Source organism: Galeopterus variegatus, unplaced genomic scaffold (genome assembly GCF_000696425.1).
Source record: "Galeopterus variegatus unplaced genomic scaffold, G_variegatus-3.0.2 Scaffold3, whole genome shotgun sequence".
Taxonomy (NCBI): domain Eukaryota; kingdom Metazoa; phylum Chordata; class Mammalia; order Dermoptera; family Cynocephalidae; genus Galeopterus; species Galeopterus variegatus.
The window spans coordinates 1,464,175-1,535,712 of NW_007726114.1; the positions used below are offsets into that span (position 1 = coordinate 1,464,175).

At 45.2% G+C, this 71,538-nt stretch overlaps 1 protein-coding gene and 1 pseudogene across 3 annotated transcripts; one reads left to right on the forward strand and one right to left on the reverse strand.

Moving 5' to 3' along the window:
* Positions 1-9,311: 9,311 nt before the first annotated feature.
* CEP250 (centrosomal protein 250kDa) lies at positions 9,312-50,465 on the reverse strand. Of its 3 annotated transcripts, none has more exons than XM_008570910.1 (32): positions 50,280-50,465; positions 49,353-49,409; positions 48,136-48,218; positions 47,740-47,905; positions 46,869-46,975; positions 46,372-46,623; positions 44,646-44,742; positions 42,540-42,641; positions 41,858-42,019; positions 41,131-41,309; positions 40,648-40,830; positions 39,087-39,231; positions 38,112-38,258; positions 36,938-37,099; positions 35,717-35,910; positions 35,367-35,494; positions 34,985-35,154; positions 28,691-28,858; positions 28,146-28,280; positions 25,321-25,464; positions 24,540-24,673; positions 23,831-23,969; positions 22,513-22,855; positions 21,839-21,960; positions 20,780-20,900; positions 19,601-19,722; positions 16,569-19,181; positions 13,890-14,003; positions 13,552-13,707; positions 12,948-13,049; positions 11,897-11,959; positions 9,312-9,997 (listed from the first exon to the last, which is right to left on the reverse strand). In XM_008570910.1, exons 1-32 carry the CDS (start codon positions 50,463-50,465, stop codon positions 9,722-9,724), a joined length of 7,272 nt encoding a protein of 2,423 aa, XP_008569132.1. In that variant the 3' UTR covers positions 9,312-9,721. The 3 variants fall into 3 exon arrangements, with proteins under 3 accessions (XP_008569132.1, XP_008569060.1, XP_008569195.1); XM_008570838.1 differs by having other exon boundaries at positions 36,938-37,168; XM_008570973.1 differs by lacking the exons at positions 46,372-46,623; positions 46,869-46,975; positions 48,136-48,218; positions 49,353-49,409; positions 50,280-50,465 and having other exon boundaries at positions 36,938-37,168; positions 47,740-47,799.
* A 10,041-nt stretch (positions 50,466-60,506) lies between these two features.
* On the forward strand, positions 60,507-67,247 carry LOC103590683 (annotated as a pseudogene).
* Positions 67,248-71,538: the final 4,291 nt, after the last annotated feature.

Consider the following 71,538-nt stretch of genomic DNA (forward strand, 5'->3'; position numbering starts at 1 on the left):
AAGTTAACAATGGGCCAGGGATTAACCATCATGGCCCCTCATGCAGTCCCAGCTCTATTGAACAGTTCCACTGAAAGATGGCTCAGCAATTCTAGGATTGTTCATTACCAAACTATGTTGCTAGACCAATCTCCTATAGACTTTTCCAGCATCACAGCTCTAAATCCAGCTACACTCCTGCCTGATGCCGATGAAAACCAGATCATCCACAAATGTGTTGAGACTCTGGAGGCACTCCAAGGACTCAGGCCAGACCTAACAGATGTTCCCTTTCCTAACCCGGACGACACCTTTTACACGGATGGAAGTAGTTTCATCAAGGATGGTATCAGGTATGCCGGGGCAGCAGTGGTCACACTCCCACAAACTATTTGGTCTAAAGCCTTACCTCCAGGGACTTCTGCTCAAAAAGCTGAACTAATTGCCCTCACCGAGGCTCTAAAGATGGGAAAAGACAAAACTGTCAATATCTACACTGACAGCCGATATGCCTTTGCCACAGCCCACGTACATGGTGCACTTTATCAGCATCGGGGCCTCATAACCGCAGGAGGTAAAGAAATAAAAAATAAACAACAAATCCTAGACTTACTAGAGGCTATCTGGGTGCCTAAACAAGTGGCCATTATCCACTGTCGAGGTCACCAAAAAGACAATTCCACTGAAGCCCAGGGAAATCAAAAAGCAGACCAAGAGGCTAAACAAGTAGTTGTCACTGGGGTGCCAATTTCACTTATAACTATGTCGCCCCCGTTCTACCATCTCAGCCTCACTATACAGATGAAGAAAAATCACATGCAGAGGCTCTCGAAACAATTACAGACAAAAGGGATGGAAATGTCTCCCTGACAGAAGAATCTATCTTCCCCAGGCATTAGGAAAAACTCTCATTTTCCAGCTGCATCAAGCCACCCAACTGGGAGCTATCAAGCTTGCTGAACTATTACGCCATTCTTATTATATTTACAATCTTGATAAATTAACCAAAAGCATAACCTATAAATGTGAAGTCTGCCCCTAAAATCTCCAGAGCCAGGAGTCGCGGATCACTGCCAGGTGAACAATGGGAAATAGACTACACACAGGTAACACCTGGCCAATATGGGTATAAATATCTCTTAGTCTTTGTGGACACCTTCTCTGGGTGGGTTGAAGCTTTCCCTACCAAGAATGAAACTGCTCAAACAGTAACTAAAAGGCTCTTAACTGAAATTATTCTGCAATTCAGCTTGCCCATTGCCCTGGGGTCTGACAATGAACCTGCCTTCACAGCACAAGTATCTCAATTACTAGCAAGTAGGCTAAACATAAATTGGAAATTACATTGTGTCTACAGGCCATAGAGTTCAGGTCAAGTAGAACGTATAAATAGGACATTAAAGGAAACTCTAACCAAACTTACTCTAGAGACTGGCGAAAATTGGGTGAGTCTCCTTCCTTTCGCTCTCCTCCGAGCCCGCTGCACTCTGTATGTCTCCGGTCTCACTCCTTTCAAAATTATGTTCAGGCGGCCACCGCACTTTTACCCAAATTAAACGATGAAATAATCCAGGAAATAACTAACCAAAATTTGCTTCAGTCCCTCCAGGCCCTTCAACAAATCTTCTCCAAAGTTCACCCATACATCCGAGAGGTATTTCAACCCAGGGACTTCCCTGAACCCCCACCCATATCAGACTGGTGACTACGTTGTGGGTAAAAAGACACCAGCCTGACAATCTACAAGCTCGCTGGATTGGCCCATTGCAGGTCATTCTGACCACTCCTACTGCTGTCAAAGTCGCTGGGAAAAGTCACTGGATTCATCATGCACAACTCAAACCAGCAACCACTGCTGACCTGCCCAAACAACGGGCCATCTCACGGGACCCAACCAATCCACTAAAGATAAGGCTATCATGCGCTTAGTTTCATTTTCTTTGCGGGCCATGTTAATTGTTACTTCTGTGGGAACTCCCCACCAACCCAGAAATTACACTTGGGAATTGAGGGATGCCGTCACTGGGGAAGTTACACAATCTATCCACACCCCTGGCGCCCCCGTTTTCCTAGTAGACCTTTGTGAACTTATGAACCCGGGTTCTAAGCCCCACACTTATACTCTGGATGGATATTTTGGAGGAGGACCCATGATAATCTCCCCACACTCAATGCGGCCAGCTCAGTTATGAACAAGGCCTCCAGCAAACCCAATTTTATGCCTGTCTAGCAGCCTCTAGTCCTACCTGCCATTCCCAAGGGGAGTACTATTGTGCTTCCTGGGGCTGTGAAACTGAAATCATCTCGGTCTCACACAGACCCCTGGATAATTCTTACCTGAAGGAAAAGCCCCTCAGGGCCTTGCCAACTGAACAAATGCAACCCCATGAATACCACGGTTAAACCCTGGAATCCTTATATAGATACATCCTGGAAGGCCGGACATACCTGGGGAATTCGCCTATATGTCCCTAGTAAAGACCCAGGATCTGAGTTTACTATCCAATTAAAATGAGAACATACAACTTATGCTCCCATAGGGCCAAATAAGGACCTACTGCCCCAATCTCCTGTCCTCCCTCTGCCCAATAACAAGCTCCCTCCTCGGCCTTCCTCTAGTCCAGCTAAAATCCCCTATCAACCTACCCCCGGTCCGACCTCCCATTCCAAAACCCTCTTTTAAATACTGTTGATGCATTATTCCACTACTTAAATATGACCGATCCCAATGTTACTCAAAGTTGCTGGCTGTGCTTAAACCCCAAACCCCCTTAGTATGTGGGATTAGCTATAGATAATATTAATATCTCTACCTCTTTAAGTCATAATTCCTCCATTAGGTACTTAAACCTAACCTATATTAACCAACATCAACTTTGTCCCTGGGGTTGAAAACCTAAACTAACACTAGGTGGCATCCAAGGACAAGGACTTTACTTGTATTCCCCAAACTATAACCTGTCTGCCTCTCCTTATGCCAATTGCATCTGATCCCAACTAGTAAATAATACCAATCAACCCACTTACTTAGTTGCCCCAGCTCACACTTGGTTCGCTTGTTTAACGGGATTAACTCCTTGTATTTCTACTCAATATTTCGCCTTTTCTAATGTCTCTGAAATGTGTGTTCTGGTATACATAGTACCCCAAGTATATTATTATGAGGGAGAGGCAGGTTTCCACTATTTTATCCCCCAAACAGCTACACCAATCCTAATCCCCATATTAGTTGGCTTAGGGGTAGCTGGGTCTACCGCTGCAGGGACCACAGCCCTAATTACAGGAAGGCAGAACCTCCAAGAACTCAGTCAACAAATAAATATAGATTTAGGGGAATTAGAAAAATCTGTCAATAGATTAGAAAAATCCTTAGACTCTTTAGCTGAGGTAGTCCTTCAAAGTAGAAGAGGTTCAGATTTACTCTTCCTTAAACAAGGTGGATTATGTGTAGCACTTGGTGAAGCCTGTTGTTTCTATACCAACCATTCAGGTGTTATTAGAGATAGCCGTGCATTAGTCAGAAAACACATTTAAAAAAAAGTCACATAGTAATAATAAAAATTGGTTTGAAAGTCTTTTTTCCTGATCACCTTGGTTAACGACCTTAATAACAGCAATCTCTGGTCCCCTAGTCCTCTGTCTCCTCCTAGTTACTATTGGACCCTGCCTAATTTCCTGCCTCACTAGCTACATTCAAAAATAAGTACAATCAGTCAAACTCCTTGTCTTACATACTAAGTACAACAAATTAAGTACCGATGAATCAATGATTTGATTCCTTCCTAAAGAGTTGGGAATGAAATAGAGCTCCCTACACCCTCATAACATACGCTATCTGCTTCTGTAAAATTGCTTGCTTAACCTAAGTAACTCCATTTTGCCCCGTCTGACCTGCAGACTACCCCCCCTTCTGCATGAGAAACTGTTGACCTTTTCATAGAAACAAAAAACAATTGCATAGAAACAGGAGCCATACTCAGTGAATTATTACATGGGAACAGGAACCATACATAATGAAAGCTTATATGCGTGATTGCTTGAATGGCTCGTTCTTGGCCTCTGTGACCTAGCTCCCTAGCTTGCTTTGTACACCTGGACAAACCTGTGTGCCAACAGGATGTAATTTTTGTCTTTAAAAACCCTACAAGTCCAAAGCCTGAGGCCACTCTTTCTTGGTTGCCTCTTGGGAGACAGTTGCTGGCCAGCTGGAGTAAACAAACTGCCCTTTTCTGCACGAGTGGCATGTAAGTGCATTCATTGTGGGAGGGTGCCTCATAACACTTTTTCATCTCTGTCCCCATTACACTTAACTGCCAAGCCCTCCCTTGTCAGCTGGGCCCTGGGCTGAATGCCAAGGTGAAGGCTGACTACGGCAAAGCCTACATGCAGGAACTCAAAACGTGACTTGTGGGATGAGATTGTTGATATAATTGGGCTGGCACCAACCCCTTCATCAATCCCAGGGAGGCATTAGGACACACTGAATGTCACCTCTCCACTCCCTCCTCTTAGCCTCCAGCCCAGCCTCTGGCAGAGCACTCGTTAGGACTTACTAGGTGGATAGGGAGGCAAGAGGTGAGGGTCGGGAGGAGGTGTGCTGTGGAAGGTTGAGGAAGGGGTGGAGGCCAACGGCAGTGGGATGCTGGTGGAGTCTGTGACCACAGCTTCCCACTTTTCCCAGTGCCTGGTGTCTGAGTCAGCAGGCCACTTGCCATGTGCTCTGTCCCATGGGATAAGAATGTAGCTTTCATGGGAGGTGTGAAGCTTGTGGGCCGCCTTGATGCTCACTTGTAGCTGACATTTCCACTTTCTGGTCAGAAAAGTCTAACTGGAATAGTTAGCTGGTACTCCTCGAGAGCCTACCATTGCTCCCCCTTGACTCCATACATCTGGTGCATCTAATTGGCTTAAAGTAAATGTCAAATTCACTTTGAAAGGGCCCTCAAGCCCTTTCTTCCTCCAAGATGTTCTGTGACACTCTCCCTGGCCTCATCAGGAGCTGACAGTCTCTTCTGGGCATCTGGGTCATTCTGCAAGGGTTTGTGTCCAGGTTGTCTCTTCTGGAGATGAGCCTCCTCCTTTTCAGCACTCAGGGTGGAGCTTTGCGACACAGACATTTAATGAATATTCACCAAATGAATGAAAAGCTTGACTAGGGGCAGGGGCAAGCAACCAGCCCATTTCATCTGCCAGGTGTCTCTGGAGGTGGCTCTTCATACAGGGAAGATTGTTATATCCAAAGGCTCCAGCCTGAATCGTCAAACCATAATGCAACAGCAGAAGCCAAGGTTATCAGTCAGCTGGAATGGGAGACTACTATGGAATTGGATCTGACCCATAGGGCTGGAATAGTCATAGATATAGGAGAGGTTTTGAAAGGAAACCAAGATAGGAGGTACAGGAGCGATGTAAGGGTTATCAGTCTGGCACCGAATAAAAGCCTTCCCTTCCCTCACCTCAACAATTAGTAGTAATTAAGGAAGAACCAAATTTGAACATGATTTCTTGTCCCGCTCCCTGCCTCCAAATAAAAGTCCATTAGCTGGGAAGAGAGAACACCTACTCACTCTCAGATGGACACGTCACATGGCCTAAGCAGAGACATCTCTCCTGTGACTCCTGACCCGTTCAATATTGTACTTCCAAGCCCTCCCACCTGAGCCAAGCTTCAGGCCCTGTGAAGGCATGTAAAGAGCTGGTGGCACTGGCAGCAAAGGGCTAAGAAGAAAAGAGGTCATACTAAGTGGACCAAAAGAGGTCCACTTTGTGACCGGGCTACTGGTGTACATGAATTGGGTGAGACCGGTGGGGCCAGGGGTGCAGTCCAGAGGAGCCTCACCTCTCATCTTCACCTCCATCAGGGTCCAGGCAAAGCTGGTCCTAGCAGGGTAGAGGGCCAGGGCCCCAAGGCCTTGAGACCCCATGTTCTTGTCCTTCCTTCTCCCCTTCCTACTTTATAAGTGGGTGAGCATAGTCGGGCCTGCACCCCTTCTCTACTGTGCCCCAGGATCACATGGAGGGGTGTCATTGCTTGGAGCACACTGGTAGCCCCACTTATTTCTCCTCCCCGCCCCTGCCCACAGCACCATTCCCCCTGTTCTTCAGAGAAGTAGTCAGGAAGCAGGAGGTGAGTCATTGCAGTGGGGACAGCTGAAGGTGTTATCTGATCCAAGGCCAAACTAAGCCAAACAGGGTACCTGTCCCATGGGCTGAGATGAGGTCTGCGTGCAAAGTATTGGGCCTGGGGGTTGCCTTGCTGTTTTTGTGGCTGGGGTATCCCCACCTCCCCAGGTACTTCTGGAAATCCTGCCACTGGTCCAGAGCTGCAAAGGTGCTGTGGCTGCTCAGCAGGGCACCACCTCTGCAAAGCCTGCCTCCACCAGCAGGGTGCATCTGCCTGGTTTGATCCACACTTTAGATGGCCCCTGAAGCCTCTGAAGGAATTAGAGACCACTCTGTCTCCAGAGGCTGGTGGATGGTCAGTCCTGGGCTCTCAGCTGCATCCTCTCCTTGACCCCTTTCTCTGTTGGGCCTCCATCTCCAATGGGTTCCAGCCTCCTCCTGTACCAGAACCTGGGGTGAGTGATCAGTGGTCTGTGCTCTTCTCCATAAGCACCAGTGCCAGGAAACCTAATCCAATTCCAGCTGATCCCCAGGCCACAGCCAGACCCTAAGACCCATCCGTGCCAGTCCTGTGCTATGGGGGTGGGAGACTCGGGGAATCTGAAGTATTTGGAATATAGGATAACTATTTGGAGTATAAGAACACCAGGCTGAGCTCAGGTGGGACATGAGGGTGAAGATGGGGAGCAGTGCCAGGCTGTGAGCTCTAATGCCTGCCTGACCTGCTTTCCTGTCTGCAGAATTAACCAGGCCCCACTTCTGGCCTTTGAGAATGATGTGAGAAATCAAACTTTCCTACACTTAATGCACTAAGAATGCCCACGATCTGGAGAAGCCCACAGGCTGTTGGTGTTGTTGAAGCCTCCAGACCTAGTGTGGACTGCAGTGGTTTCTTCAGACAGTATGACTGGTGGAGACCCCAGGCCTGCAGCAGACAGCCCTTGCCCTCACTACAGTCTGTAACTGTACATTCCCCACCCTCCTCAACCCAACATATACTACCAGCTTCTTCTTCAGTGGGTTCACTGGTGCCAGGCAGCTTTTCTGCCTTCAAAGTGCTGGCAGTCCCATGTGGGGAAGCATACAAGGAGAGGTAATGGGGTCATGATGTGATGACTGTTGCTCTAACACACAAAGCATGTAGGCTTGTTGAGACATCAGGGGACAGTACCCACCAGACTCAGGCACTCCCTGGGAACAAGAACAGTGCCCAGACCCTGACTCCACTCTTGTCCCCTTATACTTTCAGGCATTTTGGGCCTGTACCAGCCTCTACCAAAGCAGACAAGATTAGGGGAAGGAGGAAATTTTGTGAAAGGAGATGACCTCTGTGGCTGAGCTCTGACCTTCTCCCCCACCAGGTTCTGGTGATCAATCGCGCCTCTCTCAAATACATCCACGATAACTGTCTGGTTGGTCAGGGACATTTCCCACCTGCTGGAATCCCTGCTGTGGTTATGCCCTGCCTCACGTGACAAGGTGAAGAAGGAAGCTCTGGCCTCATGCCCTTAGGCAAGGGTGGGTCCTACCTGGATGACCCACACTCCTTCCTTCATGCTTCTCCACTTCAGGTCTCTCTTTGGGTTTGGAGCTGATGAAAAGAGCAAGTGGCACCATTAGTGGTGGGACCTTCCACAGAGATGATCCTACTGTTGGTCAAGGAAAATGTACTTTAGAAAGCTGGAGCAGAAAGTCACTCACAAGCTAGAGTATGAAGGCAAGAGCATGGTCTCCACTTGAACTGAAGGCCAACCGCAACCTGAATATCTGGTGGGGAGGGGAGACACAGAGGGCTGTGGTCTGTAATGAAGGTGGGGGTTTCTTCAGGGTTGGATGGGGAGGAAAGAACAAATAGAGATTAGTATTGAACAAGACCCTGCTTGGCAGCCTCTAAAATGTCTTTCATCCACTGGAAGGTCTCTCCCCAGATCCCACAGTATGAAGGGCTTAAGGCCTTGGCTCATGACCTACAAATAATGGTACTGAGAAGAAACTCCAAGGTAAAAAAAAAACAAAAAAAAAAAAACAGGGGCCCTCTGTCAGCCTCTGAGCCAGAGAACCAAAAAATATGAGGAACCAGAAGTCTTGTTTGTCCTTGAAAACCCATAGCATAGACAAGGCCTAAAGGCCAGGTGAGGATTTTAAGCCACAGGAAATCTGACTAAAGGTAAGAACCAGGCCAGTGGCTCTGTGGTCCCAGATCTAGTTCTGGGAAATGTAAATTTTTACTAGGCATCTGTTGCTGAGTTGCATGCATGTTGCTGAATTTTTTTTTTTTGGGGGGGGGGGAATGTTCTAGCAGTTGTGAACAGCCCCATCTCCACTCTGGTGTGAGGGGGTACAATGAGGCCTGAACTCCAAGTTGGTAGGTCTGGGTGAGTGGGGTGGTGCTCTCAAACCCCCACATTCTTAGGTAGGCCTTATTCCATCCCCAGACTTGTGGGAAGAATTTCAGGTTATGGGTGGAATGCCACAGGAAGGTCATGGCCTGTTTCTTTAGGAAAACCATCCTTAGGCTTTGAGGAAGTTGCCAATAACAGGTCTTAAGCCTGTGTACTGGGTTCAGTCCAGATCAATTCTACAAGGGACTGTCCGTAAGTGACAAGTTCTATCACAGTCCACCCTCCCAACTGGCTGACACATGGTTGGACTACAGGAGACCAGTCAGTTCCAGCTGATATTCTCCCCTCAAGGCCATTCACCCAGAGTAGAAGGGGAAGGGGCCAGACAGAACTTCTGAAGTCCAGGGACTCAGACTTTAGCCAAAGGTCAACTCAGTGTTTTTGAGGCCCCAGAACTTGTGTTAAGTCAAGAACATTTGATGGTTCCTCATTGTCCATGAGTTAGAACTAGAGACTCTTCAAAATCTCCCCCTCCCCCGATCCAACCTCAGCCCTAACACCCTGCCACAGCCAGACCAGTCTTCTCACTGGTATGCTCAGCAGTGCTCCCAACTCCTCTTCATCCTTCAAGGCCACTTCATGCCTACCTTCCTCAGCCCCTGGAATTTCTACAGTACTTCTAGTCACATGCAGAATTGTCTGTGACTCGTTCACACATGTTAGTCTGTCTTCACCAATTGGACTGCAGGCTCTCTGTGGACAGGGGCTTTGCTTTGTCTTGTTTCTTCTGTACTCTTCCCTACCAGAGTGCATGGCGTACAATAAATTTATGCCGCCTGACAGGAATTTTCGTATGACTGCTTTGTGTGAGTTTAGCAAATGCTTCTTTAATAAATTCCCTTGATGTGCTGCTGCTGCTACTGCCCACGTACACAAGTGGAGACAGCAGCACAGAACTAATGCAAAGACCCAGGGTTTATTGTTGAAGGGGAAGGTGAAGTGCTGAGAAAGTAAATTGTGGCCTCGGCCAGGGTGAAGCAATCCTCCGGGTGACTATGTAGGCTCGCAGGCGAATGTAACTTGCCTCATTCTCAAGTCAGTCAGGGCCCTCCCAGCCTTGCAAGTTTCCTTACTCTTCCTGGGGCTCCCAGTTTGGGTAACAGAGCCAGACCCTTCTTTTGGCAAACCTGTGGCTATGTGGAGGGGCCATGACCCACTCCACAGTCATCTGTCTGTGTGCTCCCAGGCTGGCCTGTAACCTGCCCTGGCTGTGGCTGCTACCTGGAGGTGGCTTGGGTAGGGCTGGGGCTGGGGCTGGGGCTGGGGTTCAGCAGGACCGACCCTGGGGATGTAAGACTTTGAGTCAGGGACTCGTCCAGCTTGCGGGTCTCAGCCTCCAGGACAGTGGCCTCGGGGGCCTGGGCCACAGCAAGAAGTGAGTGGGAGAGGCTGTGGTGCAGGCCTGCTAGCTCCCGGCTGGTCTGAACTGAGCGAGCGATGTAGTCCTGCTTCTGCCTTCGCTCCAAGGCCAGCTGGGCTCGCAGCAAGGCCACCTGGTGGGCAGGAAAATCAAGAGGGAGAACAGCTGAGGGCCCTGAAGCTGTCCCAACTCTTCCTGCTCTGTATTCCCGTGACTCTCATTGGCCCAGAATTTGAATCAACTCTACCACATATACAAATCTGCGAATCAGGCTTTAGAGTGTTCAGGGGAAGGGCCCTTTAGGACTCATAGAGAATCCAGTGAATCTCAAACCTGGCTGCACATGTGACTCAGACAGAGGGCTTAAAAACAACTATTTACCGACTTTACTGAAGAATACTTTACATGTAATAAGATGCCCAGATTTTAAGTGTACATTTTGATGAGTTTGATAACGTATATACCCATGTATGACCATTATCCCAACCAAGACACAGAACATTTTGATCACTACAGAAAGTTCCATCATGCTCCTTTTGGAAGGTTTTTTTTTTTTGTCTTTTTCCGTGTCCGGCAACGGATCGCAACCCTCAGTGTCGCCCCCGCACCGGACCAGGACCGGCAACGGAACCGCAACCCTCGGTGTTGCCCCCGCGCCTCGCTCAGCCAGTGAGCGGGAACCGGTCTGTATGTGGGATCCGAACCCTCGGCGGGAGCGCCACCGCGCTTCCCAAGCGGCGCACTAGCGCAGTGCGCCACCGGGCCGCCCCCCTTTTGGAAGGTTTTAAAAAATATTCTGATTTAATTGGATAGGGTGAGGCCTGGGTATCAGTGGTTTTTTTTCCCACAGCTCTTCTGGTGGCTCTTATGTGCAGCCGAGGCTGAGGATCACTGGCCAGTCCTTCCATTGTTCACATGGGTATGCTGCTGAGATGGCCAGGAGGCAAAGATACTGGGATCTCAGGGCGGGTCAAGGACTAGGGCACAAAATTTAAGGAGGCATTCCATGTCAAGAGTGCCTCCTTAAATTGGCCGAGGCTGAGGATCACTGGCCAGTCCTTCCATTGTTCACATGGGTATGCTGCTGAGATGGCCAGGAGGCAAAGATACTGGGATCTCAGGGCAGGTCAAGGACTAGGGCACAAAATTTAAGGAGGCATTCCATGTCAAGAGTGCCTCCTTAAATTCTACACCCAAGGACCTTCTCTTGCCCTAGTCTGGTCCCATCATCAGGATGGCTTTGTGTGAGTTTAACAAAACTCAGAGTACTAGCTTAGTCTAGCCACACAGTCAGGCCCTGCCAGTAGTGACTACTTATTTCTGAAACAGACTCGGAAATAAAAATCCCACACTTATTACTCCTGTGCCTTTGAAAGAAAGTGAACCTTTAGGTGAGGCCTAAGAGGCAAGAAGGCACTTGATGTGGTTTCCCTGAGTGTGCCAGCTTGACCTGAGCTATGGATCCTGCACTGGTGGCTGGTCCTCTTGCTTGGTGTGCTGGCAACAGTCCTATCTGCAATAGCACATCTGAGGGCAGAGGCGGCCAGGATGGTTCTGCTTGCTCTTGTCTGTCCTCTTAGAATCTTCTTTCTGCTTCTCCACCCTCTTCCTTTTCCTTGCTCTTCCTAAGTAGGAATCTGGAAGTCAGGGGCCTGGATCATGCTTTCTCCCCCACTCCTACCCTAAGCACACGAGAGGGCTCTTCTTGTCTCCCATGGAGACTGAAGTTCTCTGAAGGCAGGAGATACTTCCCTTTTCCCTGCTGGAGGTGCACAAAGGCCGAGCACGTAACAGACTCTACAGGCTTGTTGCCTGAGTGCTAGGAAGGGAAAAGGGACTTAGAAAATGAGCCCTCCCTCTTTGTTCAATTACACTTCTGCACAACTATCCACTTCTTCATCAAAACTAAGCATAAAATACACAGGTTTACCTGTTTTGTGAGGTCTTTATTTTTGAAGGCTGTAATGTCAAATAGAAGTTAAATCAATTTTTATGTTTAAAAAAAAAGAAAATGGATCCTTCTAGAACGTACCTCTTGCTGCAGTTCAACCATATGCTTTGCATCTGAGGAGCCCTTCTGTCCTCCTCTTCCATCCTAAGGAAGACAAATACCACTCCTGTTGGAACAGGCTTTCCCACTCCAGGCAGGCATCCTTCAGCCATCTCATCACAATCATGGGGGCCTGGGCAAGGGCTAGGGGCTGGTCTGAGTACGTGAACTGGCTGAACCTCTATGGGGCACCATGGACCTGGGGCCAGAAGAGGTCCAGGAGGACCCATGCCAGCATAATGGGGAACCCCATGGAGTCCTGATGCTGAACAAGCCTCTAAGCATCCAAAGGCTTAGATGGCATGTGCTTCTTTGAGGCACTTTTTTATTTAACAGAAGTATACCACGCATCTGCTTTGTGCTAGCCCTGGGCTGTGAGCTAAGGATGCAGAGAGGAAGTAGGACAAGGTGCCTGACTTTGGGAAGCTTTCATTAAAGGAAAGAGGATGGAGAGCTGGAGATGCTCAGCCACCACAAACAGTCCCTCCCTGCCAGGCTTCAAGGCGGAATCTATCAATGGACATACTTAAGCCAAAACAGTGCTGGGGGTGTGTGGTTGGGGTCTTCCTGAGCCCCTTACCCCAAAAAAGGACTCTGACCCCCCAAAATACCATGGACCCTCATCTTGAAAACTCAGTACTACGAGGAGCAACGAGGTCTAAGAAATCTGCAAAGCTGCACTCAAGATCCTGGGCAAGTCAGGGGCTGGCATGCACCACACAGCACCCACATGCCAGGGATCCTGACAGAAGCCAGTTAGCCCTGCTCCTGGGAGCAACTGAGGCACTGGTCTGAGAGCAGAGCAGCTAGCCTTGACTCCACCCCTACCCCCTGACGTTGGGCCTCCTCCTCAGGGACAGAACGAGCCATGATGAGTGGGACTGAACCCAGTCAGGAGGGGCTCTCCAGATTGGCTGAAGCAGCTGTCTCCCTTTCTGTCCAAGGGTGGCCTGGATAGGCAATGCAGAGGGCTGAGTTTCTGGCGGCTGGGGTTGGGCTCTCCTGAGGCTACAGTTGAGGAAAACAGGTAAACCTTCTGTGTGGGTGATGAACCCGGAGCTTTGCTCATCGCCAGGGCCCCTGCCCGGGCTGCATGCACGGAATCCCTCTTCAGCTTCCTCCGCTCTCGCTCCACCTGCCGAGATACAAGTGACAAATCAGGGCTTGGCTTGGCTCTGAGGCTGGAGCACAGCTGCCCTTCTCCAGAGAGGGCCAGGCATGTGCAATGTGTCTCCAGAGGGGACAACAACAATGGGAAGCTCAACTCTGGGGCCGAGGAGAGTGCATGCTAGTGCAGCCCTGAGTGCAAAGAAGTGCTCCCGGGCAGAAGAGGTAGGGCCAGCCTCTTGGGCCTTTGGAGCAAAGGTCAGCTAACTTTTTCTGTTTTAAGCATTTTAGGCTTTGTGGGTCATTCCATCTCTGTTGCAACTATTCAACTCCACTGTTGTTGCGGGCAAGAAGCCACAGACAGTGTGCATGGCTCTGTTCCAATAAAACTTTATTTTCAGAAACAGGCCACAAGCTCAATTTGACCCACAGGCTGTAGTTTACTGACCCCTGCTTTGAGGGCTGCACGAGAAGTGAAGATGCATGCCCACTGGACCGTACAGGAGGGAGCTGAGGACGGCAGAAGTTACCTGCTCCAAGGTGGTCCGCAGCTGGACATTGTGGTGCTGCAGTCTGCTCCGGTCAATCTCCAGCCGTGCCACTGCTTGCTGCAGATGTTCAAGCCTTTCTCTCCATGGCTGCTTCTCCTCCATTCCAGAAGTAGGCTCAGCCTCCACTCCTGAGACCTGTGGGAAACACCTGTGAATCTCACCTGGGCGGTCCCTTAAGCAATTAGGGTAACAGATAGAGGGCAAAGGGACCAACCTGGCAGTTCCAGGCTTCAGGAACCCAGTTCACAAGGGAAGAGGACAAGCCCCCAGACAAGAGCTCCCTCCTGGGCCAGTGTGCTCACCAGGCCCCAGCTCACCTCTCCTGGCTGGACACCCTGCTGTCCTCTGGGCCCCCGCTCTGCTCTGCTGGTCGAGCCTGGGCTGTGTAGCCGCTCCTTCTCCAGAGCCTGTCTGGTGAGTTCTAGCTCATCCTGGGGTAGTGAGGTATAGAACAAAATCATACCAGGCCAACCTCATATCTAGACCCACCCACCTTCCATCCTCATAAAAACTAGTTCAATTTCCTCATCAAGTTATAGTCTTATTTTTCCTGGAGTCTCTGAGCTATTCTAGTTCAGAACCTTCATTTTACAGATGGGTAAAGCAAAGGAGCCGAGAGGCATCTACACAAGGATACATGCTGAGCTAGCAAGTGTGCTAGGACCAGAGCCCCTGTCTCATTTTAGATCTTCCACAAAACTAAGCAATAACTTGGAGCACTGATGTGCTATGGAAAGAGCAGGGTGTTATATCACCACTTACTGGCTCTATGACTCCGGTCAAGACATGAGCTCTCTCCAAACCCCAATTTCTTCATTTACTTATTTTATTTCTTCATTTATTTCATTTTCAATTTCTTTATTTATAATGACTACATGCTCCATAAAATAAGGACCAACCCTTGGGGTTAAATCCCTTCAGATAAATGGGGAAACTTAATACTAAATATTTTCTAGGCACGCTGTGTTTCATAAATGATACTGGTTGAGACAAAAAATGAGAAAGAAAAAATAGAACAATTGAGTGCATATGTGTGAGTGAAGGTTGTCTGGGAGGAAGAGCTCAGTGGTAAAAATCCTGAGCTCTAGAGTCTGACTACTCAGATCTAATTCTGGTTCTGTCATTTCCTAGCTGTATGACTTTGCACAAGTTACCTAACCTCCCTGAGCCATTCCTATAAAATGAGGATAGCTGTGAAAGTGAGAGAAACAGTTCCTGGCATGTAAAATGCATAGAATAAAAAATGGTACTACTGCAGTGAAGGGCTGCATCTGAAAGATGTCCTTGAGTGTTGGGGGCGTGGGGGATGGTGAAGGGAGAGTGGGCGAAGTGACAATAACCTGAGTTACATTACTGAGCTAATACTGCTCCGTAACCCAACAGTATGGAAGGAAGTGCCCTCCTGCCCAGTTACACTCCTTACTTTTGCTGTGCCTGTAAAAATGGGCCTGTAAATAGGAAAGGAGTTCCACTTATTGAGGACTTTCTTCCTAAGCACTTTACATGTGTCATCTCATTTCATATCATCATTCCCTATTTTATTGACAAGAAATCCAAGGGTCAGAGAAGTGAGGGCACCTACCTAGGGTCACACAGCCAATAAACTGCAGACTATATTTCAAACCTCAGAACTTGATTCCAAAGTTCATAAATGTAACTCCTTCTCTACATATTGCCCCTTAACAATAGCAGAGCTTTGTGAGTTCTCAGAAGGCAGGTCCCTGGGGGATTGTGTGTCTGAGATGAGGAAGGGGCTTCTCTGGGCTCAGTCAAGGGACCAGGATGTAGAATCAATTTCCCTGGAAAAATGGGCTGGGTTTCTCTTGGCAAAAGAGACAATACCTCTCTCTGTCCAGCGGTCAACCTAGCTTTCCTGATTGCCTATTCTGTCAGACCTTGTGCTCAGTGCTGGGGGTAGACAGGTGACTAAGACATGGTGCTTGGCCTTGAGGTTAAACGTTATACCCTAAATTCCTATCCTAAACTACTTCCTCTCTCACTTGACATTCTACCTACAGGAGCCCACTCATTCCTAACTGCTGATGACTCCAAAGTCTCTATCTCTAGCCCCAGTCACCCTCCAACTTCAAACCACTTTACTGATTTGCCTACTAGACATCCTCTTACATGTCCCACAAGTACCTCACTCCATTTCCAAACTGAACTCATCATTCCACTCCTCTCTCTCAAACCTGCTTTTCTTCATTCATCTCAGTGAACAGAAACCTGAGTGTCATCTGACATCCTTCTGCTCTTTCTTTACTCCTCCCACCTCTTAGCCAATCAGCCAGCAGAAGTCCTATGAATCTGTCAGCTCTACCCCCATGTCTCCAATCACATTTACTACCTAGGTCACCACCTCTCCCCTGGAGTTTATTACAGCCTCCAAATTGGTCTCCCCAGATCTGTGGTTGCTCTACATGGCAGCCTGAGTGATCTTTCTGATCTTTATCTCTGATCACATCACTCCCCTGCCCAAACCCTTAATCCACTTCCCACTAGTTACCCAGGTCCTTAGTATGACATATAGGCCCTGAATCCTGGGGGCCCTAATGTCCTCTCTTCTCTTGCCAACTCTCCCCTCTATGTCCCAGGTGACCTGAACTACCTACACAGATACTCCATATGCTCTCTCCTCCAGAAATCTCCTCCCTCACCGGTTTTACCAGAAAGCCCTTTGGGACCCAGTCCCAGGAAAGGTTGGGCATCCCTCCAGCATGCTTACAGCACACTAAACTTCCCCTGTTAGGCACTAACCACACTGCATTATAGCTGCTTATCCACTAGACTGTAACCTCTGTGAGGGCAGGGGCTGTGAGTGTCTTATCCTTAGTCTCCCGTCAAACTAGCACAGTAGTCTGAATTCCACTATGTTGAGGTGCTCACGATCTCTACTTTCTCACATACTCTGAGTTGCCACAAGGCCCACTGTGGCAGGCAGCCCCTGAGCTCAGCCAGATAGGGCTCTGTCCCTGGGCCTTACTAGAGTAGCTCACCTGCAGCTTCTGCTGTTCCAAGTCCCGCTCCACGACAGAGGCTTGTAGGAACATGGCTAACTCCTGCAGATGGCTGACACTGGCTTTGCTCTGGGCCAGGGACACCTCCAAGTCCTGGGCCTTCTCCCTCCACTCTATCTCCCTGGCCTCTGTCTGTCTCAGGGCTACATGTAGTTGCTCCAGCTCCCGCTGCAATCCAGGCCCTAAAGCTTCATATTTTGGAGATGGCTCCTCCACTGAGGAAGCTTTGTGGCTGTGGGGTGAGGCCTCCAGAGTCTTCCTTTGCTGGGCCTCCCTCAGCTCCAGGATCTCCTCTTCCTTTTGGGCTAGAATCTGCTGTAGATCCCTCAGACTCTCACGAAGGCCCCTCTCTTCCTCTTCTCTTTCCTGCCCTAGGTTTGGTTTCTCTTGGATCACATTCTCCTGGCCCCTTTGGTCCAGAGGCTTCTCCATCAGTTGCCCCTGTTCCTTCTGATGTCTCAGCTCTTCGTCCCTCTGGGCAAGTGCCTGCTGGAGCTGCTGCACATCCTCCTGGTGTCGGAGATCCTGGTCCTGGATCTCACCTTCTCGCATCTTTAAGGCCTCCTCCAGCTGCCGGGCGTGTGCCTGGCAAGCGTCCAGAGTGGCCTGCAATGTGGCAGTACTGGCCTCCAGGCTGTGGCTCAATTCTGCCTGCCCAAGGAGACGCTGCTCTTTCTCCTGCAGGGCAGCCTGAGCCTTGCTGAGGGCCTCCTGCAGAGCCTCAGCCTGGTTCCGGGCAGCCTCCTCCTGATCCTGGAAGGACTGGCTTTCTGCCCGCAGAGCCTCCAGCTCCTGGTTCCGTTCTGTAAGCATTGCCTTAGCCTGCAGCCAGCTGTCCTGCAGGGCCCCGGCCTCTGCCTCATGCTCCTGTGCCCGTTCGGCACACTGCTGCTGGAGGGCCAGCAGAGCCTTCTCCTGCTCTTGAGACTCAGCCCTTAGGTCTACTAACACCTCCTCCAGGGCCTGTACCCGCCGTCCCTCCACTGCTAGCTCTTCTTGGAGCCTTCGCACCTGCTCCTTGTGGTCCTCAAGCTCTCCCTGGCGCTCCTTCAGTGTCACATGGGCCTGCTCCAGAGCTCCTTGGAGCATGCTCGCCTTTTCCTTCACGTTCTCCTCCTGTCCCCGCGCCTGCCGCTCTTCTTGCTGTATGGCCTTAAGTTCCTGGTCTCTCTGGGCCAGGGCTCTCTGGGCTTCTTCCAGTTGCCGCTCAAGTGATTGCTTTTGCAGCTCCTCTTGTTCCCTGGCTTCCTGCAGGTGCTGCTGCAGGACCACTATCTCCTGCTCTCTCTGGGTCAGGAGTAGGCTGGTCTCACCCACCTTCCTGTGTAGGCCCTGGAGCTGCTGCTCCAGCTGGTCCTTGTGCTTCTGAAGTTCCTGGATATGCTCCTGCTGGCTTTCCACCTCTTTCTCCTTATCACGCAGGATCAGCTTCATGTGCTCTAGGCTCCCACGCTGTGCTTTACTCTGGCCCTTCCCTTCCTCTGCTCGTTCCTGCATCAGCTGCCTCTGAGAGGCCAGCTCCTGGCCTCGCTCTCTCAAGGACAGCTTGATCTGTTCCAGGTCCTCCTCTAGGATCTTGGTCTGTAGCATCCTTTGATCTTCTAGAACCTGAATCCTCTCCTTCTGCACCATCAGCTCCTGGTCCCTCCGCTCAAGATCCTGAGTCAGATACTCTTTCTGTCTCTGCAGCTCCTCAATCTGTTCTCGCTGGGACTTCGCCTCCTGGTCCCTCTCCTGCAGCTCTCTTGCCAGAAGGGTGCTGTGGTTCTCCAGTTCATGGATCTGGCTGCTTTGTGCATGCAGCTCCTGGCTCCTTTCTTCTAGATCCAGCGTAAGGTGGGTCAGAGCCACCCTCTGCATTTCCTTCTGGCCCTCCAGCTCCTCAATCGCTTTTTGCTGGCACTCCATTTTGTGATGGTTTTCCTCCTGTTCTAGGGCCAGGCACTCCAGAGTAACCAACTGCTTTTTCAGATCCTGAATCTGTCCTCTCTGGGACTCAATCACTTGGGCCTTCTTCTCAAGTTCTAGAAGCTGATGCTCCAAGATGTTCCTCTGAGTCTCCCGATCCTTCTCGAGCTCTTTGATTTGCTCCCTCTGTGCAGTCAGCTTCTGCTCTCGCTCCTGGACGGCCATGGGCAGATGCTCTAAGACAGACCTACACTTCTCCAGCTCCTGAATCTGTTCTTGCTGCAGATCTACCTCTTGGTTCCTCTTCTTCAGGTCCAGAGACAGCAATTCCAAAGCAGCCTTCTGCATTTCCCGTTGCTTCTCCAGTTCATGGATTTCTCCCCGCAAAGTCTTGACTTCCCCTTCTCTTTCGGACAGGGTCTGGGCCAAGATAGCCAAATTCTCCTGCAAGGCCTTCCCTTGGGCCACCTTCAGCTCGCCCTGGTCTTGCAGAGCCTGTGCTCTCTCACGTTCACTCTCCACCTCCTCATTTTTCAGTTTCAGTGCTGAGCGAGCTATTCTCAGGTCTTCTTCCAAAGCCCTGGCTGCAGTTGCCTGAGCCCTGGCTTCTGCAACAGATGCTTGCAGATGTTCTACCTGGGCTGTCAGGTTCTCCTTGGCTGCTTGAAGTAACTCTCGTTCACTCTGGAAAACAAGATGCAAAACCACCTTAGACTACACTTCCCTGATACTGTCACTCCAACACTAGCCTTTCTCTTCCTTATTTTGAGGCACGAGCAGTGACAAGGAGTTAGGCAAAAAAATGGTGTATTACACTTAAGCTGATACTGTAAAAGAACACCCTACCAGCCCCCAGGACTGTGCTATGCCCAGGGGAGACAGTCTGCTACGAATGAGCCATCCCAGACTCTGGACCTTCAGAGCAAGGGATAAAAATCTCTACCTCAATTCAGAAAAATAATGTCCCTTGGGGACATGGGGACAGCCAGAGAACTGAGAGACTTGCTGAAGAAAGTTAGGCACATGGCCAAGGGAGCTAGAGCCTTGGGCCTTACAGGACTACTCCTGAGGCAACCCCCTCCCCAAAACCAGTACCACTGCACCTGGGCTTCCATTCCTTGTAGCTCTGCTTGCCGTAGGCGACTCTGTAAGGATGCCACAGTTTCATGCAGTTCCATCAGCTCTGATTCCAGGGAGTTCTGTTTTTCTTCCCACTTGGATTTCTCTTTGGGAAGAGGAGAGGTAGTGGAGTAAGGCCCATGGTTGGGGGTGGAAGAAAAGAAAGATGTAGAGGCAGATGGAGGATAGGGAACAGAATCAAAGGGGAAGAAGGCCAAGAAGGAGAGAATTACATCCAGTGTGTTAGAGACATTACCCATCTGCCAGCTGCCCCTATGTGTCTAGGATCCCTGTTACGGCCAGACTCGTGTCTGTCTGCTGCCTGCCCTAGTACTGCCTGTTAGTCACCCTAACACCTCCTCATCCTAATCACATAGAGATCCTCCACCCTTGATTCAACAGGGTTGAGCTAGATCACATTGGAGGCCCCTCCCAGCCCCTTACACTATGGTTTTCAGAGGTTCCTAGAGACCTGGGTGGCTCTGCTGGCTGCCCCCATCTCTGCAACATGCACTGAAACCCAGCTCTATTCATGTGGCTCTCACTGCCCTCAAATGGCCTTAAGTAAGGCCCAGACCCATTCTCCAAGTTGTCCTCCTCTCTTCCATAGCAGAACCCTGAGCTTCAAGACCTTTCCCTCTCCTTTCCTTTCCAAGCTTGGATTTGTTCCACAGATATATTCTCACTTCCAGGGACATGTTTTTCCCAGATTCCCCCACCTTGCTTTCTCCCAAATAAGCCCATACTTCTGCCATCAAAGCCTAATTTTGAGGACATAGTTGGAGATGGTAAAAATAAGTAATGTAGATAAATCATTAAAAATGCAGAATTTTATCATATTCTCATAGTCCTGGCCCTGGGTCTCCAGGTTTTTTTTTATTTTGTGCAATGATAGAAAAGAGAAGCCTAGTGAGCTCATTCTCTCAGATCACCAAATCTGTTCCTCCTAATCCCTTCTTCCAGGATAGCCCTCAGAGGCCACACACAGCAGAAAAATAGCTCAAGGGAGAGTCATCACCCTTTGGAGATGCCTCTAGATATCATCTCACAATGGTGGATAAATAGCAAAATGAGCGGCTGCTAAGCCTGCTCCTGCCACTTCTGGACTTCCCACCTATCCTCTCTCCTACCCCAAATCTCCCTGCCTGTCTCAAGCTTCTCACCTTCCTGGCTCTGGGAGAGCTGTCTCTGCAGATCCTGCAGCTCTGTGTGGACCTGGTTCTTCTCAGCCTCGGTATCAGTTAGACGCTGTTCCAGCTTCCGGGCCTGATCTCTCAGATCATCCTGGGAAAGGAAGGGGATGGCTAACCTCAAGCTCCTTATTGCCACAAAGCTATCCCAGCCAGGGCTCAAGCTCTGTTCTCACTCTGTGGTGGCCATCGTGGACTTACTCCCAGGTGCTGGCTCATTTACCTCTGAATTCATACGCATTTAGCTCCTTGAAGTGATGACAGGCTCTGTTCCAACTGACTGGAGCCGAGAATCCTCTTCTGACCTATGTCTTTTGAAATGGAACTCCTGCCCAAAGTCTTAGCCCAGAGGTCACCTCTTCCTTCCTTCTGACCTTCCCCAAATCAGAATGAATTGTCCCTTCCTTCTAGTTCCAACAGTGTATCATTTGTATCTGCTATTGATCCAATACAGTATGGTTCCTCCACTATGTCACAAGCCTTCTTGAGAGCAGAGATCAGGTCTTTCTCCTTTTTGTATCTCTAGCTTAGAATGACTGGCATATAGGTGGTGCTCAATTTGTACTGACTGATAGGTTCACTATGAGGTGGAATGCATGGAATCTTTAGTTCATCCTAGGTCTAGAATGCTCCTACGAATGGCAACCTCAAATCCCAGTGGTCCCCCACTTGTCAGGTTTCTCTTGGAGGCCTTGGTACCAAGAATAAATTCACGGCTGAGAGGAAAATGATGCAAAATGATACCACACATCTGTATAGCACTTTATAGTTTATAGGGCTCACTGAAGACTCTCACTGATTTAATCCTCACAACAAATCCTGTGAGGCAGGCATTATCTGCCTTACTTTGCAAGTAAAAAACTGGCAAATCAAATGCCAGGAAATCAAATGCTTTATTTATGGTTGCCAGATGGTAAGTGATAGTAGTCGAACTCATTCCAACTTCATCTCAGGAATAAAACAGGTCAAACTACTTCATGAGTATTTTTAGGGGAGGTGAAGAGTTCAAGGAAGGAGAACAGAGAAACATACCCGGGCCTGCTGAGTCTTCCTCAGGTCTTGGTGAAGCTTATGGAGCGCAGATGCTACTGCCTCAGCTGAGAGAGCAGTCAGGAGGGGCCCTCTCTTAAAGAGGCTCCTAGTTCCATTCTGGTCTGAAAAAAAATGGAAAAAAAAAAAAAAAAAACACCAAAAAGAAAACCTCCACATCTGGCTGCCACTATGGAGAGAAACGGCCGTACCTTCCCAGATGTGGCCTTGGCCTTCCCACTGGTCCCTCCTCTCCTCAAAGAACCCCTTCTCAGCAGTTCATTCACCATGTATTTTCTATATAACCATGTGCCAGGCACAATGGTGGGCACTAGATAATACCAACTATCATTTGTCATGCACTTAGTAAATGTCAGAAACCACATGAGCTATTCACATATGTAATCTCACTTAACTCATCAGTAAAATCCCCAAGTAGGTACTTTTAACATCCTAATTTTATAATTGAGGAAAATCAAGCCCAGAGAAGAGAGGTGGCTTAAGGACATATAGCTAGCAAGTGGCAGAGCTGGGGTTCAAACCCAGAATTAATTTCAGAGTATGTGGCCTTAACCCGGATGCAAAATTGCCTAAGAAACTGCATTCCCCTTCCTCCTCCTCTGGGAGCTAGGCTTGGCTTTAGCCCAAAGGACTTAGTTCTTGGGTGGCTGCTTCACCTGTCTCAGGGCCCCAGAGGGAGGGAGCAGAGTCTCCCCCACCACTGAGCTCAGGCCTGCTCTCACAAACAGACCCCAGGGCCTGCTGCAGGACAGAGTAGAGGCTGGCCAGCTGGGCCTGGGCATGGTTCCCAGGTTGTTGCTCTGCGGCCAACGCCTCCAGCTGGCTCTGGGTACTGCACAGTCTCAGCTGTAGTTGGGCTGCCTTGGATTCCTGGGCCCACAAGGAAGCTTGCAGCTGTTCCTCTGAGATTCGAGACGCCTCCAACTCCTCCAGTAGCTGTGCTTCCTGGGCCAGAAAGTCAGCTTCCTTTTCCTTCATCTCCTGCCTCAGTAATTCCATCTGCCAGGGAGGAAGAGTGCTCACTCTTAAGCAGGAAGTGGATACCCTTTCCTCAGACCCTCGCAGGCCTGACCCCACTCAATCCCTGTGCAAACCCTGATCAGGGCTGGGAAGATTTGAGGAAGCAAAGGGGCTCCGAAATGACAGGGTCTTCTCCAGATCTGACAGCTGGATGCCTACAGACTCCTGACACATGGGCCCAGGCTATGCTAACTGGCTTCAGCTCTGGTTTTCCAGGCAGATATGCCAGCTCTCTGCCCTGAAACCCTGACATTGAGCCTAATAAGAGCAGTCACAATAACATTGGCTACCATCTACTGAATGCTTACAGTGTTCCTGACACTTTACATATCCCTACAATGGTTAAGAATTATCATCCTTGTTTTATAGATGAAGAAACTGATGCTCACACAACTAGGAAGCAGTAGAGCTGGGGGTTAAACTCAGGACTAACAGCCAGACCTGTGTCCTTATTTGCTGCAATCTACTTTCTAGCTCTTACTCTCCCACTCTTCTCCTCACAGGTCCATCTGTCCTCTGTACCCAAGGTCTGGGGCCCTGCTACGAGCAGACTGAGTCCCTGGAAGTCCTCTTGCTGCTGCCTACCTCATCTGCAGTATTCCCCGTTGCTCAAATACCCCTCTCCCCCACTGCATCTTGCTGACCAGACAAAACACACTTGGAAGTGGATGTCCTTGACTCAGGCCCAAGTGGGCTCTGCCCCTTTGGGCACCACATTCCGAGCTGTCAGGTTCCCCACAGGAGCCATTATCGTTTCTGGGTCAGGTTCCCAAGTCCCCACCATGCCCAGTCCTGGCTTCCCCCCAACCTGTCAGGACTGTTGAGGTCCTAGCTAATCTTGTAATTAGGAAAGAGAAGGGTCTAACCTATGAGAGGACTGTGAGCAATCACCCTACCATTCCAGGAACAGGCTTCCACCAAGGAAGCAGGGCTCATAGCCAGAGAGGGAGGTACCTGGGCACTGAGCTCTTTCTGCCCTCCCTGGGCCTCCTGCATCTCCTGGCGCAGGGAGCTCAGCTCCTGTTGTCGAACAGAGTCAGCTTCTTGTAAAACAAGAAGTCTCTGTTCCTTTTCTGCCAGTGATAAAGTCAGGCTAAAAAGAGAAGGGTTAGAGGGGTAAGCCATTCTTTCAGAGAATGAAAATACACCTTCTCATCTGACTGTTCTAAACATAGCATTAATAATTAAAATAGAAATAGTAATAATAATGATTATAGTGTAACAGTGAAAGCTACCATTTATAAAACACCTACTAAGTACTCCTAGTTACTTCACGAATATGATGCCAGTCTTGTTTATTACTGTATTATTGACCCTGGCATAGTGCCTGATGTCTAAGGTGTTCTCTAAATATTTACCAAATGAGAGCTGTCCAGTTAGCTCACTTTGTTAGAGCATAGTGCTGGTAACACCAAGGTCAAGGGTTCGGATCCCCGTACTGGCCAGCCACCCCCCAAAAATAAAACAAAATAAAGTATATATTTATAAAATGAATGAAGTGTAAGCTTTGAAGACAGGGACCATGTCCCCTCCACATGACTACATGTACATCCCAGAGCTGGAGACATGAAAGGTGAAGTGGCCTGAGCAAAGAACTGCCAACATCACAGTGACCACTGTAGCCAGACAGGCAAAATCCACCTCCCTGGCCTTTCTACCCTACCTGGCTCTCTCTCTCTCCAGCTCCTTCTTAATTTGGCTACACTCCTGGGCCTCTCTCAGCTTCTTCTGAACCTCCTGCTCCACCAGCCTCTGGGAGTCATCCTGGGCCACCAGCTGAGACTTCAAGTTCTCCATCTGGAAATTTAACGGCATGAGGACCAAGATAGCAGGGAAGGGAGCCAGTGGGAGGATGCTTCTCACCAAGGGCTTTAGGGTCCTGCAATGTATGCCAGTCAGTGGCCATTTCTAATGCTTTGGAGGTCTTACCAATACCTACAGGCTATTTATAACCACCCCTTCCTCAGTACCATTTATCCTGGTCATCTGTCTCCCTAGCTTCACATATGCTGCATAAAGCAAGTACAGAAAGAAATCTTGGCTGAATATACTATGTCCAAAGGCAAAGTGATGGACAAGCATATAGTGACTACATTTTTTAAAATAAAAAATCAGAACATCATCTGATACATGATTCTGAGGAGAAGCAATCTGGTATGTAAAAATATTGTATTTATGGTGAGGATGGAAAGAACAATTGAAACTGGGACTGCCCAAGAAAATATAAGCTCTGTGATCACTACAGAGAAAGAGATTACTATTCCAAGGCTCTAAGAGGCACATGTTTAGCTCTGAACATCCTTCAGTTTTCCACTCAGTACTGTGGTCTATCCTCCCAAGTTCAGGTAGCAGGGCCAAGGTTCTCCCTGTCCTGCAAAAGGAGTGGGAGAACCTGGCTATGCTGGGGAAGGACTGTGGGGCTGGGTGGAGAGGAGTTAAGGGACCTGCTTCTGCAGGTCTATTTTATCTTGCAGCAGAGTGCTGCCCTCTTCTTGGAGGACAGCAAGGTCGTCTCTGTGCTGCTGGGCTGCCTCCTTCAGCTCCCGCTGAGCCTCCCAGAGCTGGGTCTGCAGCATCCCAGTTGTCTCCTGCAGAGGGAGAGGACATCAGTGAGTAGAGAAAAGCTTCCACTGGGGCCTTGATCTCAAAATCTGTGTTGTATAAATACTGGTTTTTTTTGTTGGGTTGGCAAAAGCTGAGGCAGTAGTTAATTCATGTTGTTTCCACCTCAACTCCTCACCTCCTACTCCCTCTCCTCCCTCAAAAGTGCACTAGCTCATCCAGGTTTCTTGGTCAGGGTCCATGAGCTGGTAATAGTCACTCACCCAGACCATCGCAACAGCCCCCTGACCATATCCCTACTTCCACTTGATGCCACCAACCCCTACAAACACACACACACACCACTTTCCACTCAGCGGCTACAGTATTAAAAAAAAAGTACACATGTACACACACACAGTCGTACACACACACAGGGGACTGGTTGCAGGACCTCCTGCAGATACCGAAATCCATGGATGCTCAAGTCCCTGCCATAAAATGACATAGTATTTGCATATAACTTATGTACATCTTTCTGTATACTTTTAATCATTTCTAGATTACTAATAATGCCAATAATACCAATTACAGTATAAGTGCTATGTAAATAGTTGTTATACCGTATGGTTTAGGGAATAATGACAAGAAAAAAAGTCTACATATTCAGTACAGATGAAATTTAAAAAAAAAATATTTTTGATCCACGGTTGGTTGAATCCACAGATGCGGAACCCACGGATACAAAGAGCTGACTGTATATAGTATATAAAATCGTGTCCCACATCTGCTTGTAAAATACCATCCAACAGTTTCCCATTGTCCTTAGAACAAAATCTGAGCTCCGTCTACAGCTGACGAAGGGCCCCTGATACCTCTCCACTCGCCCCTGAATTTATCACACTAGAGCCACGCTGCTTCCTTTTTGTCCTTGAACTTCTCAAGTTGTTTTCTGTCTGCCCCAGGGCCCTTAAGACAACTATTTCCTCTACTTAAAGTGTTCTTCTAATGCATGGCTTCTTTTTTTTTCAATGACTTTACTGAGCTATAATTCCCATCACATACAATTCACCCATTTCAAGTATACAATTAAGTGGTTTTAGTATATTCACAGAGTTGTGTGACTATTACCACAATCAATTTTAGAATATTTTCATCACCCAAAAAAGAAACCCCGTACCCATTCACAGTTACTCCCCATTCCCCGCCCCCCCCAACCACGAATCTGCTTTCTGTCCCTGTAGAGTTGCCGGTTCTGGATATTTCATTTAAATTGAATCATATATTCCAAAATATACAACGAACTCAAATAACTTAACAGTAAAAAAACAAGTAACCCAATTAAAAAATGGGCACAGGAAATGAATAGGCATTTTTCAAAGAAAGATATACAAATGGTCAACAGACACATGAAAAAATGCTGAACATCACTAAGCATCAGGGAAATGCAAATCAAAACCACTGTAGAGGTATCATCTCACACCAGTTAGACTGGTCATTATCAAAAGGGCAGAGAATAACGAACGCTGGCAAGGATGCAGAGAAAGGGAAACCCTCCTACACTGTTGATGGTACTATAAATTAGTGCAGCCATCATGGAAAGCAGGATGGAGGTTCCTCAAACAACTACAGTTAGAACTACCATACCATCCAGCAATTCCACTGCTGCTGGGTGTATACCCAAAGGAATGGGAATCATCATGTCGAAGGCATACCTGCACTCCATGTTTACCGCAGCTTTGTTTACAGTAGTTAAGAGTTGGAACCAACCTAAATGTCCATTGATGGATGACTGGATAAGGAAAATTTGGTATATATACACAATGGAATACTACTCTGATGTAAAAAGGAATGAAATTCTGCCATTTTCAGCAACATGGATGAACTTAAAGAAAATTATGTTGTGTAATAGGCCAGGTACAGAAAGAGAAATACTTCATGTCCTCACTCATATGTGGGAGCTGGAAAAAAAAAAAAAAGAAGGAAAAGTACAACAATCACAATAATTTCTTGAACTTTCAAAAGAAGAGAATGGAACTGAGACCATCAGAGGTGGGAAAGGGGGAGAAGGGGTTAGGAAGAAATTGGTAAAGGGTCACAAAAAATGTTTACATTGTGTAATGATAAAATTTTTTAAAATAAAATAAACAATGGTGAACAAGGAAAAAATAAATAAATAAATAAATAAATTGAATCATATAATATACGGTCTTCTGTGATTGGCTTCTTTCACAATGGTGAACAAGGAAAAAAAAAATAAATAAATAAATAAATTGAATCATATAATATACGGTCTTCTGTGATTGGCTTCTTTCACTTAGCATAATGTTTTCAAGGTTCATCTATGTTGTACCATGGGCCTGGCTTCTCTTTAACCACAAGTCTTAGCTCAAATGTCACTTTCTCAGTGAGGCCATCTCTGACCACTCTGTCCAAAGTGGCCTCCTTTGAATCACTCTCAATTACATTGCCCTATTTATTTCCTTTACAGCACTTATTACAAACTGTAATCACCTCATTTATTTCTTGTCTGCTCATTTTTCGTCTGTCTCTGCCACTAGAACATAAGTTCCTTGAGGGCAGGGACCATGTCTGTCATGTCAGTTATTGTGTCACACCTTTATATATTTGGCACATGTCAGCACCTAGCACAGGGCCTGCTACATAAGGGCCAAAGAACTATTCATCGTTGAATGGGTAAATGGACCCCAGGACCCACCCTCCATACCTTCTCCTTTAACTTCTGAACCTTCATGTCCTGCCTCAGCTGCTCCAGTTGTTGGCTGGCATCTGCCAGCTCCTTCTGGGTCTGCAGCAGTGTCTCCAGGAGGGACACTCTCTCCTTCTCCGTTTCTAGCTGCATCTGTGGAAGGGTGGAAAGGGTGAGGGCTTGCTGGCTCAGAGTTATCACACTCACCCATCAGGCCACAAGCACAACCCAGTGTCTCTAGTGCTCTTCCAGCAAATGAATTGGGGGCTGAGGGTGAAGGAAGGTCTGAGCCCACTGACTCCGAATCAGGAAGTATAAAGATTGCAACTGGTTTGAAGACAGACAGGATGTGGTAAATGTGAGCCCTCCCTCAGGAAGTGTGACATACTGCTGGTCCTGCAGCTAACAGTGTGGATTGCCCTGCTCACTGGTAGCAAAGTGGGCAGCTACATGCTCTTCTGGAAGCCCCTCTGCAGCACCACTCTTTGGAGTAGAAAAGGAAGTGGTCAAAGGTAAGGGGATCACAGATCAGATGTGCAACTCTAATCCTCCTCGCTTCCCACCTGGCATAGGGCACTCTCAGCCTGGGTCTGTTCTTCTTCCCTCTGTGCCCGGATGGCCTCTGTTTCTGCCTGCTGCTCCGTCAGCCTCATTTCCAGCTCCATCTTTTCCCTTTCCAGGCTCTCCAGAGCCTTATCCAGCGCCTGCTGGTGCCTGGAACGCTCTTTCTCCTGGCCACATGAAGAAAATGATGTTAGAACCAAATGGTGAGGAGAGAGGCAGAAGGAGAACTGGATTGGAATAAGAAGTTTCTCTACTACTCACTAGCTGTGTGACCTCGGTACCTCTCTAAGCCTGTTTCCTCACTTGTAAAGTGAGGCTAATAATCCCTGCCTTTTCTATCTCACCAAATTTTATGAGAATCAAATGAGATTTATAAAATGTAAAATGCCGGGCCGGCCCGGTGGCGCACTGGATAGTGCGCCGCTTGAGAAGCGCGGTGGCGCTCCCGCCCGAGGGTTCGGATCCCACATACAGACCGGTTCCCGCTCACTGGCTGAGCGAGGCGCGGGAGCAACACCGAGGTTTGCAATCCCGTTGCCGGTCCCCGGTCCGGTACGGGGGCAACACTGAGGGTTGCAATCCGTTGCCGGACACGGAAAAAAGACAAAAGACAAAAAAAAAAAAAATGTAAAATGCCTTCTACTTTTACATGATATACATGTAAAAATGCCTTCTACTAAAGTGCAATTGTCCCTCACATAAATTAAAAATACCTATTTTTTTAAAGTGACCACATCACAGTTGATGGTTGTAATAATAAATGGAAACAGCATCTCTGGCTCTCTGCTGCTCATCTCCTCTGCTCACAGTTGCAGAGTTAGTCCCCCAAAAATCAGGCCTGGCCCAGTTAGGATGTCTCCCTACATTATACAAAAACATTAGAACAGGGGTCCTGGTTCTCTCAGAGGTCCACTAGTGACCAAAACCTTACGGGATCTCCCTGACTATTCCAGGAAAGACCCTCTATTAGGTCCTCAGCATAGTGATCAAGGGCTCTGGAGTCAGGCTGCTTGGGTGACTATCTTTACTCTGCCAGCACTTGTGAGACCTTAGTCAATTTCTAAATATCTCTGTGCCTTAGTTTCCTCATCTATGATAATGGGGACAACAACCATGTCCTCCTAGGGCTGCTCTGAGGATTGGGTTAAGTCATGTAAATCACTTTAAACAGGGCTTAGCACAAAGACGGCAGTCAGTCAGCATACGATGGCTAGCATCATCATCGCATTAGTAGTTCCCCGAACCTTTCCTGTGAAATGCTTGTAAGTTTGTAGTTATCTATTCATTCACTGGGAATACCTCTAGTGTTTCAGCCCTTTCCCATGTCATCTTGTGCAGCGGTCCCCTTACTACACACTAGCTACACTGGCCTCCTTGCAGGTCTTTGAGCACAGTGAACACTTTCAGACCTTACGGCCTTTCAGATTCATACTTTTCTTCTACCTGGAATGCTCTTCCCCAACCCCACTCCATCATTCCTCACAGCTTAACTGACACTGCCTTGGAGAGGCCTTCCCAGACCATACAATCTTAAGGGATTTCCCCTTGTTATTCTTTCTTATAACACCTGGTTCTTTTTCTTCAAAGAATTTCATAGTCGTTTACTCATTCATATGTTAACATGTTTAATACCCATCTTCCTGCCAAGACTTTAAGCTCGTAGGAGAAACATGTCTAGTTTGGTTTCTGCTGTGTCCTCAATAAACATCCAGCACTGTGCCACCCAGTAAGTACTCAATCAACATTGCTTGAATCAACCAGTGACTAAATATATTCCAGTAGCCTAAGAACAGCAATGTATAATGTCACCATTATACAGCAGTCACAAATGACAAATCTTACACTCTGCTTCGAAAAGCCAACTGTAAAAATATGGGGAAGATGAATTTTAATAGTAACAAGTGTTAAAAAAAACAACAAACTGAACTATTACTCCATATGAGTTAGAAGTTTGTTATAGCTACCAGAAGAGCTAATTCTGTGATGTCCAGGAAGTAACAGTCCAGCTTTGCTGGTTAGAACATGATCAGAATATTCTGCCCAGTCCAAAGTGCCACCTTTATGGGCACATAAATAAACTGTAACATATCTAGAGGAAAGCAACCATGGTGGTGAGGTATTTCAAGCAAATCAAAGGCTGACTTATTTCAGGCAATAGATTTTGACTCAACATGAATTTTCTAGTAACCAGATCTTTCTAAAATAAATGGGAAGCTATTGATGGAATACAACAGATGCTAAGCAACCATATGGAAGAGATATTATAGAAGTAGACAAAGTATACATAGTTAAGAGTTTGGGCTCTTAATCCCTATTTTTCCACTTATTAGCCATAAGTGACTTATCGAAGCATTTATTCACATTTACCATGTGAATAAAGCATTTAGCATGGTGCTTGGCAAGGGGAAGTATTTAATAAATTGCCAATATCCGTACTATCAAGTGGATACAAGCATTAGATGGAAGAATGGAGAATATGAGGATACTTCAAAAAGTTCATGGAAAAATTCGCATTATCTTTCAATTCTATTTTTCTAGAATTTTTTGAAGTACCCTTGTATAACCTGTAAGAGTTTTTCTAATTGTTAGGATTCCAGGAGATGACAGTCACTGTTTTTTTTGTTTTTCTTTTTAAAAGATGACCGGTAAGGGGATCTTAACCCTTGACTTGGTGTTGTCAGCACCACGCTCACCCAGTGAGCGAACCGGCCATCCCTATATGGGATCCGAACCCGGGGCCTTGGTGTTATCAGCACCGCACTCTCCCGAGTGAGCCACGGGCCGGCCCGACAGTCACTGTTAAAACCAACAGACTGTCGAAAGTTACAAGAGGGCAATCGAACCTTTCAATCAGTAGGGAGATCATAAAGTCAGACAACTAGAAGTCAGGAAAATGAGAGATAAGAAAAAGAGGGAAGAGGCTCTCCCACGACCTAGGTATGACCATGATGGTCACTTCTTTCAGGAAAACCAAGGCTATGTAGGTAGCTAGCTCATCATTCAGAAGCTTTATAGTATCTTCTTCTTGTGGGGTTTTCAGCAGGTAGTATGCCTGACTCTTGCTAGGGAACTGCCTTGTGGACACTGTTCATTCAACAAATATTTTCAAGCACATACTATAATCAAAGCACATAATTCTAAAAACAAGCAAACTTCTGGTTACCATCTTGCCAACATGTCTGCTTTGTAATACAATCAAATCACAAATACTCATAAAGCACAAATCAACTTCCATTTCCAAATATCTTATAAACAAGGTCTCTGAACCCTCTAGCTACAAAATGGCAAAAAATGCTAAATAAAATACTAAATACATATTTTAATGTATCACTGAGCCAGTAGGAAAATGATAAAAATTCCACAGGAGCCAAAAACAAACCAAGACTTGTGTTGTAAAAACATAAATGAGCACAGAACTGGCTTTCCACTGGAGGCATCTGCTATACCAAGTAACCTTTAAATTCTGTTTATGACTATGTGGGGAAAAGAAAACAGGAGACAATGGGTGGGGTGTCTGATAGGAGATTCCCATGTAAATCTGGACCTCCAAAGGGACATACCAGGAGTTAACAAATTATGGTTTGTGGGCCAAATCTGGCCTGCCACCTGTTGGCCTGTGAGCTAGGAATGTACGTATCTGTGGCCTGTGAGCTAAGAATGGTTTTTACACTTTTAATGGTTGAAAAAGAGTCAAAAGAAGAATAATGTTTTCTGACATGAAAATTATAGAATTCAAACATCCACATAAATACATGAAGTTATATCTGAACACAGTCACATTCATGTTTACATATTGTCTATGGCTGCATTTGCACAACAGCAGACTTAAGTAATTGTGACAGACACCATATGGTTTGCAAGCCTAGTGTGTAAACATTTACAAAAAGAACTTGCCGGGCCGGCCTGGTGGCGCACTGCCACAGTGCGCCGCTTGGGAGTGTGGTGGCGCTCCCGCCGAGGGTTCGGATCCCACATACAGACCGGTTCCCGCTCACTGGCTGAGCGAGGTGTGGGCGCAGCGCTGGGTTGCGATCCCATTGCCGGTCCCGGTCCGGTACGGGCGCGACACTGAGGGTTGCAATCCGTTGCCGGACACGAAAAAAGACAAAAAAAAAAAAAAAAAAAAAAGAACTTGCCTATCCCTGGGCTATAGTGTCTCTCCAGTAAAAGGGAAAACTTCTCTCTGAAAAGGAGAGAAGGGAGAGAAAGGGGGAAGAAAGAAGGAAAGAGAAAAAAGTGAGAAGCAGCAAAACAAAAAATTCCTCAGGAGGGAATATCAAGGAAATTTGCTTGTCTCAACTTTCATACAGGGTAGAGAAAAAAATCTCCCCTGAGAATTCATAACCATAAGCTGGGCTTCACAGGGTTGAGGGCCTGAATGTGGCTAAAAAACTTTACACAGAAAATTTATTTTGGGTAGTCCTGGGATGGTAGTCCTCCAGCTTCCTGAGAGAACGAAAAGCAAAACATCTGAGGAAAAACTCCTTCACCTCAGGCCTAAAAAGATTCCCACAGAAAAATTTCCAAAGAACATGAGCTCGTAGTCAAGAATCAAAACACACAGGGAAACAAGGCCATGAACAGGAGCCAACAGAAGCAATGTATTACAGATGAGGCCCCAAAAGAGTTTAGTTACTTGTTGCTGTCTTATAATTCCAGTACGTTTCAAGTGTTGAAAATATAAACTAGGAAATATAAATTAAGAAAAAGAGACTAAAAAATGACCAAGGAGATATGAAAAATTAGCTGAATAGAACATGTAATAAAAAATTTAATAAGTTAAATTTAAAACTTGGTGAATAGTCTAAACATCACGTTAGATACAGCTGAAAAGGGAAATTAATGACTACAAGAGAGTTCTGAAAAAAATCCTTCAGAACATAGCATAGAAAGAGAAAAGTAAATATGGAAAATGTCAGAGAGAGTGGAGATTCATACAGGATAGAGTAAGAAGGTCTGACATACAACTAATCAGAGTCCAGAAAAGAGATGGTATTTGAAAAGATAATGAATGAGAATTTTCCAAAATTGATATTTCAACATGAAATCTCAGATTCAGGAATCCAATAAGTCCCAACAGAATAAATTAGAGAAATATACACCTAAACACAAGAAACGGCAGAATGGTTAAAATGAAAGCTAACTTCTCAATACCAACAATGTTGAGAGAAAACAACTGTCATCCTAGAATGTTATACCTAAATTTTATACCCAGTGAAACTATCTTTCAAGAATAAAAGTGAAATAAAAACATTTTCAGACAATGAACTATCAATAGACCCTCAACAAAGGAAATCTTTCTTTAGGCAGAAGGAAAAGAAATCCAAATAGAAAGTCTGCTATGCAAGAAGAAATGGTGAGTAAAATATTTATAAATTTGTCATTGTATCTAAACAAATATTGACTGTACAAAACAATAAAAATGTATAATTTGTGGTGTTAAAGTAGTCAGAACCGAACACAGTGAACAAAGTAGCATGTAAGTCAGGGAGGAATAAATGAAAGTAAAACATTCTAAGGTCCCTGTATCATTCAATAAAAAGATAGAGATAATGATTAACTTGACATTTTATTAAGTATGTATTTTAAAATATTAAAGGTAACCACTAAAAGAATTCTTAAAATACTATACATATCATCCAGAAATTTAGAGGAAAAAAGAGGTGAGAAAAGAATACAACTTAATCATCCAATTTAATCCTCTAAAAGTTGTTTAAAAAGGTTATCTCCCAAAAGGTGTAAGAAAGCAGGACAAATAGCATTAGATGAGGGCTGACCGGTTAGCTCACTTGGTTAGAGCATGGTGTTGGTAACACCAAGGTCAAGAGACTAGATGCCTGTACCGGCCAGCCATCAAAAAATAGCATAAGATGGTAGAAATAAATCCAAATATACCTAAAATCATAATAAGAACAAATGGACTAAATTGTATAATTAAAAGACAAAAGAAACAAGTTCTGAATTGGGTAGGAATGCATCCAAGGCATTCCTTTGTCCCATTTATATCCTGGGGCCAGTTTAATAATCCTAAATCCCAAAGACCATTTTTACTTCTCTGTACACACCAAAATGACAATAATAATGGCTAACACAAGAGCTCACTATATGCCAGGAACTATTCTTAGTTTTTTTAATGTATTAACTTATTTAATAGCTAGAAGCTGGATTTCACACCTTGGCAAATTTCACTCTTATAAGCAGCAGTATCTGTACCAATAGTTAGCAGGTGGAGCACTCACTTAAGGGAGGCCATGTCTGCCTCTCCCATCCCCCAGCCACATTTTACCACTTACCCATTTCTCCTGGAGTCGGTTTACCTCCTCCTCATGGGCCACCTTCTGCTGCTCCAGGGCAGTATGTCCCTCTTGTTCAGCCTGGGCCAGCTGTTTGGCTGCTGTATCCCGCTCCTGCTCTGCCCGGCTCCGTTCAGCATCCAGTTCCACCTTCAGGCACCTCACTTCCCCTAAGATGCCAGGGACAGGATCAGGTTTCTGTGCCTCTGTCCCATTCCTTTTACCTAATAATATTCTTCCTCTCCCCACTATCTCATGAACGACTCCCACCTCATAGGCCCTGTGTCTGACTGGAGAAAGACCTCTAATAGCCTCCTACTGCCTTCCTAGCTTTCAACATCCCCATGGAAAGGAGTATGCCCCATCCCAGTTGGGTTCTCACCTTGGATGACTTCCTTGGCTTGAGTGACAGTTTGAATCTGGAGCTCCAACTGCCCCTTGGTGACCTCTATCACAGAATTTTGTTGTTGGGCCTCGAATAGACTGCTCTCTAGTTGTTCCTTGGCTGAGCTGTGAGGTTCAGGAATCAGAAAGAGTTCTTACTCATCAAACCCCTTACCCTACCTTAAGATGTGTTAGGTTCTAAGTACTGGATACCTGGAGAAGTTTGGAGGCAAATATAAATTCGTAATGCATTTAGAAGCCACATACTTAAGGCAGGGAGATTAGCTTGGCTACCCCTTGCCTTGCAAAGCCCTCTCTGTGCTTAGCTGAACTGTGTTTGGGCCATACCTGAGCCCTAATAGTTGTGCAGCAAGGTCCTGCCGGTCTCGCTCCATAGCCTGCAGCCGCACCTCTAGAGCTGCCCTCTCTCGAACTAGGGTCTCCTTCTCCTGGACTGCCCTAGCAAGTACTTCTTCCTGTCGTTTTGCCTCCTGATGCAGCTGCTCCAGCTGAGCTGTGGCCGTCTCCTGCTGGTGACGTGCCTGAGGGGAAGAAACTGATGAGATACACAGCAGAGGCAGGATTCCCCCTAGGGCTGCAACCACCAGGTTAGGACCATTGGCTCTTCAGAGACTCTGGACCCAGTTCTGAGAGCCCTGAGCATTGCTCACTCAATTTATCTATTTCCAGGTGGCATTTATGTATTTCCCTGATCAACCCACAGAGCCCTCAGCCCAGGAAGGATGTTCTCCTATGAGCAACACCCTGTGCTAGGGACAGCAGGAGACCTGCTGCTAAGGAGCTTTTACTTTTGAGAAGACACCCATAATACCAGGAAGAAAGTGATCAGTGTCCTGAGAAAGGGACTCTGAAAAGGGAGATTACATATAATCATTAGGGCTATGAGAGATTTGGTAGAGGAGAAAGACGACCTTTGAGTCATGTCATTCAATGGTTCAGGAAAAAGTTTACTGAGCCCCTGCTACATGTTAGGTACTGTGCTAAAAACTGGAGGAATAAAAACAAGTTAAGACACAGCCTTGCCTTCAAGGAGCTTTTGTTCTAATAGTGAAGACATGAAAACAGATAATTACAGTATGAAGGATGTGATGATTGAAATAAGCATGAGGAGTCTACAGCCATAGCACCTGAAAGCACCCTGATCTCATCTGAAATAAGCATGAGGTGCTATCAGAGCACACAGGAAAAGCATCTAATTCAAATTGGGGGTATGCAGTACTGAGGAATCAGTGAAGGATTCCTATAGGAATTCTTTTAAAGAATTGGAAGATATACTGCAAACTAGTAACACTGGCCATGTCTAGGTCATTTTTCACTTTCTGAATCATTTCTGTAGAGTTTTAATTTTTTACAATGAGCACATTTTACACCTTCATGTGATGGTGTCAGTTCTGTCTTCTCACCGAATTGGAAGATATACTGCAAACTAGTAACACTGGCCATGTCTAGGTCATTTTTCACTTTCTGAATCATTTCTGTAGAGTTTCAATTTTTTACAATGAGCACATTTTACACCTTCATGTGATGGTGTCAGTTCTGTCTTCTCACCTCACTTAGTTTCTCTTGAATTTCTTCCTTGTCTTCTTGGATGCCCCTGAGATCTGCCTGCAGTTCAGCCCCTGCCTCCTCTGCTTTCTGCAACTGAGCCTCCAGGTGAGTTTTCTTTTCCCACAGTGCTTCCTTGTTCCTTTCTGCTTCTGCCAGGTCCACCTGCAAAGCGATTTTCACCTGCTCTGCTGCCTCCATTCTGCTGCACACAGACTGGTTCTCCTGCTCTAACTACTGATAAAAAAGGGAAGAAGGTACAGGGTATCAAAGACAAAAGGTTACAGTTTAGGGATCAAGTGCTGAGACTGGAATCCAAGTGAAATATAAATCTATTGTCCAAAGATGAACACAGTAGTACTTCTAACAGAGGGAGGAAATACATTCATTTGATCTAGTGCTATATAATAGGTCCTACCTAAATGGGCTGCATGGTAGTGGAGATGGAGATAGAAAAGGCAAAATCCTGCTCTCAAAGAATTTGGAATAATGGAATATCGAACATTTCTGGGTCTCAAGGCAACAGGGGTAGCAAGGAGATTCCTTCACTAAAAGTACAAAAATTTGTAACCTAGAGAGAAGATTCTTTGGGACTTAGCAGACCGTTTTCTGGTGATTGCTATTATCTCACCCAATGGGATTAAAAACCTATCTTCTCAGGGCCGGCCCGTGGCTCACTTGGGAGAGTGTGGTGCTGATAATACCAAGGCTATGGGTTCGGATCCCTATATAGGGATGGCGGGTTAGGATCCCTATATAGGGATGGCCGGTTAGCTCACTTGGGAGAGCGTGGTGCTGACAGCACCAAGTCAAGGGTTCAGATCCCCTTACCAGTCATCTTTTAAAAAAATAAAAAATAAATAAAAACCTATCTTCTCTCCAGAGGACATGGGCCCCTTCCCAGCCTTGGTGATATACTCTGAAGCCCAAAGTTGGCTCTGCTGTAGGTGTGGGAGGGGAATATTTCTAATGGTTAAGTCCAATCCTTCTAGTTTTTGCTCTCCTCTCGCCATAAATTTTCCTTTTGCTCATTTCAGAACTACAGTTGGGAGCTGATGTGTCTTGGGCTGATCCATTAAGGGCTCTGCCCTATCATGGGCATCAGCTTTGTCTGTCACTGGCTTATTCTCAGTCAAGGCCCAGACATACTCTGGGTATCAGAGAAATCTTTGCTCACCTGGAGAAGCTGCTGATTCAGTCCAACTTTATCTAAGGCCAAAGCCTCATTTAAGGTACTGAGCTTGACAGCTGCAGCCCGAAGATCAGCTACCTCTGCCTTCAGGCTGTTCTCAGAACTTGACAGCTCTGCAATTGACTGTTCTGCCTAAAAACAAAGAGGGTTAGAGTTTCCTATTTCTAGTTTTTCCGCAACAGTAAACAGTTCACATTCCCAACACCTGATGCTTTTTTTGGATGGAGATCAATTAACACTCCATTTCCTCCTTTACACTGAAACAAGTTTTTCCTTCATTCATTCGTTGAGGAGTAAGACAGGAACTCATAGTATACAGGCATGGACATAAGGATGTATACACAACTACAGTTGTAATGACACCATAGAAAACGTAAGCACAGAGTGCTCTGGGAACTCAAAGAAAGCATTAATTCAGTCTGGGGGAGTCAAAAATGCCTGGTAGAGGAGCTGACAGTTAAGTTGGGTATTGAGAGATGAGAGGAATACTCTGCAGTTAAAAGGAGAGGAAAGAAGCAGTTCAGGGAAAGGAAAAAGTATATGCGAAGTGTTAGAGTTATGAAAGAGCATGATATAACTGAGAATACAATTAATGCCACGTGGCAGGAGGAAAAAAATACGAGAAATTAGGATGGGGTTTTAGAGTGAAAGGAGAGGCTAGAAACACAGTTTGGGGCAGATGGCACCGGGCTTTGAATATGGCACCACAAAGCTGGGAAGCCACTGAATGGTTTTAAGAGACTGACATACCAGATTTACACTTTAGAAAACTTACTCTAATTCCAACACAGAGTACGTTGGGAGGGAGAGAACCCAGAAGCAGAAAGCAACAACTGAGGAAATAAATATGAGGGGTCATGGCTTTAAGGGTGACGAATGAGGCAGGCTGCATGTCCCTTTCCTGGACACACAACTTCCTAAGCTGCTCACCCAGCAAGTGAAGAGAAGGGGCCTACGCACCCTGGCCAGCGCTGCGGTCACCTCTGCTTGCTCTTGCTTCAGTAATTCCCCTTCCAGGCGACTTGACTCCAGGGCTTCCCGAAGAGTGATCAGTTCACAGAGTGATTCTGACTGTTTGGCTTCCAGGCCCACCAGCATCTCCTGACTAAGATGGGAAAAAGAGAGGGCTAGAGGAAGTCTTAGCAAGTGGCCATACCCCACAAGGTAGCAGGAATATAATTATTCTTTGCTATGTGAAAGAATGAGGAAGGTCTCTAAAAACTGATAAGGAAAGATCTCTAAGACATTTCAAGTGAAAAAAGCAAGATGCAGAACAATATATATAGGGTACTACCTTTTATGCAAGAAAAAAGGGGAAGAAAGAAAATATGTTTATATTTGCATGAAGTAGCACTTGAAAGAAACAAGAAATTAATAAAAATGGTTACATACAGGAGGAAGAGATATAGGACGGAGAAAGCATAGAAGGGAGTAAGACTTCTCTGTGTATATCTTCTTAAATAGTTTTGACTTTTGAATCATATACATGTATTATCAAGTCAGATAAATTAAATTCAAAAACATATAATTATCTTTGTGGACTGTCTGCCCCTCCCCTTGGTACCGGTAGAACATTCCTAGTACAAGTCATGACCCTTATGGTAGTCCTTCAAGCTTCCACTTTTCATGCCTATGAGGTGCACAGGAGAGGAGGGAAATACACAAAGATGAAGAAAATATATCCCCACTACCAGTTATTAAAGACCTATCATATGCCAGGCTCTATGCTGGCATTTTCCAAAACACTGCTCTAATCTTCCCAACAACCCTTCCAGGTAAGTATTATGAACCCCATTGTACAAATAATCTGTCAAAATGGCAGAGCCATAATTTAAACCAAGCTTTTGCCCAGTTCTAAAGTCTTTGCTTTTTCTGTGACACCATATAGAGAACTTTACAGATTAGCTGGGTATATTTACTCTGGATTTCCCTTTCTTGATCAGCTCAATTCCCACTACTTCCCAGTATAAGTTTTACCCTTTAGCTAGCCCAGCCCACTCTGAACATGTCATGAACCTTCCTGCCTCCTTTTTTTTGCTCATCTATTCCTTTATCCCTTCTCCCACTCTCTACAAATCAAAATAGGTCAAAGCCCGGCTCAAAGTCTACCCCTTCCTCCATAAAGCTTTGCTTGGTCCTCAATAATTAACTGTTACTCCAATGCTCCCAAAGGATCTAGCCTGAAGCTCTATTTAGCTCATACTTCATCTGGCCTCATGTCACAGTTAGTTGTTTATATGTCTGTCTTCTCCACTAGACTGCAAGCACCTTGAGATCAGGGCCTTTGTCTTATTCATTTCTATATCCCCCACAGTGCCTCATCCTTTATGGGTGCTCAGCAAAGTCTAGATGAACTTTCTATATTTGTCTTTCTGTAAAGGAAGGAGCAGCAAGCTAATCTGAACCCACTGCATTTCAGGCTTCTATATAACCCACTTTCCAAGAGAAGGGAGTGGGTAGGGAAGGGTGTGGAACTGAGGGAGGGCCAAGCCCCAGCAAGGAGGGGAACGGCCACACTTACAGGCGCTCCCTTTCCCGGACAGCCAGGTGCAGCTCCTCTTGCTGCTCCTCCTTCTCTCCCTGAGCAGAGTCCCCCTGCAGCTGAAGCTCCATGTTTACCCTTCGCAGTCGCCATGCCTCCTGTTCCAGCACCTCCAGTTGCTGCTGCAACTCTTCTCTGGCCTTCTGCAGGAGCTCTCGCTCCCTGGAAGAACAAGACTAGAGATGAGCAGAGACCTCAGGACCTAAAATCCTTGCTGTACGCAGTCACAGGCTCAAAGAGAGGTGCCTATTTCCCTTCAACAACCCTTCTTCTGAGCAGGAAACCATTCTTTATAATCATAAAGACCCAAAATCCAAAAGCTTGTGGCAAAGCAGCCCTTAGGAGCCTTGGATCTCAGGGACAGCAGGATCTGCCAACCAAAAAATGATGGGACTGGATAAATGGCTGGATGAGGACTGAGACCTGGGGTGGAAGGGTGAAATGAATAGCCTCCCTGCTCACTTGCTGAGAGAATCCACCTCTTCCTGGAGGTCCACAGTCTGCCCTGCCAGAGTGTCCCGCTCCCCAGTGAGCTTCTGCAGCCGCTGTCTCAAGGCTTTGCCCTCTTCCTCCCACTGATCGTGCTGCTGCTGTAAGAAGCTCATCGCCTCCTGGCAGCCTGAAAGCTGCTGCCTTAGGTCCTGTGGAGGGAGACAAACAAGCCAGATGATGAGCAAGAGAGCAAGGGCAAAGGAGTGATGTCAGAAGCCTGAAAGCAGGGCTGGATAAGGACGGGTTAGGGGCTGGTGCAACAAGGGTAAGCAGAGAATAGAGAAGTGACCAGTCAAGAAGACAGAGGATCAGAGGTTATTGGGCTTCTGTGGCTCTAGAGTCTTAGAGTTCATCATCTTCAAATGTACAGGCATGGCAGGATGGTAATTGTGCCTGGGACCTTCAGAGGGGGAACATTTACCCTACCATCCCAGGGCTCTGGGTGCCATTGTTTGCATAGTGCTAGGCAAAGATTGCATACAAAGTGAAACATGCCAGTGGTATGGAGAATGAGCTTGTTACCCACAGTACAACTGGGCAGACACAGAGATTCTAATGGGTACTTTGGGGTATTGAGAAAACACTTCCTGGCTGGTCAACAAAGTGAAAAGGGCAGTCTAGGCTAGGGAGGTACCTGGGTCACAAATCAGTTGAGACACTCACCCCGTCGCTGAAGAGGAACACTGGGGTTTCTCACCTGCACAGCCTGGCGTCTCTGAGTCAACACTGAACGCACCAGATTAAGAGCCTTGTCTGGGTCCTGGGAGTCAAACTGGGAGGAAAAGCCACTAAAGTCCAGTACCAAAGAGCTCTCGTGATCAGTGCCTTGGGCCATATTTTCCCCTTCTTCCACCATGGCCTGAAACCCAACACAGTGGGGTCACCACCCTATTGACCAAGGCCTAGAGTGCATACAGAGGACTTATACTACAGCCTGCACAAACCTGATGCTTTCCTTTTCAGGCCCTCTCCCTGGGAACAGGAGGCGGGTATGTGAGAGCAAAAAAGTCTGGTTCCTTCAACTCTCTGCCTTTGGTCACCCAAATCTAGGACTAGCAACAAAGCTAGCATACTCTCTAAGGCAACAATAAATGAAGAAATGAAGGAAGAAGAGGCTACTGAGGTAATGAAGATCAGAATCCAGCCTCTGGCCTGAGAATTACAGCTGGCAACAGGAAAGAGGGCCTATTCCACCCGGCAGTTCTAAGATATAAACACTTAGCTACCCCCTAGGGTTCCAGTCTTCAAATACACTCAGAAAACTCATCCCCGCAAGACCCTGAACCCAAAACCGACTGGAAATCTAGGCATGACTGACAGGACATGGAGGCCTGGGGATAAGAGTGACACATAATCCTGTTACCAAGGCTTACCAGTACCTGGGTTATATCTTTGATCACCTGCTGTAAAGACAACTTCTCCTCTTGGGCATTTCTACTAAGAGATGCCTCATGTTCCATTAATTCTGCATGATTTGTCTCCTGAACAGGGAAGAGAATAGAACCTAAGAGCCAAACTCTCAAAAGAGAATTTATAATTCCAGGCCCCAACTTGACCAAAGTCTCATTCTGTCTATTCTATCAACCCCACTTTTTCCAGACTATACCTGAATGCTAACTGCCCAAGGAGTCTGAAGACAATGTGATGTGGTGATGAAAGTTCAGATTAAATGATTAAAAGCTCCAAATTAGACTGCCTAAATTAGGATTCTTGCTTTATCATTTACTAGTTTAGTAAACTAGGCAACTGCTTCTTTGACCCTCCTTCTCTTTAAAATAGGAATAGGAGGGCTGGCCCGTGGCTCACTTGGGAGAGTGTGGTGCTGATAACACCAAGGCCATGGGTTAGGATCCTATATAGGGATGGCAGGTTAGGATCCCTGTATAGGGATGGCCAGTTAGCTCACTTGGGAGAGCGTGGTGCTGACAGCACCAAGTCAAGGGTTAAGATCCCCTAACCAGTCATCTTTAAAAATAAATAAATAAATAAATAATACATACATACATAAATAAATAAATAATAGGAATAGGGATAATTAACAGCAACTACTTCAGTAGTTTGTTTTGAGGCTTAAATGAAAAAAGCATGTGAATCACTCAACATGTTGCCTGGTACAAAGCAAATGTGAGCTATTATTGGATGGGGAATTGCTGCTGTCTCTGAACAGTAAATTGATGCTTGAGACCTAAGACTGAATAAAACAGAGAGACCTCTAGCCCCAAAGCTAGAAATAATCTTGAAGAGTCAAGATTTCCTCTCTTCCTTCCTATTGTATTTGTGTTAGTGAAGGCATAAAGACACAGACCTACTGCTGTGTTTTATTTGGCCTGTATAAACTTTCAATCAACATTTATCAATTGAGATATTTTGCATAAAAAAAAGAATTTCTAGATTCTCTCAAAAAGTTAACAAATGGTCCACACCCATTCTTACATGGCAACAATTTATTAAGTTGAACAGTGGATACCTCCTCTAGGTGAGACATTTGTTCTTCAGGGTCCTAAAGTCCCTACCATTCCTCACAGTTTCCTTAATACTGAGCTCAAATCTGCAGTACTGAGAACTAAAAATGACAACACCGGAAAAATAGAATTTTTATGACTGAACCCAGTTTGCTCATTTACATTATCTGAGCACTGTAGATATCTGAATTGGCAAATTCCTGACAAAAAAGAACCAAAAAGGCACAAACAAATCCAGCTCCCAGTTGATTTCAACTTAAATGAGAAGATTAGGGGTGTGCATGTGAATAGGGGTTCAAGAGCTGCCTAAAATTAGAGATCTGAAAACTCATAGAGACGAAAGGAAATGTGGACTCAAGCCAGAGGTCCTACTGTCCAACCTTAGAGAATCCCTTAGATAACATCCCTGGCGGGTGTTAAGCAAGGGACTGAAAGCTCACTTGTTCTCTAGACAGACTGTTCTGTCAGCTCTAGCTGTGAGCCAAAATCTACCACCTTATAACTTCTAGTCATTGATGTTGGTTTGTCCTGGAAAACATTAAATAAGTCAATTCTCTTTTCCCCCATCTCAGTCCTTCAGATATGTGAAGGCAGCCATCACGTCTTCCTCTAGCCCTTTCTTTTCCAGGCTAAACATTGTCATGCTCTTCAGTTGTTTCCCATATGACTAGGTTCTGAACCTCTCTACACATCCCCTTCCTAGTGACTCGACAATTTGCCAGTGTGTCTCTTCATGTATGTGCCATTTCTCTCTGATAAGAACATACTGTATACATATGCCATTGTAGTTTCCCTACGATGGAAACTACAGGAATACAGTAGGGGTAGAAGACACTTAATAATATTTATTGAATGAATAAATGAATGAGTTAATTAATTTTCAAATTCAGTCAAAATTTATTTTTTAGCTTTAGAGAATTTCGTCTCAGAACTCTTAACTGGTATCCTGTACTATTTGTCCATAAAAGACAATAAACCTACAAGTCCACTCCCAACTCCTTTCCAGAACAAAAAATCAGGTACCAGGATCTCCATTGTCTCTCTCAGAGCCTTCACCATCTTTTCATAATCTTCATTTTGCTTCTGAGACTGGATCAGCAGAGCAGAGATCTCTGTCACCCTAAAAAGAACAGCATATAGCACTGTCACCTGGGCAGCCCAAGGTTGTGGACAGAGCTACTGTGCAGCACACCCCAGTCCAAACAGACACTCCCACTGCTGCCTCCCCAAAATCCCTTGGGTGCCCCCAGCCCCTTTGCACTTCCTGAATTAACATATGAGGCTATAGTCTTGATCTTGGGGGGAAGCCAAAAGCCACTCAGACACATGCAGGGATTTACCACATCTCAAGACTGGAACTCGTGTTTGGGGGCCCGAGAGCTGAAGGAAAGCCCTGGCCCAGGCCCTTCCAGGCCTCGCTTGATCTTGAAGTCAAGCACCCTGAAGCCAATAAGAACATCAGAATTGCCACATGGGGTAGTCCCAAGGCCCCTCCATCCCAAGGTTCTGACTCTGATAAGGAAAAAGGAGGAGCATTTTGGGGGAAATTATGGTCAATCTATCTGATATTAACCTCAAAGTCCAGCAAAATCATCAAACATCTTTATTATTTAATTTGGAGCTTATACGGGTAGGTAAATAAATATTACTTGAATGAGTATCATCCAGGAGTTTAAATCTTTTTTCTGAAAGTCTTAATAATTTTACTTTTACCATCTCTAAGAGCCTTATCTGACCATTCATTTAATTATTGTATCATTCAACAAACATTTATTGGGTGGCTACTGTAGGGAAGGTGAAGTGCAAAGCACTAGAGACACAAAATTTACTAAGATATGGTCTCTGTCTTTGTGCTTGCTGCCTCCAAAAGCAAAAAGCGAAATAGTCCTGCAATTTATGTACACCACCAGTAGATGGAGACACAGCCCTAGTCATGGAGTATAAACTGAACTTTGCCCTGAGATTCAATGGGGCTCTGTGCTTATGTCCCCGCCCTTCTTATCATCATTAAAAAAAAATCTGAGGGCCGGCCCGTGGCTCATTCGGGAGAGTGTGGTGCTGATATCACCAAGGCCATGGGTTTGAATCCCTATATAGGGATGGCCGGTTGGCTCACTTGGGAGAGCGTGGTGCTGACAACACCAAGTCAAGGGTTAAGATCCCCTTACCAGTCATCTAAAAAAAGAAAAAAAGAAAAAAAAAAATCTGTTTCATCATAATCCAAAAATTAAAAAGCCTTAACCCCCCTCCCCACAAAAAGGAAACTACCTAATTGAGTAGATCAACGCTGTAACAAGCAGGTCAAAATACCACAGAAGCACAGTAACTTATTAGGCTATTAAGGTCAGAGACGTCTTCATAGAAGAAGTAACATTTGAACTATTCCTTAAAGGATTAGGCAGAGAGAGAAGGAAGGGAAGCATTCCAGGCTAAGGTCAGCATGTACAAAGGCAGGGAAGCATGGGAGACCTTGGCTGTTCTGGGAATGGCAAGCAGTTTGGTGTTGATAGAGGACAGAGTCATAGCTAGCGCTACAAATCAAAAGGAGAGAAAAAGAGCTGCAAGACAGTCTGAGGGCAGAGGTCAGTGACAGGCCCCAACTGTGGCATAGGGCTTCAACTAGACTCTCTCGCACATCTGCTTCCCCTCTGGTGGGGATGCTCTTGGCATCTCCACTGCCTATCCCTAACTCTCTAAGGGAGTCGGCTTTTCCTCAGAGAACCCTTCCTGGGATGCCAGGCCATCTCACCGATCCTGAAGTTCAGACTGCTCCAGATCCCTTTGACTCTTCAGCTGTTTTAACTCCTGGCTCCTCTCATAGGCTTCCTTCTCCAGCTCCTGGGTCTTGGCTAGTAACAGCAGCATCTGGGCTGGCTCACTCCCATCCTTTCTCCCAGACCCATCAGATTCCCGAGACTGTGCTCCCACAGTCAAGCGCAGACAACAGGTCAATAGGGACCCAGAAAGCCTCACATGCTCAGCCTTTAGCTCCATCAGATCTCTGAGTACAAGCAAGGAAAAGAGCAGATTCTAATAAGGACCAGAGAAGGAAGCATGGATATCAGGCCCAATGAAGCCTCAGGAGCAGGTCTGGAAAAATCATCTGAATAGAGCAGTACCAACTCTCCCTACCAGCTCTCCCACCCACCCCACCCCCACGCCAGATCCCCCCTTCTACAGCAGCCCACTGCCATAAGTCCAGAATTAGTAGGGGCAAACTTCCTTCCTTCTTATCCCCGCACTGACCTGTCAGTAGCTGACTTCATTTCCAGGAAGTGGCGTCGGAAGGTCACCACCTCCCGCCATAGACTGAGAAGGCGACCATGCTCCCCTTTCAGGTAGCCTTTGAAGAACTGCATGTTCAGAAACCCAGGTCATACCAAAGGGCAGAGGACTATCTTTGGCCAACATAAGAGTCTTGGATTCCTCCTGACTATTGGGGGGAAGGAAGGAAGGACTTACAGGAGATAGCTTATGAATGCGTATCTAAATTCAGGTTATACTGAAAGGTTTAATAAAGTTGGCAGTGGAATGCAAGAGGTCAAAGGACCTAGGATGGTATATGGCCTTCCTCTGGGCTAGATTAGAAAAGCATACACAGAAGCTGCTTAACAAATGGGAGCTATTACCATAGATTTATAAGGAGGAGTAAATGATATAATACATGTAAATCACTTAGCACAGATCAAGTGTTCAGGAAACATGTTTCCTTTAGCTGAGATCTGAAAATTCCCCAGGGCCCATAACTGGTCTTTCTTTCCAATTCAATTTCAATAGCTACCTTCTCAGCACCTAGATATGCAGACCTTCAGATGAGGGTTGTCAGTAAGTTTTCAGATCCATCTAAAACCTAAGCTAGTCGATTTGGCAGAACAGGTTGTTCTGAGTGTCACGGTACCTGCCAGAAAAACCTAGACTAGGCAGGTAATAGCAGAACTAAGCTGAAGCCCAAGCAGAGCAAAGCTGTCAGCCTGGGCAGGTAAGAATGGTCAGAGATTTTAACAATGACAGATCAGTTTCTATCCAAGTCCTGAAGTTAACCCCTTCCAGCCCTAACCAGGGCAGCGCCCAGAGTGCACAGCCCTCCTCTCGCAGTTCCAGCCCCTGTTCTTCCTACCTCCTGCTCCATCTGCCACTGGCTCTCCTTCCTCATTAGCTCATCTCGGGCACGGCTCCAGTCCACTGTCAACTTTTCCACATCTTCCCGAAGGGCTTTATTCACCATGTCAGCTTTTTCCATGTGCAACCGAAGCTGGGTGTTCACTTCTGCTAGACTCTCACACCTGCACTGGGGAGGGATAAGAGCAAGTACAAAATAAAGGTCTGGTCCAACCCTTGAACCTCTAGGGAGTAAGATGACAATCACTGGAATTTTCCATTCCAGACATTAGAGGGCTAAGGCTGAAGTCCATGACTCTAATCCATGTTAGCCCATAGGCCAGAGGTCTCCCATCAGCCTTCTCTACCCACTTACTAGCCAATCACCCAGGTCAGATAATTTGGGGTCCATCACCTCTGTTGCTCCTCCTCCAATCGGATTAGCAGCTGTTCCAGGTTCGGCTCCTCCACACTTTCCCACCTCTGAGGAATTAGTCCCTTCACCAGACATAAACAAGCCTTATTTACCTCCAAAGAGAACATCACTCAGACCAATTCCCTGGTGCCCCCTTCCACAGCAGCCTACATTCTTTTTATTCATTCTCCCCTTTGTTAGCAATATGTTTCTTTTATCAATCACTGCATCCTGAAAACAAATCCACTGTATCCCTCTCTCCAAAAGCAAACCAATGACCTCTCCTGAAACATGGTATTTGGTCGTGAAAAGAACTTTTTTTAAAAATTTTTTTATCCCTATATAAAGATGACCGGTAAGGGGATCTCAACCCTTGACTTGGTGTTGTCAGCACCACGCTCAGCCAGTGAGCCAACCGGCCATCCCTATATAGGGATCCGAACCCGTGGCCTTGGTGTTACCAGCACCGCACTCTCCCAAGTGAGCCACGGGCTGGCCCCTAGAACTTTCAACCTAAGAAGCATAAGGTATATCTTTCACTAATGGCCTTGACATCTACTACACTAATTTTTGAACCTTGGGAAGTCACTTAACTTCTTGGAGATACAGTGTCTTCAGCTACAAAATGAAGGTGATATTCCCTTCAGAAAGTGGCTTTGCAGATTAAGTGACACAACTATATGACAATGCATAATGGTACCTGACCTACATCAAAGGTGCTCAGTAAATTTTGGTTCTTTCTTCCTCTGAAAAAACTTGCCTAAGGGGACCATGAGAAGGTGCCAAGAGGGAGCTGGAGTAAAGGCAAATGGGGTTTTCAAAGCCAGTCCTACCCAGCCAACAGCACAAGTATGTATCTTTGCTACAGAAGTCTTTTTTAGGCCCACAAAGGCACACATCTCTCTTAGACAGATAAACACTGACACCTGCTGGAGGAAAAACGCATTTCTTCCCTCTAATTCTACACTCCTACCAATCTGATTAAGTCTCCTGAAGCTGCATTTCATTCTTAGAGAAGCAAGGGCTGGAATCTGACAGGCCAGTGATAGCTAGATCTAATGTAAGTATCAGTGTGATAAGTTCTTAGGAGCTGAAGAAAGAGAGACTTCTACCAAACACCCCCTTTTCACACCCGAGCCTCCCTCAGTCAGCAAATGAAGCCTAACAAGTATATTCACTGAGGGTTCAGGGGAAGCACAGAACTCAACCTCACTCACTCCAGTGGCTTCCAGCCGCTTCTCCAGCTCTTGGCACCAGCTCCGGTACTGCAACACCTGGGGAAAACAGAGCAGGCTGTAAATAATGGACACAGCTGGTACAGACAGCCCAAACCAAAAGCCCCTGAGGATATTGGGCAAACCTGCTGTGAACAGAGGATCTGGGTGGTGATAATGAGATAAAGCTGTAACATATTATAGTTTCTGTCTGGGCATTTAAATAATATTTTCCATGTTTCTTGTATTGAAGATGAAAGATCATGGGCTTTGGACCCAGGATCAGGTCTTAGCTCTACACTAAGAGAATAAACCTGGCCAACTAATTTAACCCTCATGAACACCATCTTTATTTTTTTATTTTTATTTTTTTAAAAAAAAGATGACCAGGCCGAACCCATGGCTCACTCGGGAGAGTGTGGTGCTGGGAGCGTCGAGGCCGCAGGTTCGGATCCTATATACGGATGGCCGGTTCGCTCACTGGCTGAGCACGGTGCAGGCAACACCAAGCCAAGGGTTATCCCCTTACCGGTCAAAAAAAAAAAAAAAAGATGACCGGTAAGGGGATCTTAACCCTTGACTTGGTGTTGTCAGCACCACACTCTCCCAAGTGAGCTAACTGGCCATCCCTATATAGGGGTCCAAACCCGTGGCCTTGGTGTTATCAGCACCACACTTTCCCAAGTGAGCCACGGGCCGGCCCTGTGAACACCATCTTTAAAAGGGATATAATACATACCTCATGGAGTAGTTGTAAGCATCAAGAGAGAGTTTATATGAGAGTTAGAAGGCCTGAGTCCTTCCCCTCACCAAGCTAGGTGTGGGCCATTCCCACCACACGGCTTTGCCTCCTACAGTCCTTATCCCACCGCAACACCCAGCTCTAGGTGGTGTTCTCTTTTACCTTCCCCAAAAGGGCAGCTGGCTCACCTTGGCCTGCAGCTTCCTCACAAGGGTTGCTTGCCTCTGCTGGGCCTCCTGGGAGTTCTTCAGCTTCCGCCAGGAGGCTGCCTGATTCTCCGCCATCTGCTGCTGTAGTGCCAGCACTTGCTCCTCCAGCACCAGCTGCAGTGACTGGGACTTCATGTTGCTCAACCCGGGGCTTCCTGTCTCCATAGGGGCACCAGAGAATAAGCCCACAGGCCCCTACGCAGTCAGAGGCTGTTTGCTCCCAGCAGTGTCTCTAACCATTGCTGTGCCACTTGGACCTCCTCTTGAGCTGGGGACCAAAGCACACAGTGGAACTGAAAGGACTGTCTAAATGGCTCAAATTTATTCAGCAAACTTTAAGTCTGGCAAAGCTGGGTTGGACAAAGTAAATAGGTTCCTTTACTACAGGACTCCTCAGAACCTTTAAAATACTAAGATAGACCCTAATCTCTAAGAAGTCGTTATGATGAGCATCACTTCCCAAATTTAATTGACCATGAGACAAGCTCACGAGACTAGTATTTCCTGGCACACCTTTTGGAACTCTGCACTAAACCAAGAGCTCTTAGCTTATCACTGCATCCCTAGTGCCTGACACAGTGACTAATACACTTTTGTCTATGAAAGAGTGAAGATGCTTAGTCTAGCAGGGCAGATAGACACAATTACAATACAATGTGGCTTGTGCAGTAATAACAGAGATCAGTATGGGAATACAAAGGAAGGGCACTTAACCCAGCTTAGGGGGCTGTGAGCTGTGTGTATCATCGTCATCGTAATTAATATTTGCTGAGTGCTGCTGTGGGTCAGTTGCTTAGTTAATACTTCACAGGCATTATGTGAAGTAATAGTTGCTTAGTTAAATACTTCACAGGCATTATGTCATTTTGTCTTCACAAGAATCTTGAAACCTTCCAATGCCTTTCCATCACACTTCACTATTATAATTCTTTATCTGGATAAGGAAACTAAGGCTTCAAATGCTTAAGCAGACAAATGATTAAGCTTTGTAGTGATGAATATGCTAATTACCATCTTTGGTCATCATACATAGTACACACGTACTGAAATATAACTCTGTACCCCACAAATATGTATAATCAATATGTTTCAATATATTTCAATAATAAATAAATAAAAATAAAATACAATTATCTTAAATAATAAAAAATTATAACATCAAAAAAAATTAAAATTTAAAAAAAAAAAGGGAGAGGTTAGGCAATTTGTACCAGGTCACACAGCTGGCATTTGGACACAAGTAGTCTGACTCTCTGACAAAGAAAAGGGTTAGCAGGTACTTCAGGAATGGGATCCAACAGAGAGAAGGAAGAAGGAACCAGCTGCAGCAGGATGGCAAACTTTCCTCAACCACCAGGAGCTGGGCCAAAACAGTGCAAAGGGCTACCTGCAAGCAGGAGCAGCCAGCCTAACACTGGCCTTCAGAGATATCCAGGAAAGGGGGAGGCATGGTGTTAAAGAAGAGTTCTGGGGGCGAGTCCAAGCTCTGTCTCAAATGGGCTCTGTGACCTCAGGCACACCACTTCCCTTTCAGTTTCCTTATCCAAAAATAAGGGCATCCAAATACATGAACTCTGAGTTTCTTAGACCTCTAAAACACATAATTATCCTATAACCTGAGAGAGGCAGGAGGGGCATTCTCTCATTTTTAACACTAAGACTCCCACCAGCATGGTTAAGGAATATCTGTATTTCCAGCTACCTATTAAGAAAACGGTATACGCAGCAAATGTGAATCTAACATTTGCACATACAGTAGAGGTTCCAAGGGCCCCAAATCCCTTTAATACACCAAAGTGCTGATCTCTCACACCCTGGCTCAAATGCCTCCTCCTATCGTGTCCTCCCAGATGAACGCAAGAAGAGTCCATCACTTTTATAGTTACACACACACAAAAATATATTCTAATATATATATATTAATGTATATTCTAGCATATTACATTTTGTCATCATTATTTGTCTATCATCTCTACTAATCTGTGAATACCTCAAAGGCAGGAGCTATCAAATTAATTTTAGTTAGTGGGCTGCCAACAATGCACTATGAAGAAATGTGCGTGGGCCTCACTCCTGGCAGATCTAAACCCTAGGCCAGAGATTACAAATCAGCAGCCTGCTGGCTCTTTTCAACTATTGTGTAGTCTACCCATTGTTTTTAAGAATTCAAATTAGGTGCAACATTTATCATTGGGAGAATGCACATAAAAAACCGTATTTCTGGCCTCTCTGGAAAATCAGAATATCTAGTGACCCTTGATATCCCCACAGGGCAAGGACCAGCTGTAGTTGCCCCCTTTAAATAGGGTATATGCTCTCCAGTTTACAGTACCTTCCCCCAATATACACTGCCTATTCTCTCTCACACATTGATAGCAGATTTCAGTTATCATTTATCATTGCAACTGTGCTATTGTTTTTCTTATAATAGAATTATAGAGGAAAACTCAGCTTACTAATTTAATTAACTCCTGGGCAACTGAAGATACCTGAGTTTGCAGAGCCTGTATTAGGCATAAGGAAAGTGCATAAAGTAGCACGAGGAGAGTGGCACCAATAAAGGCTTGGTGGCCCCAATACTCAAGGCCACCTCTTCCTAGCCTGTGAACTGGGGTAATACAGCCTTCTCCCAATACTACAAGTATCCTCCTTTTCTGCCCTTCCTTTTCACCAAGGCTATGTAACCAACTTACCATGGCTCCATGAAATGCTGGCTGCTGAGTTCAGTGAAGCTCCATCTCTCTCTGCTGATTGGAGTCACAAACTTTCCAGGAAACTGCTCCTACCCCAGGATTTCTGCCAACACTACCAACAATAACAGTAGATCTGAGTTGCTTCAAGGGAACTGAGGAGCCTTTTCTCTACTAATACTGTGAGGGTCGAGCCAGGCTTTTGCACAGAACCAGGCTTTTGCACATAATAGGAGTTTCAGAAGCCCCAGGGGCCACCTCGCCCTCCTTTGAATTCCTATCCCAAAATATTAGGTTGAACCATATGAAATTACTAATATTTGCCCATTATTTTTTATCTAAAAGAATGGCAATTTCATGTAGTTCAATCTAATATAAGCAGCCCTGCCGCCATTCCAAGAATTCTCATTAAATCCTCTTTTAGGATAAGGCTGACAGTAACATGCAAATATTTGGGAAGGTGATATTAGTACTACTTCAGCAAATAAATTATATTAGAATTACATAATTATTTTGCTTTAGCAGATAATGAAAATTTTTTAGAGCTATTTAGAAATTTAATCCAATTTAGGGCCAGCCCATGGCTCACTTGGGAGAGTGTGGTGCTGATAACACCAAGGCCACGGGTTCGGATCCCTATATAGGGATGGCCGGTTAGCTCACTTGGGAGAGTGTGGTGCTGATAACACCAAGGCCACGGGTTCGGATCCCTATATAGGGATGGCCGGTTAGCTCACTTGGGAGAGTGTGGTGCTGATAACACCAAGGCCACGGGTTCGGATCCCTATATAGGGATGGCCGGTTAGCTCACTTGGGAGAGTGTGGTGCTGACAACACCAAGTCAAGTGTTAAGATCCCCTTACCGGTCATCTTTATAAAAAAAAAAAAAAAAAAAAGAAATTTAGGGCCGACCCTGTGGCTCACTCGGGAGAGTGCGGCGCTGGGAGCGCAGCAGCGCTCCTGCCGCGGGTTCGGATTCTATATAGGGATGGCCGGTGCGCTCACTGGCTGAGCGCAGTGCGGGCAACACCAAACCAAGGGTTGCGATTCCCCCTTACCGGTCACAAAAAAAAAAAGAAAAGAAAAAGAAATTTAGTCCAATTTTACAGATAAGGAAACTGAGGCTTACAGTGATTAAATAATTTTATTTTGTTCATATTTTGTTTGAACACATCTCAAAAAATGATTTGAAATTGTAGCAAATATACCATACTAATATAAGATGTTATTAATAGAGAAAACTGTATATAGGACCACTCTGTACTATGCAATTTTTCTGTAAATCTAAAATTGTTCCAAAAAAGAAAATTTATTTTAAAAAATGATTTGAAACATTTATGATTAAAACCAAAAAACCTCCATAAAACTGAAATTCACTAAAACAAAAATAAAAAGGGGATGACAGAGAAAAATTACATCAGGGATCTTTCTGAAACTGAAACTTAGTTCTGAGCCTCCTCAAGGCACAGTTCAGCACCTTTTTTGTAACATACTATCAGATCAGCCAGGGAATAAACTAGCAGAACAAAGGAAGGGTAGGTTTCAAGTCCCTCAGAATAGGAAAAGGTCAGTAACTGGTAAATGGCTACAGACTGGATTGCATTCAAATAAGATGAGTGTCAGTGTACTTTGTAAACTGTAAACCACTGAATAGATGTTATCATTACTGCCAGAAAAGGGAAAAGGTTTACTTCTTTTATACATTAATTTATCCCACAAACACTCATGAATTCCAACTCAGTATCAGGAGTCTCCTATGGTGGTATAGATAGGAATAAGACCTACTTCCTACTTTTGTTAGGAATCATAGTGGGAAGGGCAGGAACCTTACTAAAGACCAGTAAGCTACCTGTGAACCTAGGGTGGAAAGTGACAGAAGGGTGATATAAATTATGACATAAATTAGTACTCCTTCATGCAAAATACTCCAAAAGGAGTATTTAAAAGAGAAGCTACACCACCTAAACTTGGAGTAGAGGCATAAATGCTACAAGGACTAAGGTGTGAACTGGTATTATTAAGTAGAATCTGTCACTTAAAGCAAAAAACAACAACAACAACAAAAACCACTTGAGGACATAAACATTTTATTTCCTGAGCAAAGAAACTATTGCTATTTGTGCGCAGAGATAATTTCTGTTTCTTATTCCAGAAAAAAAAAAAAAAAATAGCATGCAGCTCCTCATATAAGTCTTGTAAGTGGGGTCTTTCTCTCTGTTCTGCTCCCACCTCTCCGGCCTCTCCCACTCAGTCTCCTTTGCTGGCTTCTCCTCAACTTCCAAACATCTAAAGGTTGGAGGCACCGGGACTCAAGGCTTCAGACCTCTTCTCCATCTACATTCATTTCCTAGGTAATCTCATCCAGTTTCATAGCTTAAAGTAGCACTTGTACACCCATGACTCTCAGTGTGACATCTTCAGCCCACACATCCCTGTGGAACTCCACACTGCTATACTTTTCTTAAAAATTAAATTAAATTAAATTTATTTTATTTTATTTTATTTTTTTAATTTTTATTTTGTCACACTGCTATACTAAATTCAAACATCTATTTAACTTCTGCATATAGATCTCTCACAGGCATCTCAAAGTTAACTTGTCTAAAAGTGAGCTCCTGCTCCTCTGATCTTCCCCATTTCAGTAAATGGCAATTCCATTCTTCTGCTTGTTCAAGCCCAAAGCTTTATAATCATACTTATTCCATTCTCCCACACCCTATAACAAATCTATTAGCAAATCTGTTAACTCTACCAGATCCTATCACTTTTCAGCCCCTCACTACCATCCTGAGCCAAGCCACCACACTCTCTTGCCTGGTGTGGTAGTTTTAAGGGATGCCCACAAATTCTTTGATACTCCCCCCTTCCAGAGATGGAGCCTTGACTGTGGGCTGAAATAAAGTTAAATGAAGCGGAATAAGGTAGAACTGACTTCTGAGACAAGGCGGTAAAAGGCACATGGCTCCTTGCTTACTTACTTGCTCCCTCCCTCTCTCTCCCTCTGTTTTATCAATCTCTCTGTGGGAAGCCACCTGCCATGTCCTGAGGCCACACAGGCAACCTTGTGAAGAGGCCAGATGTAATAACTGGGGCCTTCTGCCTACAGCCCTGTGAGTCAGCCACCTTAGAAGCAGATCCTCCAGGCTTAGTTGAAGCCTTCAGATCACTGCAGCCCCAGCCCTCAGCTTGACCACAGCCTCATGAGAGATCCTAAGCCAGAAACACCCAGGTAATCTGTTCCTGGATTTGTGATCTACAACAAATGTAAGAGATAATAAACAACTGTTGTTTCGAACTGCTAAATTTGGGAGTAATCTCTTGCACAGCAATAGATAACTAAAACATCTATATTACTGCAAAAGCTTCCTAGATGGCAGTGAGGCTTCCTAAATTTTGTTTTTTCTTAACAATGTAGTCACAGTGATCCTTCTAAAACATAAAACAGATTATACCACTCAGAACCCTTCAATGGCTAGAGTAAAAATCAAAACCCTCATGATAGCCTATAGGGCCCTAATTACTCGATCCCCACCCCCAACTGTTTTAATTGCATTTCTTACTCCTCTCCCCTTTGATCACACCCCTCCAGCCACACAGCCCTCCTAACTGTGCATAGTTGGAACACACCAAGCCCCACACCCATCTCAGGGTCTCTTGCTCCCTCATATGTCTCTGTTCAAATGTCACCTCAGTAAGTTGTTCCCTAACCACCAATACTCACACCCCTCCAGCCACACAGCCCTCCTAACTGTGCATAGTTGGAACACACCAAGCCCCACACCCATCTCAGGGTCTCTTCTAGCAGCTATCTTCATGATTTGCTCCCTCATATGTCTCTGTTCAAATGTCACCTCAGTAAGTTGTTCCCTAACCACCAATATAATACCACCACCCCTTCAAAAAAACTAAAATAAAATAAAGTATTCCTATTTATCTTACAAATTGCTTTATCTGTCCCTATCTAATTATTACATGTAATATACCTCCCAGAATGTAAATTATGCACAAGTGCAAAAACACTGTCTTATTAAATGCTCTATGCTCAACTAGTAAAATTGCCTAGTATATAGCAAGTGCCCATTAAATATTTAACTGACTGCCTGAATATAAGGACATTACGTAACATGATCCATATTATCACCAATGGTCTTGCAAAATGCTGACAGTTCTATATAACCATCTAAAAAGCAAACACAGACCAAGTACAGTTTGTACAACACTTTACTATCACAACAATCACTTCCAGACTTCATTAAAAACCCTTTAAAGGGAGAGCGTGGTACACCAAGGTCACAGGTATGGATCCCAGTACTGGCCAGCTGCCAAAAACCAAAAAACAAACAAAAACCCCAAACAAAACAGAAAACCCTTTATCATTGCCCTCATTTTACAAAGAAGAAAACTAAGACTCAAAAAATGGGAAAGGGGGGGGGGTTCTGGCTGATTAGTTCAGCTGGATAGAGCATGGTGCTAATAACACCAAGGTCCAGAGTTCCGTCCCTGTACTTGCCAGCTACCCCCCCCCAAAAAAAAATTTTAAAAAGGAAGGGATATAACTGTCAGTGGCGGAGTAAAGATGAATCCCAATCTGATTCCAAATTCTATGCTCTCTCCATTACATTAGCTGCCTCCTAAAGCACAAACTATGAAACCACAGCTGTGTGAGGGGCACTTCCTACTGAGTGTAAAGTGAGCACATTTAGGTCTGCAGCTTTCTGATGGAAAAGGAGCAAAGAAAGGTAGAATGTGGCTGAAGGAACAGTGGGCGCACCATTACCAGGTTCTGGCCTTGGTTTGTTATGAGCTCACTCTGTAAAATGGGAATATCAATTATCCCTTCTAAGCCTTCTCGAGATCATAATCCTGGTCTCCATAACTCATAGGGCTAATGTAAAGATCAATTCAACAGACATTTATTAAACCCAAAGGTCTAGTGAAGACCAAGTGAAGTTATCACACGCCCTGGGGACAGGCAGTTTCCCAGCGCCACCCACTAATTACTTGTGGGACTCAGGCAAATTACTTCATTTATGAGATGAGTGCCTCAGTTTCTTCATGTGTAAAATACGAAAACACAGAACCCACCTCACAGAATTGGTGTGAGGATTAAATGAACCTTTACTTATGCATTTAGTGCACCTGACCCTTTTCGACTATTCGATAAGTATTAGCTATTATTATTTTCATCATGTGCTAGACCCTGGGATATAGAGATGAAAAAGGCAAGGTATAACGTCTAACGAACGAGCTCACGGTGTCAGAGGGGCAGGAAAAGTAACTCGCGCAATAAATGCAAAAGCCCAGAAGCGAGATAAGCTGCGCCTGCAGAAAGCGGCTGGGAAAGCTTTCCGCGAAGTGATATTCGAGTTGGGTCCTGGAGCATGAGATCCAGGGTCTGGCGTTGGGGCGGGCCTGAGCTTTCGGATAGATCACGTGCAAAGCCGCCAGGGCACAGGGGGCTGCAGAGATCCGGGGCGCAGACAGCGAGACGGAGGGGAGAGCGCAGCGCTTTATCCGGACCCCGGGGTTTGTCGGCTGTTGGAAACGAGGATCGGGAAGTTCTCTTTCTGCGCCGAATAGTGCCCAGAGTGGTGGCGGCAGCAGGAAGCTGAGGCAAGCCGGCCGGGAGCTTGCCCCTCTCCGGGCCGCGGGTTCCTCCCGAGTAACGGGAGGCCGCTGCCCCAACAGGATTCCCTGCGGCGCCCCAGGCGGGTCGGTCTCTGGGCCTCAGACCGTTAACCCGGGCCCCTCCCGCCTGCCCCTGAAGCCCCCTCTCACCACGCATGGCTCCCGCGGATTGCCTGGGTCCCGCAGCGCCGCTGAGGCCCGGCTGGGGGCGGGGACCCACTGCCCGGCTGAGGCCCAGACCCCGCCCCCCAAACTCCCGCCCTTTGGGAGGGGCCCGCCCCGCAGAGTAGTGCGCCCATAGGCAGCCGAGCTGGTGTAAGGGCCTCCTGCCATGTTGGGTACTGGCAGCTAACTTACCAGAGAGGCCCAGAATGATAGAGGGGATTATATTGAGGCGTAAGATCCCGCGCCAGAAGTGCGGACATTCGGAGTCTTTGGATTCGAGCAAGGGACGTTTTGGGAACAGAAAAAAACTTGCATTGCCATCATCCCTCTTTTGGCTTCAGAGTTACGTGCTGCGCATGTGTACGGTCACCTGGTTCTAAGTGCGCCTGCGCACTGCTCCACTCACAAATCCGAGTGCAACTACAACTGCGTGTAAACTACGGGAACCGGCGGTGTGTCGCGGTAAAACCTGCAGGGCGACCAGTTGTAGGTGTTTATCACTTTCGGACCCCGAAGCTCCAGACAGCTTCAGGCAACACAACACTCACAGCAGAGTTACTTAGTGTCGTTTGGAACACAGCACGCTGTTCCGTCTACATGTCTTTGCACGGTTTTACCTTTGCCTGAGTGCCCTACGTTGTCGGGAGCTGCAGTTTGTCTAATTTTCTGCTTAAGCCTGACTTCCTCTAGAGGACTTTCTCTTCTCTCTAAGACCTAGGCGTTACTCCCATAGCATTTTGTGCATAAATTATCAGTGCATTTTCTTAGAGTTGTAAATTCCATTTACCTGCCTCTCTTCCACTCAGTTCTCTATTCTTAGTAGTGTTTTTTAAAAAATAATAAAACTAGGGAACTTTTAAATGCAGACTCTCGGATTCCACCCCCTAGGAAATCAGTAAACTGGGGGCTGGAACCCTGGAATCTGCTTTTTAGCACATACCCCAGGTGATTCCGATACATAGTGAACATTGTATGAAGATTGTGAGCTCTTTGAGGGTAGCTACTGTGACATGGTCATCTCTGACTCTAGCACCCAGACCAAGGCCTGCTACAAAATAGGTGCGAATAGATGGATGGATGAGTGGATAGCAGGAGTGAAACAGGCATCAGGCCTCCTGGTTAACCCACAGCCGAAAGGAACCCGAGAAAGGAACCCTTTGGTACGAGCTATATTGTGTCTTTCTCCTGTAAAAACACACACAAAAAGTTCTTAATAGCTACTTCGAGAAAAAAGAGAAAGTGGGGAATAAAGAGGGAAGGAAAGACACTGATTCTGAAAGGCAAACTAGAGAGGGAGGAAGAAACATCTCTAGGCACTGGGCAGACAAAAAGATGCAAAGAATCAGTGGTGTAGGAATCCATCCTAGGAAAATACTCACACAACAGGCACTGTGCAAGTATGTTCCCTGCAACAATATTTGAAGTTGATAAAAATGAAACAACCTAAATGTTATACACATCAAGCTCTTTTCTGTCTCAGGGCCTTTGCACATACTCTACATACCAGACCACTTTTCCCCCAGCTCTTGGCTTAGCGGGTACCTTACCCTCCTTCGGGTCTCAGTTTAAATGATAATTCTTTAACTAGTTCCTCTCTGACCATGCTATCTAAAGTAAAGCTTACCCTATATTTTTTGTCACAGTCCTCTGTTTCTATCATAACACTTTCTACTTCTTATTTTGTTTACCTATTATCTTTCTCTTCTTGTAAAATTTAAGCTTCATGAGGATAGGAGATTTTGACTTATTCCTAGCATTTCGCACGAGCCTGAAGCATGGTAGGTGCCAGATAAGTATCCATTGAATGAATGAATCAAGGCAGACTGAGTGTTACAAAGTTTAATGACATAAGATCCATCAGCAAAGTAGATAATGTATTTTTAGACTCTGAGGAGTAAAAAATACATTTCATACTACCAAGACATACCACCAAAAGGTAAATGGAGTAGAAGAGAATCAAAACCAAACAGTAATATTTGATCTTAGTAAAGGGGGATTCATTATTCATTCCCTTATTTATTCATTCACCCAGCAAACATTTATTGAATGTCTATTATGTTTTAGTATTGGATAATGACACAATGCATTAACAGCAAGTTGGGAATTGTATTAAAACAGTATAATAAAGTAGTACGACAGTACTGATTGGGCCAAAGCAGAAAGTGGAGTTAGCTAATGTGTGAAAGTGGGTAACACTGCCCCCAGAGGTTCTCTAGGTGCAGAGTGTGCATCAGCCTTCAAATGTCCTGCAAAGTGCTGGGAACATTTGGGACATATGAACATATCACTTGAATTGCTTGGAGCCCAAGAACACTTTGGGAAAAGACTTAAACCAGACACAATTAAACTCTGGCCGTGTTCAGACCTGTCTGATGAAACAGACTGGAGAGAAGGCCTCACAAGAGTCTGGATTGGAGGGAGAGACAATGGATCAGTTGAAAGGAAACTATCCCTGGGCCCCTCTAGGTGAACTGGGCTTCTTCCTTTACATCCTGAATTCCATCTCTGGGAATATGCCTAATATCCCAACCCTCTCCGACAGCTATAAAATAGATCCTGTATCCCAGCCTTGCTCATTGTTTATAGATACTCCCCCCATGCCAGGCTGCGTGGACTAAATGACATTCTTTTTTAAAATTATATATGTGAAATTTCAAAGTGAAGTGCTAAATCATCATATGTTTTTTTTTTTAACAGCTAAAATCTGTTTTAAAGTTTTTAAATCCCTTATTCATTGCAAGAATCAGCTATAAAATAGATCCTGTATCCCAGCCTTGCTCATTGTTTATAGATACTCCCCGCATGCCAGGCTGCGTGGACTAAATGACATTCTTTTTTAAAATTATATATGTGAAATTTCAAAGTGAAGTGCTAAATCATCATATGTTTTTTTTTTAACAGCTAAAATCTGTTTTAAAGTTTTTAAATCCCTTATTCATTGCAAGAATGTAAAGCAGTCAAGAGAATGAATGGTAGAGAATTTGTATGGAGATATGTCTAGCTATGAGTACCCACCTCTCCTTGGGAAAGGTTGGTGGGGATTCCTCAGTGGGCAGCAACAAAAGACAAGCCTGCTCAATGCTTTGGTGACAGACCCAGGAGAGTGCTGCTAAATTGGGGTTGGCCTGCTCTCCCAGAATTTGTCAGGGAGTGTTTTCTGTAGGCCAGACAGGGGCTAAGTGAGAAGAAGAAAAAAGAGAGCCTATATAGGCCCATCCTAGGTCCTGTCCAGTAGGGCCTCCTAGAGGGCTAAAGGGAACCCAGGAAGAAGCAACTAGATAAATGACCATTGCAAATAGAGATGTCTTGCTAAGAGAGCTGCAGGAGAGGGACCCAGAAAAGAACACCCGAAAAGCCTATACAAGCACCCCATGATGCTTTGATGATGGCAGAGACAGCTATACACATCTGTGAGACCCAGCAAGCACAAAGCCAGCTACAATACTAGTTCAAAGAAGACTTTTTCCATCCCTTTCCAAACCTTCGTCTCCATGTCAAAACCTTGAGTGGTTAAAGTGAGCTAAGGATAACAGAGGAGGAAAATAGAGGGGGAAAACAACCATTTTCCTCTTTCTTGCTATAAAGTAACAGTCTTAAGTAAAGCCAGGGACACCAAAAGGATACAGTCTGTTGTAGTAGATTGTGAACAATTTGCTGAGTCCATCTGAGTCTGTTCATTCATCATTAAAAAAATATTGATTGGGCCGGCCCCGTGGCGCACTCGGGAGAGTGCGGCGCAGGGAGCGCAGCGACGCTCCTGCTGTGGGTTCGGATCCTATATAGGAATGGCCGGTGCGCTCACTGGCTGAGCGCGATGCGGGCAACACTGGACCAAGGGTTGTGATCCCCTTACTGGTCACGAAAAAGACAAAAAATAAAAATTAAAATTAAAAAAAAAAATATTGATTGGGGCCGGCCCGGTGGCGCACTGCTACAGTGCGCCGCTTGGGAAGCGCAGAGGCGCTCCCGCCGAGGGTTCGGATCCCACATACAGACTGGCCGCTCACTGGCTGAGCGAGGTGCGGGAGCAACACTGAGGGTTGCGATCCGTGGCCGGTCACGAAAAAAGACAAAAAGGGAAAAAAAAAAATATTGATTGAGCAGCTCTTATGTGCCAAATCCTGAGCTAGACACCAGGAGAGACCCAAAGAACAACACATGACCTTGTCTAGAGCCTCAGTTCACAGACTCACATGGGAGGCAGGCATGTAAATGAATATTTCGTGCATGTATAGTGTGGTAAATTCTGTAAAGAGGGAGTGTCTGGCTTCACAGAAGCGGGTGATGTTATAACTTGATTGTGAAGGATAAAAATGCTGAGCACAGTGGGAAGCCATTCCAAGAGTGTTTGCAAAGGCGCAGCAGTGTGCTAGCACATGGGATGTTTGGGGAATTCTGGGAACTTCCTCTGGGAACTCCTCTGGCTGATACTACCACCTGGCTGAATTGTGTAAATCTCCTTGGACTGGATAATTAGACAATAATACAATACCCTCCATCAGCTGGATATTTTCCCATTGGTCCTGACTGTGCCTCTGTGAGTAGATCTAATTCCAGTTCTAGCCTCTTTCTACTGACCAGGCCAGTCTCTAAGTGACCAGCCCACCCAAGCTTGACACTCCTTGAAGGAAGTGGCATCTTTTTGCCACCGTTCGGAGCTTGGGCATTAAAAGATGGTTGGTCACAACAAAATTCAACATTCGTTCATGATAAAGACTCTCTACAAGTTAGGTATAGATGGGAAGTATCTCTGCATAATTAAAGCCATATATAATAAGCCCACTGCCAACATCATCCTGAATGGGGAAAAGCTGAAAGATTTTCCCTTAAGAACAGGAACTAGACAAGGATGCCCACTCTCACCACTCCTATTCAACATAGTGTTGGAAGTACTAGCCAGAGCAACCAGAGAAGAGAAGGAAATAAAGAACATCCAGATTGGAAAAGATGAAGTCAAACTGTCCTTGTTTGCAGATGACATGATTCTATATATCGAACAGCTTAAAGCCTCTACAAAAAAACTCTCAGAGTTGATAAATGATTTCAGCAAAGTTGCAGGATGCAATCAACACACAAGGGCCAGCCCGTAGCTCATTTGGGAGAGTGTGGTGCTGATAACACCAAGGCCAAGGGTTTAATCCCTATATAGGGATGGCCGGTTGGCTCACTTGGGAGAGCGTGGTGCTAACGACACCAAGTCAAGGGTTAAGATCCCCTTATCAGTCATCTTTTATAAAAAACAAAAAACAAAATCAGCACAGAAAAAATCAGTAGCATTTCTATACTCCAACAGTGAACATGCAGAAACAGAAATCAAGAAAGCTAGCCCATTTACAATAGCCACCAAAAAAATAAAATACTTAGGAATAAACTTAACCAAGGATGTGAAAAATCTCTACAATGAGAACTACAAACCATTGTTGAGAGAAATTAAAGAGGACACAAGAAGATGGAAAGATATCCCATGCTCTTGGATTGGAAGAATTAACATTGTGAAAATGTCCATACTGCCCAAAGTGATCTACAAATATAATGCAATCCCCATCAAAATTCCAATGACATTTTTCTCTGAAATGGAAAAAACTATCCTAAGATTTATATGGAATAACAAAAGACCATGAATAGCCAAAGCAATTCTGAGCCAAAAAAATAAAGCTGGAGGCATAATACTACCTGACTTTTTTTTTTTTTTTTTAAAGATGACCGGTAAGGGGATCTCAACCCTTGGCTTGGTGTTGTCAGCACCATGCTCAGCCAGTGAGCAAACCGGCCATCCCTATATAGGATCCGAACCCGTGGCCTTGGTGTTATCAGCACCGCACTCTACCGAGTGAGCCACGGGCCGGCCCTAATACTACCTGACTTTAAACTATACTACAAAGCTATAACAACCAAAACAGCATGGTACCAGCATAAAAACAGACACACAGATCAATGGAATAGAATAGGGAATCCAGAAATCAACCCTACACCTACAGCCATCTGATCTTTGACAAAGGCACCAAGTCTACACACTGGGGAAGAGACTCTTCAACAAATGGTGCTGGGAAAACTGGATATCCATATGCAGGAGAATGAAACTAGACCCATACCACTCACCATATACCAAAATCAACTCAAAATGGATTAAAGAAGTAAATATACATCCTGAAACAATAAAACTTTTTAAAGAAAACATAGGAGAAACACTCCAGGAAGTAGGATTGGGTACAGACTTCATGAATATGACCCCAAAAGTACAGGCAACCAAAGGAAAAATAAACAAATGAGATTAAAAAGCTTCTAAAAGCTTCTGCACAGCAAAAGAAACAATTATCAGAGTTAAAAGACAGCCAACAGAGTGGGAGAAAACATTTGCAAAATATACATCTGATAAAGGATTAAAATCCAGAATATACAAGGAACTCAAACAACTTTACAGCAAAAAAAAACAAGTAACATGATTAAAAAATGGGCAAAGGAGCTGAATAGGCATTTCTCAAAGGAAGATATACGAATGGCCAACAGAGACATGAAAACATGCTCAACATCACTCAGCATTCAGGAAATGCAAATCAAAACCACACTGAGGTGCCACCTCACTCCAGTTAGGATGGCTAATATCTAAAAGACTGAGAATGATAAATGTGGGCAAGGTTGCAGAGAAAAAGGAACTCTCCTACACTGTTGATGGGACTGCCAGATGGTGCGGCCTTTATGGAAAATAGTTTGGAGGTTCCTCAAACAATTAAAGATAGATCTACTATATGATCCAGCTATTCCACTGCTGGGAATATATGTAGAGGAATGGAAATCATCATGTCGAAGGGATACCTGTACTCCCATGTTTATTGCAGCTCTATTTACAATAGCCAAGAGTTGGAGCCAGCCCAAATGTCCATCATCAGATGAGTGGATATGGAAAATGTGGTATATCTACACAATGGAATTCTACTCTGCTATAAAAAAGAATGAAATACTGCCATTTGCAGCAACAAGGATGGACTTAGAAAAAATTATATTAAGTGAAATAAGTCAGGCACAGAAAGAGAAATACCACATGTTCTCCCTTATTTGTGGGAGCTAGAAATAAGTAAATAAGTACACAAACAAATGGGGGGTGGGGTGGGGAAGAAGACACAACAATCACAATTCCTTGAACTTGTTAAGACAAGTGAACAGATATAATGTTGATGGGTGAGAGGGGGGAGAGGGAGCGGGAGGGAGGAATCAGTAAAGGGACATGAAAATCAACTACATTGTATATTGATAAAATAAAGTAAAATAAAAAATATTAAAAAGTAAGGTATAAAAAATTTTTAAAAAATGAGGAGAGGGAGAGGGGAGGGAGGCATTGGTAAAGGGACACGAAAATCAATTACATTGTATATTGATTAAATAAAATAAATAAATAAATAAAAATAAAAGGCAAAATTACTGAAAAGAGAAAAAAAAATAAAAAGATGGTAGGTCACAGGACCAGTTCTATTTCTAAGAAATGAGCCCTTAATTGTATTCTAACCTGAGAGTTTATTAGCTGGCTCATGTGACACAGCGACTGAACTCTAATTCTGCACAGGAATCAGGCAGAGGAACATGGCAGAAAAGAACACTGGACTTGAGTCAGATACAAGTCTGACTCGTGGGTTTGAACACCTGGTGTCCTTGAGCAAGCCATGTTCCCTCTCTGAGCCTCAAATTCCTCAGCTGCAAAATGGGGATGATAATACTTAACTAACAGGGTTCTTATATGCAAAGTGAGAGATGGACTTAGATGGAGGGAGGCAGGAGCGGAAGGAGTCCAGCAAGAATGTGAGGTTCCCGAGCTCAAGAATTACAATAAGACAGCCTTGTAACACCAAGGTCAAGGGTTCGGATCCTGTGCCGGCCAGCTGCCAAAAAAAAAAAAAAAAAAAAAAAAAAAAAAAAAAAAAAAAAAAAAAAAAAAGATAATAAGGATGGTCAACCTCCCTGCCTGGGCCACGCTCCCACACCGGCGCTGCCCTAGAGCCTTCAGTGTGCATTGATATAACGGTGCTCGAACAGTGTCTCTCTTTTCCTCTCTTGCTTCCTGATGATTGATAGTCATTGTGAGTGACAGTAACTATCTGGACCAGGAAGTTCATGACCAATCCACTATTTCAGAGGAAACAAATGGTCATTAAAGTTCTTCACCCTGGGAAGGCAACAGTACCTAAGACAGAAATTTTGGAAAAACTAACCAAAATGTACAAGACCATACAGGATGTCATCTTTGTAACTGGATTCAGAACCCATTTTGGTGGTGGCAAGACAACTGGCTTTGGAATGCTTTAAGATTCCTTGGATTATGTAAAGAAAAATGAACCGAAATATAGACTTGCAAGACATGGCCTGTATGCAAAGAAGACCTCAAAAAAAAAAGCGAAAGAAACGCAAGAAGAGAGTGAAGCAAGTCAGGCGGACTGCAAAGGCCAGTGCTGGTGCTGGCAAAAAGAAGGAGTGAAGATTCTATGGTGAATTTATCTGCAGTGATTAATTTAATTAATGATTAATTTAATTTAATTTAATTATTACACTGTTTAATGTATAAAACATAAAAAAAAAAGAATGACAATAAGGTTTCCAGGTCCCTACCTGTTAATAATGGTTACCTCTGGGGAGAGAGGCTGAGGTGGGTGGGGAGAAGGGGACTTTCTATTTTAATATTATAAACTTTGGCATTGTTTGAATCTTCTTTTACAATAAATGTGCTTTAATTTTGTAATTAAAATATATTTGGTGCAAATATCGTATGTCAATAAAAGTTTTCAAAAAGCTTATATCACTATATTGCATGGAAAATCATCCAGGAGACTAATAAGAGTGGTTGCTTCTCGGGAGGACTGAAAGACCCAGAGTTTGAGGTGGGAGGATGACTTTTTCTTGTGCATTCTTTTGTAATGTTTGATTTTGTTTAATTGTGAATTTATATTACTTTTCTAATATGTATTATTTTCAAGAGTTTTAAATTTATTTTTAAAATAAGAAAAAATACTTTAAATAAAGAATAAAAGTGAAAAACATATGGCTATCTTGTTCACACACACCTACCCACCTGCGACAGACAGAAACACACCCACACACAACGTCCAGCTTCAGATTGTAGTATTTGCAGCTCAGAGGGAGGGGTTGACCTGTGAAGGCCCGGACTCTCAAACAAGGTGCAGTTCCCAAGGAGCTCAGCAGGGGTAGCCATTGAGAGCTCGCACTGAGCGGTGACCGCTCCTGGGGAGTTTAAAATCCACTAACTAGAATGATGGCTGGGGTGGGGGTGAACAGAGGTGGCTCTGCTGTTACCTGGGCTCTCTGGGCTCCCCTGAGTAGGGATAGCCCAAGGTCCACAGATTAGAAGAGCACAGATGGAGGGTTAGGAACTCTGGGTGGTCAGTCCTCCCTTGCTGTGGGAAGAGAACTTGATTCCGGGTCAGGTGCCTGACTTGGGTCCTAGCTCTGTTATTTCTAGCTATGTGACCTGTGCCAGTCATTTAACTTTTCTGAGACTCAATTTCCTCATTTATGAGACAAGGACAATGTGAACCACGGAATCTTTTTTAAAACTATAATTTATGGAGCACCTACTTATATGCTGGCCGATGAAAGAAAGATGCTTTACATATATTAAATACTTTCAGTTCTTACAACCACTCTGTGAAGCATGTATTTTTATCCTAATTTTAGGGATAAAGAAACAGGTTCAGAGAAGTGGTTTTTTAGAATGTGAATAATAGCTGCCATTTATGTAGAACTACTATGTACAGACACAGTTCTAAGAATTTTACTCACAACAACCAAATGCGGTAGGTGTATTATTATTATCCTTATTTTATAGATGAGGAAGCTGAGGCACAGAGAGATTAAATAATTTGCTTGAGATTACACAGCTGGTGAACTGGGGAGCCAGGATTTGAAGGCAGGTAGCTCAGCTCTTAACCATTATATTACAACTCTCCCGCTTAAAATGCTCCATTGTATTTCCCACTGCACTAAAAATAAAATCCAACTCCCTTTCCATGGCTTGCAGGGCCATACATGATGTGGTTCTGGCATGATCTGACTTCATCTCCTACTACTCTACACCTTGCTCGGTCTGCTTTGGCCACACCAACTTCTTGTGGTTCTTCAAATATGCCAAGTACATTCCTGCCTCAGGACCTTTGCATTTGCTGTTCCCTCCACCTGGAAGCCAAGCGTTGTGAACCTGGGCAACTGGAAGGATCATCCCCCCAACGTTTGTACGGCTCATTCCCTTACTACATGTGAGCCTTTGCTCAAATGTCACCCCCTCGAAGAGGCATTTCTATCTAAAATAGACACCCCTTCAAGCCTGCTTAAGTGTTCTTCACAGCAGTTAGAATTCTCTGAAATTATGCATTCGTTTGTCTTTTCCACCAGAATGTGAGCACAGACTTGGTTGTCTGGTCTACTGCTATACATCCAGTGCTCAGCTCCGGGGCCTATTGCCTGGTAGATACCCAATAAATATTTGCTGAGTAATTAAGTAAAGAAATGAATGAATACCCAAGGTCGTCCAACTGGTAAGTGGCAGAGCCACAAACTGCGTTGTCTGATCCTGGAGCCTTTGGTCCACTGTGCGATACTAGACTGACTCGTGGAGAGATCTTGGGAGGTTCGGATAGCATGATGAATGTGAAACTACTTTGAAAATTGCTAAGTTCTTGGAAAAAAGCAAGGGATCATCATCATTATTATTATTATTCAGTTCACTGTTTGCTCATCCATGAAACAGGGATAATCACACTCCAGCTTACTGACTTTATAAGGATGTTTTGTGGGGTGCCAATGAGATAATGGTTAGGGAGACATTTATAAAAGTTAAAGGCTCTACACAGTGGAAGGGACTGCAAAGATTATTTCCATGCCGGTAGCTTCTCAAGGCTCCTGTCCTCTACTTCAAGTTTGATGTTAATATTGCTGACAAGAAAGGGGGAGGCAGGGGGACATGGGGGACCCAGAGACTCTGTATCCCAGTAATTAAACATGTCGGGACTGAAGTGCTGCCAGCGGCAACATCTGGTTGCAATTACCAGAGGGGACCAAAGTGATTAGTCACCTTTATAGTGAGAGCCAGGCAGGAACCCTGGGCTCCTTCATGGAGAGGGCTTTCTACTCAAGCTCTGAGTCCCTTTTCCCTGCTCTCACCCTATTTCTGGGAGTTCCCTGGTCCTCAGATAATAGCTGCTGCTATGAGACGCCTCCATGTCCCCCAATCCCAACCCATTGTGTGAAAACTTGGCTGAAAGTCAAAAATACCAGAACTTCCCCTACCACCCTATCACTTCTGCTTGTGTTTCTAGAGGCCAGATTAAGATTCTTTGGTATAAAATGCATTGAAGGAGAAATTAGGCTTAAAATTAATTTAACCTTTCTGAGCTTCAACTTTTTAATCTGTAAAATGTGGGTATTAAAAGCACCTGCATCATAGCATTGAAGTGATGATGAGATAAAAACGTGATGGAATACAAAGGTCAGAGTCTAGCTGGCCAAGGAAGTGATCGAAAAATAGCAACTGTTATTAGTATTTGCCAGGTGCTAGGCGAATCACTTTTTATGATTCATTTAATTCAATCCCTAAAAAAATCCTGTGATGTAAGCACTGTCATTATCTCTATTCAGAGTTTTAGAGAGATTTAGAGGATTCCCGAGATCACATAAAGTATAAAAATCAGAATCGAAAAATAGCAACTGTTATTAGTATTTGCCAGGTGCTAGGCGAATCACTTTTTATGATTCATTTAGTTCAGTCCCTAAAAAAATCCTGTGATGTAAGCACTGTCATTATCCCTATTCAGAGTTTTAGAGAGATTTAGAGGATTCCCGAGATCACATAAAGTATAAAAATCAGAACCAGGATTCAAAACCAGGTCTGTGTGTCTCCAGAGCCCTTGCTCTTTATCCAGCCATATACAGGATGTCTTGGTTGTTTGACCCATTCATCCCTTCATTTATTCACTTGCTCGAGCTTACATAATGCCTAGTAAGTGGCAAGACAGAATCTCTCCCTTTAAGGAACTCAAAGTCCATCAGGGAAGGCACGATATGTCCACAGTAACTACACCTTACAGTAGAAAATGATGGCTTTTGTATATAAGGACCAGTTAGAGATTCATTCATTCATAGAACACATACTGAGAATCTGCTATGTGCTGGGTCCTGTGCCAAGCACTGGGAATAATTGAAAGGTACATATGGTACAGTCTAGTCATGACCTAATGGGGGAGACAGATAAGTAAATAAATTATTATAGTTATAAGGAATTGTTATGATAAAAAATACAACAAAATACCTAGAGTGGAAGAAATGAACTGTGTTGAAGGTGGGGGTAGAGGCAGAGACTGTATAAACTTTGAGCTGCAAAAGTGTAAAGGAGCACAGAAAATGTGAAGGCAGTTCAGGAGTGTGCATTTTCTGGGGGATGAGGGAAGGCTTCATGGAGATGGCACGTGGGCTGGCACTTGTTCAATGGGTGGGTGTTAGGTAGAGGGAGGGTTGAATCAGAGAGATCCTGGAGTATAACTATAAGGGATTTATAGCAGGACAAGTGGTGAGGAGGATAGGGACAGTGATGAGGCAGTAAGGATGGATGGGGGGAGGGTGACAGAGAAGACTGGTTAAGTGGGGACAAGTTTAAAGGGAAGGCAAGTGTTGTGAACCTGGGCAACTGGAGGGATAATAATGAATTCAGGCCTTCCTTAAAGCTCCCCCAAGGAGTGCCCAGTGATGCATTGGTCCTTTTA

What these genes read in the sequence shown, in the direction of transcription:
- CEP250 (XM_008570838.1), bottom strand. Translation starts at nt 50,465, where the DNA reads ATGGAGACAGGAAGCCCCGGGTTGAGCAACATGAAGTCCCAGTCACTG. An exon ending in CAGTCTGAACTTCAGGATCG is followed by an intron (nt 44,743 to 46,371) that starts GTGAGATGGCCT and finishes TGTTCTTTTTAG; the next exon opens with GGTGACAGAGATCTCTGCTC. An exon ending in GTCCGGGAAAGGGAGCGCCT is followed by an intron (nt 39,232 to 40,647) that starts GTAAGTGTGGCC and finishes TTCCCATCTTAG; the next exon opens with TCAGGAGATGCTGGTGGGCC.